Source organism: Dermacentor silvarum, chromosome 3 (genome assembly GCF_013339745.2).
Source record: "Dermacentor silvarum isolate Dsil-2018 chromosome 3, BIME_Dsil_1.4, whole genome shotgun sequence".
NCBI classification, from domain to species: domain Eukaryota; kingdom Metazoa; phylum Arthropoda; class Arachnida; order Ixodida; family Ixodidae; genus Dermacentor; species Dermacentor silvarum.
Window position 1 is genome coordinate 84,629,854 of NC_051156.1, and position 72,089 is coordinate 84,701,942.

Consider the following 72,089-nt stretch of genomic DNA (forward strand, 5'->3'; position numbering starts at 1 on the left):
AATCTGTTGTACCAGTGCATTCAGTATCACCCAAACTATAGCTGAACCATAGTAGGAACGAAAAATGCACACTAATAAGAGTACATGCATAATAATTTCAATTGCTGAACAAAATTAGTCATTAACTGCAGTAAATGGCAAAAAACAATGTTACATGTGCCATCACTTCAATTATCTTGAAGCATTCAGCACAATAAAATGCTAGTTAATTGAAAGAGAACATGCTATTAGTGCAAGCATTGAAATATCAAGAATTAACAATACCCCTTCACAAAAGTATTTTATTTATTCTGCTGAAACAGTCTTATACACCTGATTTCCCAATTAGGAACTAAATATTTGAATGCAGAACAGAAGTAATTAAATGCAAGACAACAAAAAGCTTAAACATCATAATGATGAAAAGACCTCCAAAGACTCGCACATGTATAGAACCTACAGGCAAGAAAATTATGAGTCTTGCACAAAATGCTAAGCAAAAATAGGGAGCGAGCTAATTGGTAATCCAGTAGTAGAGTTGAAGTGCGAAATTGACACAGGGGACAGGGAACCAGACAAACGCTAACTTCCAAGTATTTTATTAAGCACATATATTTACACTGGGGTTCCATGAAAAAAAAAAAAACTAAGAAAAACATAACAAAAAATAATGATATGTATCACAAATTAGCACTACTCTGCAGCAAGTGAGAAAGTCAACTGTTTTGGCAAAAGATGCACTGCCTGACCTTTACACATGAACACTGTGAACACTGAATTTTTTCTGCTTTAGCGATTTGTCGTGTCCACTGGCTTGGGAATATGTACATTACCGAGCTTATTTCAAAGTACAAAAAGCACTGAAACAGCCGCTCACATTATTGGAAGCGCAGGTAAACCTACAGCGTGGACTTTCACGAAAAGCTTCGAGGGCATGAAGTTTACTGAAATGGCATGTCCTCTTGGTAGGTGCGCTGGTGTCGGTCCAGATTACCTTTCTGTGAGAAGCTCTCAGAACAAAGAGGGCACAGAAACGGACTCTCGCCTGTGTGGACGCGCATGTGAACGTTCAGTGCTGACTCGGCCAAGAATTTCTTAGGGCACGAAGGGCACGGAAAAGGCCTCAGGTGGATGCGCACGTGGTTATACAGCGTACACTTCAAGGAAAATTTCTGAAGGCATGAAGGGCACAGAAACGACTTCTCGCCTGTGTGGACACGCAGGTGAACCTTCAGTGCTGACTTCGCCAAAAAGGTCCGAGAGCATGAAAGGCACTGAAATGGCTTCTTGACTGTGTGGATCCGCACGTGATTTCTCAATGTGGTCTTGTCCGAGAAGCTCCCAGGGCATGAAGGCCACTGAAATGTCCTCTTGCCTGTGTGGCTGCGGTAGAGTTCCAGCGGTGATGGAATGCCTCAATGCTGCACCAAGAAAACAAGACAGGTTACCTGAGTAATGCTTTTCACCTTAATATGAAAATGTAATTACAAAATGTTGAAGGAATGACAGAACATATATACTAGTGCTAAAGATCAGCTTTTTCTTCATTCAATGTCTTGATGATGATTTAAGATCAGATTAGAGAACAGCAGGATGACCATTATGATTTGCCCAATATATTTTTGTTTGCTAAGTGACCAAGTTTGGGAAATAAAAACATAATCTCGCTTAAAAACTTTTAAAAATTGTTAAGCATCATAGTGAGAGGACTAGGAATATGGTATTAGTGCAAGCTTCTGTTGCAACCAAGTGCGACAGACCGAACATTCAGTAATACAATCATGGGCCTGGTGACCAAATTGAGCAACATTTCATCTAGAATTAGGATTTACCATATTTTGTGTTGTGGTAGACTGTTACATTTTTGAAATTTATTTATAAATACTGCCGACTCGCTCGAGTTTAGGCCGGAGTAAATATACAGAAAATGCAAACATCAAGGAAGAAAAGAACACAAAACACTGGAAAAAAATGACACAGCTAAACAATCCAACTCACAAATATGTCCATTTTCCTACCTTAAACAACGCTTCTAGGCAATTCATTCCATCCTTTACCTAATAAAAAATTAATAGCTATACATATCCTTCATGGCATATAGCTCCTGTATCACTCTTCTGGGGTTTTGATGAGTGTTCACACGAGAAACGGGACACAGCTAAGGCGTTTCATAATGGTGGACATTGTCGTGCTATATGAAATACAAGAGTAAATGTTAGTTGGCTTGGTGCTTTTCAACTGGTGAAGAGTACTCAGCATTTACGACACACTATAAGTTGTTCTGTAGTGATTGCAGATGAACCTAACTGCTATTCGCTGTACTCAGTCTCATTCAGCAATTATTTTTTTCCTAGGGATACCATGAAGCTGATGCATATGTGAGAAGTCTGACCAGCGTAGTGAATGCTCTAAGCTTTACCTGTATGGGGCTGCTCAAAGTTTGTTACGAAGGTGCCATAAAGTTTTCAGAGTGCTCTCAGAAATGTTTTCAATGTACTTGTTCCAGCTCATGTGTTCCCTTAGCATTACCCCGAGGTACTAATCGGCAGAAACATCATTAGGAACAGTGTGAAGAGTGGCCATGAACACTGAATTCAAGACGCGGCCACAGACTGGACAAGAAACCGAACATGGAGTGAATGGCCACATTAGAAAGTTTTTCGCGTGTTTCAATCATGGGAGACCTTCCATCGAGAGTACAGCAGACAGTAAAGTAAAAAACTAAAAAAAGAAAGGCACATTCTGGCTGTGGCACCTTTGTCTGCGAGCGCACACAAGGGTGCTGGACTGCTCTAATGGTGAAAAAAAGTGACGTCGACTTGAAGCAATTGCCACATAGCAGGTTCAAATTAAAGAGGAAGGTACAACATATTGTTGCATACGGACCCTTTCCCGGAATCACTCAAGGTTCCCCACCATCTGAAAAGGCCGTCACATTCCAATTATGGTGTGCCGAGGCGCATCAACCATGCTACCGGATCCATCAGACAGATTGGCGACACCACCCCTCATGCGCCTCACGTCAAGCTATTGCCTCTCACCCTGCTTGACTCTTCCTGAAAGTGCAACGGCAGACGGGCACGGTTCCAGGTAGGAGGCCTTGGTCGAGAGCAAAGCGGTTTTGCAGCTCCGGAGGGTCGTTCCGAGAACATCCAGTCTCCTTCAGCCAGCGCTTCCAGGCGAGGAGGCAACGCCGGACGCAAATCAACCATCGGACAATGGAGCCCTCGGAGCGTCCTCATTGGCCGAATATGACGGCACTTGCACGGGCCAATACCAGGGGAGTAAAATGACGACACCTGAGCTGGCTCGACGATTGGCCGAAAATGACGGGACCCCGAGGGACCTCAATGGACTTCGAGGAATTCCGAGAGACCGAAGGGGCTAAAAGAGCGACAAATCGAGGAGAGGGAGATTCCTCTTGCCACGGGCCGCAGTGTCCAATTTGCTGCCGGCCGTCGATCACTGTATGACTGTCATTACTTTGTATAGTATCACTGTAAATAATGTAAATAAGCCTCCAGTCCCTAAAGTCCGTCCTTGACGTCCCCCGACTCCCTCACTCAACGGCAAGATCTAATAACTGGTGGCGGCGATAAGGATGAACCTTCGTCCGAAGAAGTGCTGAGGAACTGGGAACAGCGGACCGATGAACCAGATTGCATGGTGCTGCATCCGTGAGTGAGTGCGTGGTTTTTTCCTTTCGATTTGCCAGACTGCGAAATTTTTCGTGTTTATTTTCATTGTTCTGGGAATCGGGAATTTGTAGCATATTTTGTGTTTGCACAAATTATTTAAGGAAACAGTTCTAACCACCAGTCAGGGCAGCCGCCATGGATCTTAGAAGGTTGACGAAGTCAGAGTTGTTTTTGTGCGACGAGTTGGGAGTTGAGGCAGATGAAAAGATGAAAAAGGCAGCTATCCATAGGGAAATTCAAGATAGTGGCAATGATGATGAAATCATTAAGATCGCTTGGGAGGTGCTACAAGAAACGCGGGAGCGTGAGCATCAAGAACGTGAAAAGCACGAGAAAGAGATGGCCGAGCTACAGGTAGAACTTCAGAAATCACGTCCAGCGGAGGGAAGTGAAGGGGACAACCGTAGCAGATCAAGCCAGGTCTAGCCATGTCGGATGGACCAGTGGATGAAACCGTACAAGATTGCAGAGGACCCATTGCCTTATTCTTGGTTCATTTCGAGAGAACTTGTGAGAGGTAATTTCGCTCAGGGCACCTGGTCACAACGGTTAGTGACTGTTGCCTTGTGAGGCAGCGAACGTAGTCTCAAGATTTACGGTGAATGACGCGGAAGACTACGGTAAAGTAAAGGCAGCGCTGTTGAGGAGGTACTGAATTTCCCCGGAAGCATTTAGGCAGCAATTCAGAGAAGCGAGCAAAAAGAGCGACAAGGGCTACTCAGAGTTTGCATACCTTGTTGAGTGGCTTAAGGGTGCCGAAGTCTACAAAAATAGAGACAGAATTATACAGTGTATTTGTCTCAAACAATTCTACCGCAGCATTCCACAGTCAGTGAGGTTTTGGGTGCAGGATAGAGATGCCATAAACACGGTAGATAAGGCGGCTCGGCTAGCTGACGAGTACGTGATGCGACGAAAACTCACTACCGACGACGAGCGTTCAAATGGAAGGGATAATCTAAGAAGGTATATCCACCCCAAAAAACAGACACAGGTAAAAGCTACCGAGAGGGCCGAGTCAATGAAAAAAACTCAGGAAGGCAACAACGATAAAGGAGCTAGCAGCCGCCCGAAGGAGGGGACAAAGAAGTTGGATACGCGAGAGTTCGAGAAGAGGCGACCGGTCTGATGTTATCAGTGCCAGGGCCTAGGTCACTATGCCTCGGATTGCAAAAAAAAAGCCGGTAGTGCTGTCCTACGTGGGCGGAAGCTACAAAAGCTTGGAGCTTCTCCGTCCATACCTCCAGGAGCTACGGATTAGCGGAAAAACCTGCAAGGTAATAAGGGACAGTGGAGCAGCCATGGACCTAGTTCACCCTTCTTTTGTAACTGCCGAGGACTATACAGGGAAGGTAACTTGGATTAAGTCGGTGCTGGAGGAACACAGCGTGTGTCTGCCAATAGCACGAGTGACAATTTCCGGTCCTTTTGGAGAACTAGAGACAGAGGCAGGCGTTTCGGAGCGTTTGTTCGGAGTGTGGTCCATTCGGAGCGTTTGTTACGGGAGCGTGGTCAGGAGTTCGGAGAAGGAAGGGTGCAGGCATTAACCCGCTCGCGAGCACGCCAAATCGCCGCTCAGCTGACCGAGGACCCCAGCGCAGCGGAACGTGAGGAAGCGCATTCCCTAGAACCTCGGACAACGGAGGAAAAAGAAAACAGTGTGACAGCAGAGGCGCCACTTAAAATGATCCCGTAGAAAACTCGCGTAGCGAAGTAAAATCGTCAGTGGAAATAACAGAAAGGGAGAGCGGCTCTGTGCTTTCACCTGCCTCTGGGGGCTTTGACAGGCTTCTCCAGGTGGACAGGGAGTCGCTCAGCACGGAGCAACAGAGGGACCAGACTGACACGTTTACACTACAACGCGAAAGAGGGCATAGCTAGGCGCAACGTTACCATCCTCGAAAAGGGAGGACTGCTGTATAGACACTACCAAGATCATAGGGGCTGTATCCTCGATCAGTTAATCGTCCCAGAGAGGTATCGGGCGGATCTCCTCACTTTGTGTCATGGAAATGGCTGGTCGGGCCATCTAGGAATCAACAAAACGAAGGAGAGGCTCTTGTTAGAATATTACTGGCTGGGATGCTTTAGGGACGTGGAAAATTATGTAAGGTCCTGTGACGCGTGTCAGCGAGTTGGGAAGCCTGGAGATAAACACAAGGCACCTTTAAAGTTGGTTGCCTTAATCACGGAGCCATTCAGTCAGCTGGTAATCGACACAGTCGGGCCTTTGCCGCCAAGCCGATCAGGGTGCAAGTACCTTTTGACCATGCTCTGTCCCGCGACAAAGTTCCCTGAGGCGATTCCTTTGAATGAACTGAGCTCCACCGAGATAATCGACGCTCTATTGTCCCCATTTGCGCGCATCGGTTTTCCTGCAGAGATTCAGGCTGACCAGGGGACGGTGTTTACAAGTGCTTTAACCACGACGTTCTTAGAAAGGTGTGGCGTGCTTTTGATACACAGCTCCGTGCACCACCCACAATCTGTTTGAAACAGTGTTGAGAAGATGCACTCAGTACTTAAGAGAGTGTTACGTGCATTGTGCCATCAACACAAAGCAGACTGGGAGGACTGCTTACCCGCAACGCTGTTCGCGTTGAGAACGGTCCCACACAAGGCAACGGGGTTCACTCCTAGGTTTCCCATCAGGAGCAAATAATATTGTTAGTACAGTAGAACCCCGCTGTTACGTTTTTCACGGGACCGTAAAAAAAAAACGTAAGAGCCGGGAAACGCAAGAGCCAGGAAACAGGAAAAATTGAGAAATGGGAGTAGTGTTGAACTGCACACAATATTATTTTAATTCTTACGTGCGACAAAAAGTAGTTTCGCCCGACAGCCGAAGTATCGATTGCGGTGAGCTATACAAAGTAAGAATAGTAGTTTTATCGTCTGTATAAACTTGTAAACATTCGGTTATTAACTAATTAACAAACATAGTGTCAGCGCCCACAGGCAAACATGAACACATCACACTCGATGAGCGCGGACACGCGCAGTTAAGCGCCGCTGCAGAAGCGAGCGAAGTGAACTTCGTGCTGCTGTCTATCGCTTCAAGTTTCAACCCTAACTGAGCGCCGAGAACACGCAGCACACACAAAGCCACGAGCCGCCGACGCACCTACACTGCGTAGAATCTACCCCCACGCAGATCGCTTTCAAGATAGGGCCCGCGGGACCGCGCGCGCGCCGCCGCGCAGTATGATGCCAGAGCACAACGCTGCCCGCTACCCCCCTCCCCCCCCCCTCCCCCTCTTGCTGGTGCCTCGAGCGCAACGGAAGGAGGCGCGCTTCCTCTCTGCTTTTCTTTCGCGCGCGAGACGGGGTCGTCTGCTCCCCTCGCACGCTTTCACTCGCACATTCAGCATACGGCCGCGCGGCTTCCCTCGCACGCTTTCACTCGCACATACAGCATACGGCGCGCGGCGACGTATGCTGTATGTGCGAATGAAAGCGCGCGGCGATGTATGCTGTATGTGCGAGTGAAAGCGTGCGAGGGGAGCCGACGACTGCGTCTCGCGCGCGAAAGAAAGCATACGGCGCGCGGCGACGGCGTTATCGCCCTTGGACTTTATACGGAACATCTATGAGCCAAAACCAATTTTAGGGCCGCAACGCGTCATAGACATCATCTTTAGATAGCAAAAGCGGATATCAAAGGCCATACTTTTACTGGCGGAAACCGAAAATACGTAATAAATGTCGCCCCCAGCACTTTGGGCGGCCAATGCCATCGTCAAGCAACCAAGCCAAGCGACATGAAAAGTCAAAATGGCCGCTCGGGCCGGCGCGGTGTGGCAGTTCGCAACGTATGATGCGGGAACGGTCCCACAGTTGCGACGTAACAGCGGGGTTACCAATGCATTGGATTCTATGGGAGCTGTGCCGGGACCGGCCGAAAACGACGTAACAGCCGGGAAAACGCAGCACCCGGGAACGTAACAGCGGGGTTCTACTGTATTTCGGACATTCTACTAACAGCTGATGAGTGCAGTGTTCTACATCGTGGTGTTAATTTTTGTCCAGCAACAGGTGGACATAGTTAAATTCAACTACTAAAAGATTTGGGTAATTTCGCCCTTTACTTACTTTTGCGTCGAATACTTCCATGACTGGCCCAATTAGAGCAATTCGAAACGCACGTTACCTTCTGGCAAGCACAAGGTTCCTACACAGCGCGATAGATTTTTGGACATGTATATCAAAGCAGTACAACGAGACGATCTGCAATTGTATCAAAACTAAGCACCCTGCCGCCGTAACTTGTCCATGAACGATATAAAAGCACTGATACTCTGTCCAATCGCAATGAGATCGTCATAAGCCTGCTGACAAAGGTGGTGCCGTTGTCACAATGAACAAGTCCGATTACACTGCAGAGGCCCACAGACAGCTAGCAGACGCGACGTTTTATAAACGCCTTGATCGTGGCCCCACTGATCAATAGAAATCTCTGGTCAAAAGCACGGTACTAGATCTCGTCAAGAAGAAAAAGGTGCCTGACAATGCGGTTTGTTATATAATTCCACTGAGTCCTCTTGCTGGTCGTTTTTACCTTTTACCTAATATACATAAGATAAACGACCCAGTTCGTGCCATCATTTCTGGTATAGGTAGTCACAAAAAATTTGTCCAGCAACGTAGATTCCCGGATTAGTAATATCGCATGTACGTTTCCTTCTTACGTAAGAGACACTACCGACTTTCTATCAGATATAATCGATCTCATTATTCCTCAAGATTCTCTTTTGGTCACACTTGATATAGCATCTTTGTATACTAACATTCCGCATCCAGATGGAATCATGGCAGTCGTCAATTGCTATAAAGCAGTATCACCCGAGAAACTCATCGATAGCGATACATCGACAACTTTGCTAACACTTATTTTAGAACTAATTAACATCGAATTTAAAGGACAGCCCTATGGCCAAGTTAGTAGGACGTCTATGGGTACGCGAATTGGCCCCAACTACGCCAATACATTTATGGGTCAGCTAGAATATAAATTTTTGCTAACCAGGAGGTTAAACTGTTTATTACAAAAGTTACATTGACAATGTTTTTCTGATGTGGTCTCATGGTGAACAGGAACTGCTTTCCTTCATATCTGACTTGAACAATGCCCGCCCATACATATCATTTTCTCACACGTATTCTGCATCTACTATTACTTCCTTGACGTCAGCGTTTCAGTGCTTTGAAATGATAAACTGTCTATTGCCCTATACAAAAAGCCGACAGATTGATGTCAATATTTGCACTTCGATAGTAGTCATGTTAAACATTGAAAGACTAGCATTCCTTATAGTCAAGCCTTACGTTTTAAAAGAATCTTTTCTGAACAATCAGTTTCAGAAAAATTGCGGAACCCTGAAAGATGCTTTAGCCAAACAAAATTACCCACCACAATTAATTGACGATACAATAAAACGCGCAGATGCATGTACTAAAGAAACACCACAATATACTAATGCAACGTGAACGCCTCAAACACATCTTCGCTGAACCGCCTAAAGCAGTATACTGTAAAGCCAGAAATACTCAAGATATGCTATCATCATCTGAGACTGACTGCCCTGATGCCATCCTTGCCGAAAACCGCAATGTAAAGTATGTCCCTACATGTGCACATCGCGACAGGTGACTAGTACAGCTTCAAACTTTAGTTCAAAATCGAAAGGCGATTTTGATTGACACTAAAAACATAACGTGCAGTGCTTGAATGCACACTGTGCAAGAAACGGTACATCGGACAAACAGAAGGGCCTTTTAGATTGCGCTTTAACAATCACATCTCACGCTAACACGTTGCCCAACCTCCCATCTCAAGATCCTCCCTGACCACTCATTGGATAAGCTGAAAGTCACATTGCTTGAATTTGTACTTCGTTCAAACTATGATAGAGAAGCCCGTGAATCCTTCCTTATCTATAAGTTTGATACCGTCGCATCTGGTTTGAATGAAAGTGTAGGAACATTAAGTTGCCTGTCTTTGTAGCCTATCACATGTTCCCTCATTTTCCTTCTTTTTACAAGTACGTCACTATACTTTTTTTGTTTGTTTTTTGTTGGTAACACAGCACATATTAGGTTGTCACCCGGCGATTGGCTTTTGTACTTCATTTCTCTGGGTTTCTATGCTTTGTATTTTTAGATGTGTTTGCAAACGCCATCTGTTCATACACGTATCACCTGTCCTTTGGACGATTGACATGCACTTTGTTTGCCCACTTCAATCGCTTTTCATGTAAAGATATCTTCATTCGGTTGATATGCACATATATATTAACTGTACTGACGCCATGCATTGTATTCTGATGAAAGACCCCGGCCGAAACGTCAATAAACCGCTTCATACGCACGTCTACTTGACTGAATGTGAAACTGGACTTAGAATTACTTTTTCACACACACACACACATTATATATATATATCAGTGGCGCACCCACGGGGGGGTGCGCCACCCCCCCCCTCCCCTGAGGCCGACTTAACCCCCCCTTTTGTTTAACCCCTTTTCTTTCCTTACGCATTTGAGTACTGCAACTAAGATGTAAGACGCGCAATCGTCTGCACACTCGCAAAAAGCGAATTTTTTTGACAATTTCCCGTGAAGAAATCGAAATTAGTGCTGTTTAGATGGTATTGGCAAACTGACAACCCCCCCCCCCCCTGTCAGAGATCCTGGGTGCGCTACTGGTATATATATATATATATATATATATATATATATATATAATTACAGATTGCACCATATGTGTCAGCCTCACCTTCTCGATGTCTAATCAGCCATAGTGTATAAGCAATAAAATGCCGTAATCATTGTTTATCCCATGGAAACATGCGTGATCTGGCCCATTGCCTGTGCTGTTATTTTTCCGCTGGTGCGCATGCATTTAATTTGATTGTACGATTTGCTCCTATGAGGTAATTTAGCATGAGAATATATATGTGTGTATCTCTGATGAAGGCTGGTCCCACGGCTGAAACGTCAGTAATGACCTATTCTTTTCCCTACGTGCTTGTATTTGTTGACATTATATATATATATATATATATATATATATATATATATATATAGAAATGAGAAGCACAACTTTGTGGTTATCTTAGGTTTATTTTCGGCAACAGTTTCGGTCAGTGGACCAACATTTTCAAGGGTGCCTTGAAAAAGGATCCCTTGAAACAGGATCCCTTGTAAAAGATCGGTCCACTGACTTAAACTGTTGGGTAAATAAACCCAAGATAACTACGCAGTTGTGCTTCTCATTTTTCTAAACACGCGTGGCCCATTGAAAAATCCCGTTACTATATAGATACCTGCCAATCTCAAGACTTTCAAGTTCGTAGACTCGCAACCGGGGGGGGGGGGAGCACGGGACTTCTGCCGAGGAGTACGACTTCGCAAACACACTTGGAAGTACTGATGGAGTCTAGTACTGACGAGGCTTCGAGCATGCCATCACACTTCACAGCCGCTACGGCTACGAAACACCGGAGTACCGGAGTCGCACTGCGCCCGATGCAGCAGCATGTCGCACAAAAAAAAGTAAGGATCCACAAAACAGGTCATACTCGGGAAAAAAGCCTAGCAAAGGTGACAGGTGAGACGACGAGCCACAGCCTCCGATACAGAAACTGTGCCTGCCGCATCCACCTGAAATTGCCGTCGTCTCTGGGGGCACCACTTACGTACAGGTGGGTCTCTATGTTGAGAGTAACGACAACCAGTGACGTCCGGCCGTCATCGGGTCGTCCAACAACCCGATGACGAAGGCAACGTCACAGAGTGAAAAATGTCCTTACTCTGCAGACAAAGGTTAAATAATTTCGCGAATATAACCACTTTTTCAGAAAAATGGAGCAGACATTCGTAAAATCATAAGACAGGTCCAAATTCGTACATTTTATGAAAAATTTGGAATGAATTGGCATATATATATATATATATATATATGTAAACAGGCTAATTCACGAGCCTACAGTATAAAATAAACGCGCAAGTACAAAGAGACACCCCTTCTGTTAGCGCTAGAATGGGTGGCGGCACATGCAGCGAGCTCGCAGTTTCGTATCATCCTAAAACTCCTAGTTTCGTATAAAATGTGCATGGGGGCTAGACAGCGCAGTGCATCGCACGTGTTGGACTATAGAGGGGTCGGTTATTGCGCCACCGCAACGTGACGAATCTGGCGTCGCCAACCTCCACCGACTCTGGCTGACAGGCAGGCCCTCCAGGACGTTCGTTAATAAAACGGAGGCAGCCTCACACTTCCCCCTTTGCAATAATACCCCTTTTCCACCTAAGCGCCCTTGGTGCATTCTAATGTGGAATAAACGTGATTTCATTCTGACAGGCATGCTGTGTCGGACTACAAGGTGGCCTAACTGCACGAACGTGCTCATGTCACCGCTTGCGCATTCGTCGTCTTCTTCCATAGCTGGCTCGGCGGCGTTCCTCGGCGTAACCGCACTCGTGCCACTGTTCGCGCTTTTGTCGTCATCTTCCTCCACAGCTGGCTCCGATAAGGCTCATCATGCCAGCCTTCCCATACTGCCCCTCACGCTCGTGCCACTGCTCGCGCTTTCGTCGTCTTCTACAGCTGGCTCCGATGCCGCTGATGATGCCAGCGTTCCCATACTGCTACTTGTGCTCGTGCACATACTACTGCTCGCGCCATCGTCTTCTTCCACAGCTGGCTCTAATGCCGCTCGTTATGCCAGCGTTCCCCTACTGCCCCTCAAGCTCATGCCACTGCTCGTGCGTTCGTCGTCACCTTCTTCCACAGCTGGCTCTGATGCCGCCCATCATGCCAACATTCCCTACTGCCCCTCCCTGTACGATGGTGCCAACGGCACTGGCCCACTGCCAGTGGGTGCTGTGATTTCGGTCTCAAATTCATTGCCTCAATATATCGTGAAATTAAAACACGTATAGAGCTGCGCTTAAATTTCAAATTGGGAAGCATCGTAATGATCGGTGACTTGTTTCCTTATAACCGGCTTGAATGCTATCGAACGGACTGCGAAAGCTCCAAACCGGTTCAAACCATAATAATTTTGGCTTCAAAGCTAAACCTGAATAGAATTGAGGAGCTTTATAACCCGTACCAAACTAAAAAAAATGTTAGGCTCTGCGCCCTGCGCAATACCTGCGTATAGTGTTCCCACTATGATACACCTTGAATCCGCACTAAGATGCAGAGAGTTTAAAAAGTTCCTCCTACCATGGTAATCAAACAGACTATATGCTATTCGTAACCTGAAGTACTTTAAAATGTTTCTACTATAAAATTACTTGAATTATTTGTAAAGCTATGGTCTACTGAAAAAAAGATACACATTTATTACAGCGAAGCTGTTAAGGGCTCACTCTTTGATGGTCAGCAATAGAAAAAAAGGTCTCATTGGCCGTATGCTGCATGTGCGAGTGAAAGCGCACGAGGGCACGGAGGCAGATTATTTAAGAGTAGAAACTCCGGTCAGCGCGGGCGCTCGCGTGCGACCAGATAATGTCAATTAGTATGCGCCAACGGGGGCGCATGCAGTGGCGGCGCCTCATGCAAGCAGTAGTGAAAGAAAAAAAAAGCAGAAGCTCAGCGGGCTGCTCAGGCGCGTTCTCTTCGGCAGCGCCTGTGTCTCCCATTCAAAGCAGACGACACGGGCGTTCGCTTCAGCATACAAGCCGTATTGTTTTTGCGGGGCTATAAGTCAAACAGCAACTGTTCTTGTCAAATGTCTGTTCGAGGGCCGTAATACTAACAGCACTGATATGTGCAGTGTACCCTTGTTTGGAAATTGCTAGCTTAAGATGGGACGCAGGTGGAACTCGCGAGTGTCCTCAGTAGAACTTGGGAGGCGCGCGACCGCGAACGGGAGCAACACATGTGACCGGTTGCCTTGGCAACCAAGACGGCAATAATTTCTCAGCTGCCAGGTGCCGCCAGCATGATACTGGCTCCGCGGGCTTGTGACATTTTCTAGTCGCCGCAACTGGCGGTTTCCACTCCTAAAGGTTTCTTGCTCTGTGCGCAAGGGACGCGCGCTTTCACAGGGAGCGAACGCACGGCAGAGAGCAAGCGCGACTTCCAAGTGGAAGGGAAGCGGTGCGCGAGGAGGGCATCGAGGCACCCTAGATTGTGCGTGCTCGCTCTCCCACTGCTGCATGCGCGCAGCCCTGCCGGCCTCCGCCGCCTGTGCTGCCTTTGACACCAGCGTTTTCACAGCGGTTGTGTGCGGTCACACAAACAATGCGCAGAAATGTTGTCAACGGCGGCAGCATTTTGCCCGCATTCGCACCGAATGTGCGCGGCGTTGGCGACGTGTTTATGAAGAGCATACCAACATTTGCCGTATACCCTATGGCAGTGTACCGTAGAGACCATAAGGCTATGGTCCCTGTGGTCACTAAATAAATGAAAACCACCGGATCATATATTTCTTCCATTATGTATTAGTTCAAATAAGCAATAGACCGATCTGACTGGCCAGTTTCACAACGCCACCGCTCCCGTGGTGCATGCTGGTACTTGTAGTGGTCCGGCTGCTCCAGCCGCCCGGACTGCCTGTACGTCCAGTTTCCGAATTAATTTTTTGCAATTTTTATGGTTCTGTGGAGCCATCGTGCGATGGGAGGATTCAGCTGCTGTGTTCCTGGGTGCTACAACAGCACAAGAGACAAAGGCTTCAGATTCTATGTGTTTCTTAATGAGTGAAAGCTCAGTAGATCTAATGGATTAATAGGAGGTACTGGTATTTTTAAATACACAGCGTGAGAACATGGGGACGAATAGCGGCCGCATTTCTATGGGGGTGAAATGCAAAAAGACGCATGCACTTATATTTAGGTGCTCGCTAAAGAACCCCGGGTGGTCCAAATTATTCTGGAGTACCCCGCTTCAGTGTGCCTCATAATCAGATCGTAGTTTTGGCACGTAAACCTCCATAATTTTATTTTAATTTAACCTTATTTTTTAATTGTGAGCTTCTTTTATATTTGGAATAATATGTATATTTACAAATCAAAACCAACCCCCCTCTGCAATTCCCTTGGGCCTTGAGGGTATTGAAAATAAATAAATAAAGTGCTACGAGACAAACATATCACATGGCTTCCTTTTTTTTATTTTCACCTGCCAGCCTGAAGTTCCCGGCTGTGCCACCCGAAGGTGAACAAGAGGTCTCTGCCATCGCTAGCAGCGACAGCGATGATACTGTCTTAAACGGCTTAATTGGCCAGTGAGAATCACGAATGAAAGTATATTGCGGCTCATAATGGAGAGTGGAGCGTATTCACGTGCGCGAAAAATGGGACGCTCGCCTCACGCCACGCAGTCCGAGTTTTCGAAGCAGCAAGCGTACCATTCGCTTGAATGCAAATAAAAAATTAGCGTAGCTTGCACGGGAGGCGCAATGCTAAAGAGACAGCAGAGCTGATGGGCACCTAGCTAGTCCTGGCTTTTGGGCTAGGCTAAGCACTACCAAGTCATCCCCAGCATTTTCCGGAATTTATTGATCGATTATCAATTAGCTATTGATTGGCTATCGCAAGGTATTGGCCACGTATTTGGGCTTGGCTAAGCACTACAACGTCATCCCCAGCATTTTCCAGAATTTATTGAACGATTAGCTCTTGATTGGCTATCGATGATTAACTAAGCTTAAGTAGTCCCAACAGCTAGATGCCAGGCTCAGCTTTGCTTGTTCACAGGGGTATGTGCCATTGCACTTGGAGGGTACCCTTTCTGCACAACCGCCAGGATCGGCCCACACTTTTTTTCAGCAACGGACGGACTAACAGCCAGCTTAAACAGCTCCACTGTTAAAAATGCCGCCTAGCTTACCTAAGAACTTCTAGATATCGCTGTTATCAAATTCTGCAAGTCGTGCGTGAAACCCACGTAGGTAAGCATCATTAAGGCACGACAGTTTCGGCGCCACATTTCAAACCTGTCTTCAAGTATAAAACGCATGCACGCGATCTTGCGTGCGACAGCGACAAGCAACACGATGGAGATGGCTGTCGCGTTCGCTCGTCGCCTGCAAGTCGTACCGCATGCGAGTGACAACTTTGAGCAACGTCTCCCCGGTGTTGCCAGTATGAGGGCAGCAAATACTCGCTGAAACTGGCGTGACGCGTGCTTCAATTTAAGTTGATGCGTTTTAGTGTAAAGAGCAGCATAAATATTTCTAAAGGTCTTCTACCACGTTATTATCCTTGCAAGTATCAAAATCTAGTCTGCTCGTTCCGTGCGGCAATCGGTAATACTTGACTGATGTATATTCAGTTCCGGCTTCGCACTACTGGCTAGTCGCTCATAGCATTTCCAGGCGACAAGTGACAAATTCTAGATTTCCAGAACCAAGCGATCGAGCAAAAATAACGAGCGTCTGTTCGCACGACAGCCCGTTTCGTCGTTCGAAGCCGTCGCTCGTCGCCTTCGCGTGCAAAATCGCTCTCATGCGGTTTGGGCTGTATACAAATCCTATAATGTCCGTCGCTAAGCAATGTTGCTGTCACCGAGATGTACGTGTTCAAAAATAGCGCAAAACAATCGTGTACATCAGCATGTACTACATACAAAGCTCGAACAAATACGATGCTCAACGCGTAATCAGTGGGTAACAACTGAAATGAAAGGGCAGCAGGCACTTTTCAACGTTTGCCTCGCATGCTGCAATAAACAGCCGATGTAATTTCTTAAAATAAATCACGAATTTTTCTCGCGGGTGGAGTCGCAGAGATGTCCGGGAAGCTCGTGCGCAGTACTCAACGAGTGCGGACTGCGGTGGTGTGGTTGACCAGTTGACTACAACCAAGGGATGGTGGTAGTGCTACTTCCGGAAAACCAGCGCATGCGCAGATCGGTCGGTGGGATCGGTCGATTACACCATCGCATCTTAATAGTCATAATTGGAAATGCATAATTCCCACCATAGTGTAGCTTTGCTGGTCTTCCATGTCCACCCCAGTGGAAGGGCTGACAGTTTTTTCTATTAACCTTATTGCCAGATTCTCAATACAGAGTTTGCAGACTATATCTAATGACAAAACTCGCAGTTTGCTACGCGTTACTGTTTGCACAGGCCGTTCTTCCTTGCTTAAAGAAAGCCCCCAAAACCATTGAATATCTGCCGTCCGTCTGCGCTGCTTGCTCTCCATAACTGGTTTCGTTTAAATGCGGGGAAAAAAGCCGTGAAGAAGCTAGCCCGTCACAAGCAATGGAAAGTGATGTGTTCAAATGTGCTCTGCAAACCATGCCCTGCAAAACATTGTGGCTGTAGAGTTGAAATTTAAGTGTCAGCAAAGAAAGCAGTTTACTGTAATAATACAAACAAAAATATTGGTGACATGTTTGCAAACTTGCAAATTGTTTCAGCTAGGCTGAAGGATTGGCGTTTTTTTAAACAGCCTCTGTATTCTCTGGTGCACCCTCTATATTGAATAGCTGGTAGTATTCGTGCCTAATGTAATATATATATATATATATTGTAATGAAGAATAAAAGGTACACTTGGGCTTGGGTGCTTGCACAGCGAAAGAAGAGCCAGAAGCAAAACAGGTGCTCTGGTAGACGGCCGGCTGTCTGCTTCTCTTTACAATAATATATATATATATATATATATATATATATATATATATATATATTGTACCAGTGTGGAATAAGACGTTGACGATCGTGTGGTTCGCGCTAGGTCGGTTTTCAATGAGCCAGCTTGTTTTAACCGTCAAGCTTCGTCAAGTCTACCTATATATGTTACAATATATATAGTATATGTTTCTTCAATTTTCGTGCCTTTGCCATTGATATGCCTTGGAGCCATCATAGCACGTGTTTCACTGCTGTGCACTGGATGTATCCTTGTGTGCGCACAGGGTACGACCCTCACCTGGCGAGACCACTGCACATGGATAAATTCAATAGGGCTTTTAACGTGAAATATCACTCCCGTGTAGCACAGCACGCTTGTTGTGCTATAGTGCCAGATGCACCATGACTTCATAGAGAAGCTGCCGCGACTGTCGCAGAAGCAATTATATTTTAATCATTTGGCAAACATTTATAATTAGCATTGTCCCGTACAGCTATTGACACGTATCATTAATGCAAACCAAGCAGGAACATTTACCACTGTTGTCGTAGCCAACCAAGAGAAGCAGGCGCCGTGGCGTCAAGCAGGATGCGCCATGAGCACTAAGTGTATATTGCCAAGGAAAACGCTGGCTTATCGCGTTAAACTAGTTCACCACGAACCCTGCAGCAGCTGATTTCTTGCCCGGTTATAGTAACTGTTTTGTGATATATGCGTGGGACTCCGAAGACTTTTTTTGAAATTTTGTTATTATTCGCTATCACGTTACCGAACCTCCGTGGTTAGAAAGCATAAGACATCGGTGCGGGTTGATATATTTACTGACATTCGCCGATTTCATGAAAATGAAGTAGCGTCATTCACTAGCTTTTCTAAGAACCAGTGAACGACGCGGCATGGAAATGCACCAGAATAGCTATGAACGTGAGAAACTCGTAAAATTCGCAGGCGATTTTGATTAGCAACTGCACATCTATCCCGCCAAAGGAACGTTAGAATGGATCCCTTGGAGTAGCGAACGTATGGGAAAAGTAAGAGTACGCTGTTTGACAGTTGAGGTTAGTTGTCAGGCAGCATTGACTTGAAAATAAAATGATTTTTAAGTGACCGTGTGCTGTGCTTCATTGATAGCCCGTAGTTTGCAGTCTTCACCAACGGTCCGCTTCAGGGCATGGCAGACATTTGCCGCTCGTTAAGGGGGACGTGTTTCCAGGGTTAGTTATATCGTAATAAAATTTTACCGTTCATTTGATGCAGTAACATGATTTTCACTCTTAATAATTATTCGTAATTATTATAACTTCGAGTTAGTAAATCTTGTGAAATGATTCAGTAGCTATATATTATCACGAAACCCATTATATTACAATAAATAAAAGAATTCAGTATTTCTGCCTTATGTTGTCTCAAGTGAGCCCATTCAACGGTGCAGCTTAGGTAATCTAGTTTCTCTGAATATCCTGTTTCAGATTCGTTCTGCTTATTTAACTCTAAGATTCAAGCCTGTGAACGACGAACAAGGATGGCTTATTTGTGCCAAAACCCGCATCGATCTTTCTTAAGCATCTGCACATCGCACTTAGTCCTACGTTGTCTAAGGACAGGTAAAAAAGAAAAGTCAGAAGCACACACACTGTGCACCGGAAATTACTTGCACAACTCGTTGAGCGTTGTACTCTGCTTAGAGGCTCTAAATATGCATTGAACCACGAAGCGTAACATGCGCCAACCTCGCGTGTTTACAACCTCGGTTAGTGCGCACCCAGAAAGTGACGACATTCATTAGCGGTGCAGCGTGATTTATACAAGAAGCCATGCATCTGGACCAGATGGTTTTCCCATTTTTTTTCTCCTCGAGAATACCGTCTTTTCTACTCTCTTCGGTATTCTGGCGTGCGTGTTTTATGGTTTATCTAGTCACAGTAAGGGTCAAGGCGTATTTTTGGGCTAGTTAGTACAAAATGTACACAGGGCACCCTATGTACGTGTCATTCTTCGTCTGGCCCCTTGTGTTCTCTGGTGCGGCTTTACTACCAGTAAGGGGTTTCTTTTTTTCTCTTTACGTCTAGCGTTTAGGTTGTCTGACTTAACGGCTGAATAGAGAGCTTCAACAGAAATTGTGATTTCGCAGAGCCCCGTGACGCAATGGTTCGGTCGCGAAACACAACTGGCATGAGCGAGTTCAGAAGTGCGAGCGTATCTGTCGAGGAGGCCACTGGTGCCACCACGTGCACGTTGTGTATTGACCGTTTTCGCGAAGCAGTTTGTTCTAGAGAAACGAGATGACGCTTACGGCGGCGCGTCATACATCTCCTCAGCGACCGCGCACACATGCAAAATCATTACCGCTTCTACCTTGCTTCTGTGCGATCAGCTGTTGGAAATACAACCGAGTTTTCTCTAACGCACTGTACTCCATTCATGCTGGTTTGAATCATGTGGTCTGAAGATGTGTGCAGTAGTTGGCTGCAAAAATAATGACATAATAATAATAATAATAGGCGACTTCAACGCGGCGCACGAGGCGTGGGGGTACGTCAGACATACCGAAAAGGGAACAACCTTCTATAACGTCATAAAACACCACCGACTTACCATAGTGACGGATTCGACATATCTAACAAGAGTAGGCAACACGGCACACGACATCTGTCCCAATCTTGCGCTCGCGTCCAGACTTCGGAACGTCGAGTGGGAAAACACTAAAGAGACCCTAGGGAACGACCACTTCATACTCGACAACTCGGTACACGTGGGAAACTTCTCAAGAAGAAAAATCCACTGCACCAAAATCACGGACTGGGCAAAGTTCCATAGCGAAAGAGAAACGCAAAAAGCCCAAGCGATAAGCGATCTGGAGGGCTGGGTTAGAGAACTGCAGGAATTGGTGGCCAAACTCTCCAAGGAGGTTGCACTCACCACGGACAATTCGGAAGTGGATCCACGCCTCTTACACATGTGGGAAGCGCGTCACAGTCTGCTGAGAAGATGGCGAAGGCAGTGGCACAACCGTAAGCTAAAAATTCGCATTACGGAGCTAACGGACGAGGCAGAGCGCTACGCAGAGCAACTTGCATGACAGAACTGGGACCAGTCCTGCAAGTCCCTCCAAGGAACGCTGGGCACTGCGAAGACGTGGGCCATACTTATACCCCTGTCACACGGACAGCCTTAACCGAGGTTAAGCTAACTACGGTTACGGCTGACTGCAGTTACCGCTAGCTACACTGCAGACGTAACCGTAGTTAGCCCCCTAACCATGGTTATCGCAAACCGAGCTTGGCAACCTCGGTTTAGTCTCGCAAACCGACGAACAGGTAAGATGGCAGACGCCATGGCAATTGCGAGTGCTCCAGCGTCGTCCGAAATCGCAATGAGCCAAAGGCGCAGTAACTGGTCCGACGCTACAAGGGCGCTTATACGCGTTTGGGAGGATCACCTTACCGCACTGCGGTCGAACACAAGGAATGTGCGAATATATGCTAAAATTTTGCAAGAAGTGAACGCTGGGCTGCCGCATGGAGAAACGCCGTACAACATGAAACAGCTGCGACTGAAAATGGACAACCTCAGCAAGCGCTATCGGTAAGTACAGAATGTGCCGGTTAACATGTGCAACCATGAAATCGTGGCGTTTATGGTAGCGGAATAAGATGCTAATTGTTGCGTGGAGTAGGCTTCGCTGTGGAATAGGCTTCGCTCGAGCGACGAAGTGTTGTTTCACCAGCATGCAGGTGCTTGCAGGGAAAGCCACCGCAATCTTTTGAGTGTTCGTGTTGCGTTGCCGCTGTTAGTTACCGTTGTATGTTTAGTAGCACTTCTTTGCTGACGCCAGCGTTATCGTGCTGCTGCGTGCGCTGGGCTTCGGGACTCGTGCCGCATTTACAGTTCAATACAACCGAAGGCGTCTGTGTTACCTTTCAGTCAGGCTACTGATAGAAATGTCTGAACAATGAACGAGATGTGAAAAACATCCATGGTATGGAGGCCCAGAAGGATCCTGGCCGTCTACTTTGTATCCTATTAAAATACTCGCCTGAGTGGCTGTACTGCCGCTCGCAGCATTGCAGTAACTTGCTCGATACTTTGCTCAACCTTTCATTCTGAAGCACAAGCTTTTGTGAGAATAGTACATGGTACACGAGTTGAGCTTCGTTAACATTAAACGAAAATTTGAATAAATTTGGGGAGTATATTATGCTCAAGCAATCATAATGCTATTATAGTCAATACTTAATGTTTGTATAAGCCACGAGAACTAAAGTGGCAACAGCATGGGGTTCTGTGGTTTCTGGTGTTTTTTTCTTTTTTGCATGTCGCTATCTGCTAGGTACTTGAAAACATTTCAGAGACATTTACAAATCTCAATCAATATGGAAATGCCCAGGCATGCAGGATTTGTTGCAGGAAACCCTAAAATGCATAAAGTGGAATAGTATGTACCTCGCCACACTGTTCTAAAATGTGCGCGCTAAAATGTTTTTTTTTCTTTTTTTTTATAGGAAGGAGAGACTGCTTTGCACTAGAACCGGGTCCAGCAGCTCGAAATGGCCCTACTACTGGCTACTCCACAGTTTGCTCGGCTCCTTGCCGATGAACGATGAATTTCTGGTAGAGGAAAACATTGAGGTAATTTACGGTGACTGCGTAGTTTGGGGGGCTAGTTGATTGCTGTTCAGGAAAGTGCAAAGATAGAGGTTAACAAAGGGGAACTCCCCTAGTACACAATTATCTAGCTCATTGTTCATCTCTGAAACTGAAATTAGCCATTCTTCAAAGTATATACTGTCTCTACTAATTTCTTGCATAATATTGTGTACCACTGAAACGGGTACACAACTTGAAACAGAGTATTTGGGTTGTACGCCAAAGACTTTTTTATTATCAACATAAAAGTGCCAGCACATATTTGTTGAGTTGCAAAAACAGTACAGAAAGTAATTCTGATAGAGGTTGAGTATGCTATGAAAGAATATAATCAACTATGAAACGGAATAGCACCATGTTGATGGTGCTATTCCGTTGAACAATTGATGTCCAACATCCCAAAGCAGCACTGAAGACAAGACGCTGTAGTGAATGCATCATGAAAAAATTCAGCCCAACGTTCCTTAATTTGTACCTACATGTGCAATTACACGTGTTCTATTTCACATCAATAAAAATGCAGCTGTTACAGCTCAACATGACCAACTATAGCCATTGCTGCATGCACGTCACAGACAGCGTGCGAAAAATTGTACGCATCTATTGTTTATTCCAAGTAGCAGTATGTCATGTCATGGGAGGTAGTGTATCAGTGCTTGTTTAAGTTCATGGTATGCTTGGCTGATTTACAGATTTCCCCCCTCCAATTTTCTTGGTTTCTGGCATTCATTGCGCTCAACAAATGACCAATAGGTGCACTCGAAACAGCCTCGCAAGTTATGCGACAACCTAATTTCAGTGTGTGACATATTGAAAGTCACAAAGCCGCATTTTTGTAAGACGGACTTAAAGATGTGGTGCACAGTGTACATTGTTTTTTCTTTATGTTTTTCCTTGCACAGGTGCCAGAGGTTAGAGAACTGCCTGAAGGCGGACAGGTGATTGGATCTTGGGAAGACAGTGCAGCTTTGGAAGCCGATGGCGATGTGGCAGCCTCTGAGCCAGCAGAGACTCTTACTGCTAGCAGAGATGCCATTCATGATGAAGCATCCTCGCCACTCTGTAGCATGGATGGCCCAGCACGGGACACTAGCAAAAGCAAGCTTGCAACTGGTCGTAAGCGGCCAGCTACTGTTGTGCAGTCGATCCTGGCCAGCCACAAGGAAGAAATGGTTTATGTGAGAAAGTCCGACAAGAAAAGGCAGAAGCTACTGCGAAAGCTTGTCCATCTCCAAGAAGAATCAAATGATATGAATGCCAGCATGATGCGCATGATCGGAAAGTACTTCGAATCGAAGACAAACAAGCAATAAAACCGTTGATGCTCTGCTGTTTCACATACTGGCCTTGCAATTGATATCTGCACAATGAGTTCTGGTAAGCATTCTAAGCATGGAAACGCTGAAAAGCATTCATTAGCACAGTGTTTAGTTGCTACCACGTAGCGACTCTTCCCCAAATCGACGTGTGGTCATTGTTCGCAATTTTAGACTCTAGTTTGTTGAGTATAACTGCTAAACTGACAAAATTACATAAATACTTAATGCATATCGCCAGACGTATTAATGCTGAACAGCTTCATTTGCACTGCAGCTGAGCAACAAAGTAATGCAACAAGGGCCATACGTGTGGACAAATTTAGCAGTACAGGCCCATGTGGTTTGTGCATGAACTGAATTTATGCAGTTGTGATTGCTGGTATGCAAGTTGTGGATGAACCGTGCTCAACTAGCAGGAAGAACCCTACACAGCAAATTATATACAGTTGAGCACTTCTACTATGAAATGACCTGTATAACGAAAGAATAATTCTGCCCCAGTTCGATTGTGAGCTGTGTGTGACCTATACAATGAAGTCACCTCTATAATCAATGATTTGAGAGACCCCAAGCACTTCGTTATAAAAGTGTTCGACTTTATGTAGCTCGATTGAATCTGCAAGCACGAAGTATGTGGCAAATGAGAGAGAGAGCGTAAACTTTATTTTCAAATCAATCAGATTCGAGTCCGCCGTATTTTTAGTGGGTCTGGGCACCCGCCGCGGACGCGGTTCCGAGACCTTGTCTCGTAGCGGCTTCCTCGGCCCGCTGGACGGCCCAGAGTTGTGCTGTCAGGTTCGAGCTGAGCAGTGCGGTCTTCCAGCGCGAGCGGAGGCTGGCGGTGGAAGAGACGGAGGGGTCGGCACTGCCCGAATTGTTTGTTAAATCCTGACACTCCCATAACATGTGATTAAGCGTCGCAACCTTGCCACACGACGTGCACCTGTTTGTAGTGTACATGTCTGGATACATGGCGTGCATAAGTCTGGGGTTTCTGTAAGAATCCGTTTGTAATTGTCTGTAGTGTACTGCTTGCGTCCTGTCTAACCTAGCATGAGGGTATGGGTATACGCATCTCTGTAACTGGTAGTGTGTCGTGATGTCGTGGAACCTGGTCAAACGATCCTCCCACGCCCAGACGTTTGCAGTACCCCGCGGGGGCTCTTCCTCCGATGATGCTCGGTGAGTGAGGCCTCGAGCAACGCGGTGAGCCGCTTCGTTGGGGGTGCTCAGTCCAGTGTGTGCTGGGATTCATAGCAAGTGCCTTCAGTTATCGAAGTCGGCCTGTCCCTGGTGTATGGGATGTCGCTGGAGAATGTGATACACCTCTTGCGAGATGCGTCCATTTGCACAATTTCGAATTGCCGCTTGCGAATCGCAAATCACGTATGTAGCTTTGGTTCGTGTGAGGGCCAGTGCTATGGCCGCTTCCTCTGCCGCTTCGGCATGTGCCGTGTTCACGGTGACACTCGTGAGGTGGTTCCCTCGGTGGGTAGTAACTGCCGCCATGAAACTCTTCCTCTCTCGATAACGGGCTGTGTCGGTGAAGACTGCCTCCTTGTCGTTGGAGTAACTTTGGTTCATGTGTTTGAAAGTTGTGAATGTGAAAATGAAAGTTAAAATTGCAGTAGACGACGTAATAACAAAAGTGCAATGAATACCAGCAAAACTTGTGCCCAACTAAACACTGAAAAAACCCTGCTTCGAAGCAGTCATACATGCATACATCAAGCCTTCTTTCAGAGTTTTTGGTATTGTCCCGAACCAAAGATCACTAATACAGCGATATAATCAGATTGCTTTCAGTTACACGCTTCCACCAATGGCTTAGTGACAGGAAACTCATGCACATGATACAGCAAACAAATGGAGAACATAAAGTGAATGACAAATGCTGAAGTGGCATTCTTTGTAAACACACTTCTCGTAATACGACACTATGAATGCTTTGTGCACTCGCGACTGAAGTACCTTGTATATGCAGAAAACCTACATCAGCTCGATGAAAAGTTATTGGTCAAGTTCAACGTATTTCACATCGGTACACTACCATGACAATGAATCGAGACCAAGACATCTGAAGCAATCATGTTGTGCACAAGCTAAGCAACCAAAAATTAAAATTCTTATAATGAAACGGAAATTAATTTCCCAGCATGTGAACATTAGATCATGTGTTGCAATGCAGGTGTTTGGCGAGGGCATTCCTTACTACAACACCAGATGGTTCCACCCGCTTTGTTGTGCAAGTTGGCTGCGGTCGTCTTCTGTCCTCATTTCTGATGGCATCGACCCACGTGGTGTCACAACGGTCATTAAGCTGCTCGCAAATGTTATGCAGCACACAACATGCACGAATGATGCAGTTCACGTTGTCGATATCGCATTCCAGGTGATGCAAGATGCGAAAACGTGCCTTCAGCCGGCCAAATGCGTTTTCAACAATGCGCCTGGCACTTGACAGCTGGTAGTTAAAAACCTGTGTAGCTGACCCGACTGGGCCAGGCTGGGCATAAGGTTTCATTATTGTTGGCTGCAAAGGAAAGGCCTGGTCAGCAAGCAACACAGGACCAATGCAAACACTCTGAAGTACTTTTGTTTTGCTTGTGAACAAGCTCCCAGCCAACACTTTGGGAAGTCGTGACCGGTGGAAAACGCTTGCATCGTGATTTCTTCCAGGTGACCCTACATTTGTGTACATAAACTTATATGTATGGTCGACAATGGCCAACAATATAACGCTGTACCACCCTTTATAATTAATATAATCAGTGGCATGGTCCTTTGGGGGGGACACTTCGATGTGGCATCCGTCCAGAGCGCCCATGCCTTAGGGAAATCCAGAGACAGCTGCGAAACGGCGCAAGTGCTCGTCAACTTCGTGTTCTCTTGGGAAGCTTATGTAACGCGACTCCAGTCTGCGTACAATAGTCGCGCAGAACTCGCGGAACGCAAGATTTACTGTAGAACGGCCAACACCAAAGATATTGGCAACACTCCTGTCCTCAGCAGAGGTCGCGAGACGATATAGTCCTATCGCTACACGTTTATCTAATGTAATCGCCTTCCGCATGTTCGTGTCTAGCCGTCTCATGGACTCACAAACACTCACAATGTAATCGAAAGTCGAGCGGTTCATTCTAAAGTTCTCTCTAAATCCGCTATCAGGTAGGTGCGGAAGTGTTGCTTCGTACCACGAAGTTTCCCGGGGGTATGTCCAAACAGAACGATCGCCAGAAGAGAGTGCTGCAGCTATCAAAAGCTCTCGGCTCCTGCGCCGAGCACGTTCGTGGTCAGCGTTCACTTCTTCCAGTTCAGCAAGGATGGAAAGTTGCTGTCTACGCCGCTGCTGAAGAGATGCCTGATAAATGGCAAATGCTGCCCAAAATTCGACGTCTGCCTCCTCAGAGTCGTTGGGGGCAGCCACGAGGGCCATCGCACCGGCCGCACGGGTCCTCACTCGAATCACACACACACACACAAACCACTTGAGCACAGAAAACACACGACGTGAAGTATTCTCAGCAAAGCCTACTGGCCGTACGACACTTGTAGCCTGTAGCAGAGGAAATAATGCGCACAAACTGCTAACACACCGCAACTACCACGCACAACAAAAAAGAAACGCAATGGAATGCGCTGGCTCTCGTAAATGCTACTAACCGGCTACTAGCCACTGTAAACCGGCTACAGCAACCAGTGTTGAAAGACTTAATGTGAAACTCGCCAAGTTCATCAATATTATTTAGTTATTAAAGGCTTGCAGTATTGAAAATGTGAGCGTATATTTTATTGCAACATTTATGTGCATGCTGGTTATTATTTCTTTATTATACACAGTGAACTTTGCGCCAAATATTTTGCACACATGAGGACCACGTGATTGCATCGGTTTGCTTAACCAAGTCCGTGTAGCAATGGCAGACCGCGCTCGCGTTAACCACGGTTAACCCTGTAAACCACGATTAAGCTTAACCGCGGTTATATCTGCTCGTGTGACAGGGGTATAAGTGGCAGTATGCAAAATTTGTGAGAACGGGAGGAAGAGAGCAGCCTATCGGAAAGCGGTGAACCATTCCGTAGTCGCAGCTGCCATTTGGATCCAATCCAATCTACCAGACGTGCCATGCGAAGCCGGTCTCGTAGCGAGCGGATGACCACTCGAACCTCACATCTCTTGTCGCGTTCTGCTCCTTGCAGACGACGTGCTCGTGACCAAGATCATTGACAGGAGCCTGTCGTCATTTTCACGTCAACAAAAACTAACAACTGCGCGGACGTTTGTCGCCCGGGGAGTTCACCGCTTGCGAATTGGCTGCTATTTCCCTCCCATTGCCACAAATTTTGCATACTGCCACATTGTGACATTGCGACAACTGAACTGAACGCGAACCAAACAAAGATCTCCGATCGCACCCTAGGTGTTCTCACCATTATCAGCTTGTCTTTATGTCCACTGCTGGACGAAAGCAAGTTTCAGAGATAAAAACGCGGCTGACTGACATCGCAATCGTTGTTTTGGCAGCTGCCATTATCGCCCGCCACATTCCACCGGACTCCTTGTTGAGCCACAGAGGCACAAAATAAGAATTCGTAGAAAAGACGCCAAATAAAAGACTTGTGCTGAACTCACATTGAAGTTACTACACTAGCTATCCCGGAAATAAAAGATTGTTCCGGGACATTAATTTAATAGCTGAGCCTAAACACTATAATAAAATATACTGAAATCCTTCATAACGTAGAAACAATGAGAAAAGAACGTGACAAGAAAGACGGATAGGACAGGCGCTTTACAGACAGCGCCTCTCCTGTCCGTCTTTCTTGTCTCGTTTTTTTTTCGCGCTGCTTCGCCGCAATGAAGCCACGCCAACAAGCTCAAGTTCAGACCATTTTTAAATATTGAAATCCGTTAAGTATACGCCGCTAATGCATAAAGGGCAGCGGTTCGCTCGCGACATCAAAGCGGAAGGTTTGTCGGTTTATTTTCTCCCCGAGTAAGTATCCTTCTTGGACCAAATAAATGCGAATGAGGATTTCGAGGAATGCACAACCACTCTTAACCAATTTAGCACACCACCCCGTGATCCCGCTGGCCAAGCAATTGGCATACAAGCTTCCTCGAGTTTTCAGTCAAGCTGCACGCTCTACGCACAAGTTAACATGCATAGGAAACCTGCGTTCATTATACTGCAATGTTTAAGGCGCCGGTTGCCATGGACAGAGGCCAACAGCCCTTATGGTGCTACCTCACGATGGTGCCCACCGGATACAATCGGCGACGAAATTTCCGGCGTACTTGGACATCAGGTATTGATGCCCTGTTTTAGATGGGAAATTCGCATTCGGGTGAAATTCGTCATGCAACTGAGCGAATATAGGCTTGAAGTGAGGGTGGAAAAAAAACTCCTTTCTCTCTTATCACACTCTTTTTGTGTACGTGGTGTAATTTTTGCGCTGTTCTTTACGCTCTGAACTATCACGAACACAACGAAAATTCGAAACATCTATCGACGAAAAAGAAATTTACTGCACTGATGCCTCAGGGGATATAAATGAAGCCACGGCATCTGCTGCATGCCAGGAAAGTGGGAACCACGCGTGAGATTATGCTGTTCAATTATGGACCACGCTTCACCTGCGTCATCATTTACTCCTTTACGCTGCAGCACACCTACGGCGGCTTCCCTCAAATGGCCAAGTCGTGCATTTTTACAGATTCACGGTGTTCTTTTACCATAACGACCATCACTTCGAGTTTGTTTCAATGTTCGACCTTCACATTACCACCATGCATCATAAAGAAGTGGGGCAGTCTGGTTAACCACACAGTCTTCCTTCCCGCGGCGTTCCGTGTTGTGTCCTGCCAAAAAAAATAATGGAGGACTTATAACATTCGCCTTTATTTGTTGAACGCGATAACATTCAAAGATCCGTAACTGCTTCTCGCGCTTCCAGGCAACTGCAACTTATGTATCCGTAATGTTTATTGGGAAAGGCTGGCGGCGAGCACTAAGCCCGAAGGCGAGCTTTCTGGTAAAAACTCGGCTTCTTGCGTGGGCCGAATCCCAAGGTAGTCCTCAGTCGTGCAAAAAAAATGACATCATCTTCAGGATCCCCGCCCACCCGGGCCCTGTTCACGCACACCTCCCCCACCTCAACGAGGTCATCCACTCCATTTCGCGAGGTCTAGTCAACCGCTACGTAGACACAGGAGACTAGTTGGGCACCAGGGAGAATCTGACTACTTATAACGATCTCGTTAAGGCATTTTACCTTAGTCGCTGAGCCTTCCCCCCACCTCACCCCAAGTTCAGCCAGCCGCAGGCTAGCACCTTGCGTCTGCTACAAACAAATGCGTACCCTTCACCCGCCCGCCTCCACCTTATATTCCCTGAAGTTTATATTCACTGCCGGTGCAGTGGCACTCACCCGGCTACGCTTCCGCATATGCTGTAGGAGTAACCAGCACAGTACACACAAATTAACACCACACCCTCTCGACGAGGTTGCATGAGGCTCTGTGGAGCTGCGCCCTCGACGACCAAACCTGGGCGACCCAGCACGCCCGTGACGCGGCGGCGAGGCAAGCCCTCGACTTCCCCTCATGGGAGGCTTAGGCCCGGCCATCATAAAGTGCTGGTTCCACAAGAAATGTTTATTCCTCCTCCTCTTTTCAGGTTTCTGTTACAGTTTCGCACTTTTAATATTTCTGTCTGGAAAGATTTATCATAAAAGGCACGCGCTGTCGGTGTTTTGTTTCATGACGTTTGTGAGCTGTCATTCTCAGAATTCCGAGAAATAACTTTGTCAAGGATGTAAGACATGGTATCTTTTCTGTCTTTCTAGGGGTTTTACGTGCCAAAAGCAGTTCTGATTATGAGGCAAGCCGTAGTGGAAGGCTCCGGATTAATTTTGACCACCTGGGGTTTTGACCACCTGAGGGACCTCATGTCACCAACATGCACTACAACGCAAGCACACGGGCGTTTTGCATTTCGCCTGCATCGAAATGCAGCCGCCACGACCGGGACTTGATCCCGCGACAAGACAAGGTATGAGGAACTTTAGTGATAGAATGGTGTGACTATATAACCCGCATATGCCGCATGTCTATAGCAAGGCGTGGCATATACATCATCATCATCAGCCTATATTTATGTCTACTGCAGGACGAAGGCCTCTCCCTGCGATCTCCAATTACCCCTGTCTTGCGCTAGCGTATTCCAACTTCTGTTGGGGCTCGCCAAAGCCTGCGCGTCCTACGTGAGACCTACGCTCCCAATCTATCGTCGCGACGAGAAAAGCACCCCGCGACTTCTGCAACATACCGTACGCGTGCGAGCAGAATTATGGAGCGCCAACGAGGAATCTGCCTAACTATTGTCTGCCATGGAAGTGGAAGAAGAAATGGCTTTTATACTTCTACCTACTTGTTTTCTAGAAATGGACAATGAATAAACGGAAGACGCGGACACCTCGGAAACGGCGGTGGTGGTTTCGCCTGGCTTTGCAAAAGCGCGAGAAGTTGGGTCACGCTAAGGCTTCGTTGCTGCACCTCCGGTCGCGCGACGTTGAATACTATCGCGAGTATTGCTGACAGTAAGTTTTAGTGCCACTCTTGTCGTAGAGCAAGGGCTGGTTCTTGATCGCGTCGATCAGCATTGCAGCTTACACTTTTGGTGCCATGTTCAATTTTACTACCGGTTGTTTACATCCTAGTGTAGCTTCCAGTGAAGCAGAATGACTTTCCGCCGCGTTTCCGCTTCGCCATGGCGAAAAACTCGGCCTGAGAGCGATTTCGCTCGCTGCCTGTTTTTCTGCCTGTTTTGCTGCCTAGGCGGGCGGATTTTTGCAAGATTTTGCCGCTTCCGACAGCTTCGAGACCAACTGTAAACGTAGCCTAAGATCCTGCGCGAGCGCGACCTAACCGGCACCTGAAGGGAAGCGGCGGCAATTTATACCGGAGATTTCGACCACCTGGGGTCTTTAACGTGCACCTAAATCTAAGTACAGGGGCTCGAGCGTTTTCGCCATCATCTAAAATGCAGCTGCCGCATGTGTTGCTTCATTTGTTGCGCGTTTGTTGCTTCAGAATGCGGCCGCCACATTCTCGCCCAAAACTTCACAGAGTGTCACAGCCTTGACAAACACCGTGACAGTTTTTTCCATATGCAGACATGATTCGCTGTAAATTGCCAGCCCTAACGGAAGTGCCCAGGAATGAAATTGTGATAGTAGCACCGCTTTCATGAATTATGTCAGTGCGAAGCGGCGAGAACAAAAGGTGGGTAAGTGGGGGGGGGGGTTGCGGAAAAAATTTCGGGGGGGGGGGATTGAATCCCCCCAACCCCCCCCTGGCTACGCCCCTGGTCATTCGGTATGTCCAGACACAGAAATGATGGACACATTGGTGGGATGCAGTTATTTTAATCACATGTCATGCTGCGCTTCAAACAAGCTACAGTAGAACTCCACTACTACGTTCCCGGGTGTTGCGTTTTCCCGGCTGTTACGTCGTTTTCGGCCAGTCCCGGCATAGCTCCCATAGGACCCAATGCATTGGTAACCCCGCTGTTGCGTCGCAATTGTGGGACCGTTCCCACATCATGCGTTGCAACTGCCATCCCGCACCAGCCCGAGTGGCCATTTTGGCTTTTAATGTCGCTCGGCTTGGTGGCTTGACAATGGTATTGGCCGTCCGAAGTGACGTATTTTTGGTTTACGCCAGCAAGGCATGGCCCTTTAAGATTCGAATTTGCTATCTAAAAATGGTGTCAATGACGCGTTGGGGCCCAAAATTGGTTATGGCGCATGGATGTTCCGTATAAAATTCACCAGCCCTTCTCCTGTCTAGAAAATGGGGGTAAGCGAAACTTGTCGTGTATGTGACCTTCGTGGTGATTTTCTTTCTTTCTTTTTATTTCTCTCTTTCTCTCCCTTGCTCTCTCTTTCTTACATTCTCTCTTTCTCTGACCTTCATGGCGACTTTCTCTCTTTCGTTCTCTTTATTTTTTTTCTCTATCTTTCTTTCCCTCTCTCCTTATTTTTTTTCTCTCTCTCTCATTTTTGTCCCTAGTATATGCTTGGACTTTTTCTGCACGATCGCCAGGATCGGCCCACTTTTCAGCGTGACACCGCCACCGCCACCACCGCCGACACTTGAGAGCCTATAAAGCTTCGCTTAAAAGTCCAAGGGCGATAACGCCGTAGCAGCGCGCCGTATGCTGTATGTGAGAGATAAAGCATGCGAGGGGAGCTGACGCGGCTAATCCCCGTATTCTTAAACACGCCTTCACTCAACGCTTCTCCTCGACTCAGCCAAGTCGAGGCGACAAGCGTTCCTTCACTCGAGGCGCCGTTGCGTTTCATGAACACTACTTCACTTTTCCTCCGCCAAGGAACGCCTTAAAAATGCGCCCTTGACTCCTGTGAAGTGCACCGACCGAGAAAAGCGTCTCATATCGAGGCTATTCTTAAATACGCTTAGCAAAAGCCCAATTATTTAAGACAGATATGTGTTTCCGTTAATTTGGCTTCGTTATCAAGTGACAACACGGCGCAATGCACAAATTTAGCTCGGCAGCGCTGCCACTGTTAGCGTTAGACTGATAGATCAAGCGGGAGCTGTGTTTGAGGTCTGGCAACGATCGCACCCCAGCAGCTGAGCATGGCGCATGGCTCAGAAATAAGAAAATTTGCGCCCGCATTTGTCTGCTGCTCATTGTTTCCTTGTGCTTAATTTGCGGTTCACGTTGCAGTTGTTAATCGTGGTTATTATGGATGATTTTGTCCGTATGTGTACTGTGATCGAGCCGGAATGACTTCGAAGGAGGAAACGCATGGAACGGCCGATGGACAGCTTTGTTTCACTTCAAGACCATGTGCTGCTGAAAGCTTTCTGAAAGCAACAGGACAAAAAATAAGGGTGAGTGAGCAGTTTCTGCATGGAAGCACATTACGCTGTTGCGGTTGTCGTGAAGTTGCCGCCGCGCTATGAATAAAACGTGTCCGATGTATCCAAGCATGACTGGCTCCAGTTGCTCATGCTGCGGGCATTAGCACCCGAAGCAGACTGTTCGAGGCAGCATAAGATTGCGCGAGACGTTCCTTTTTTTGCATTGGAGCTTGTGGGAGATTCGGCGCGACAATCTGTTATCGGTTCAGTTGTTTAAACATAAATGCACAAGGCACCGCTCCACGACTGTGTCCGATGATCATTCCGCTATCGCGTAGGAAATATTTCAGTAGAGAAGAAGCAGTTGTAGTATACATTTGGCAGAATGCATATCGTTGTGGGCGTAGCTCCGGCAGTTTTAAGGAAACAAACGTTTTTCAGTCCTGTACTTTATTTTAGAAGCCGTGGTGGTTAGTCGGATTGTTCAAATTGTAGCACATATCGTCAGTGAACCAGCACTGGTGCCTGCATTTCCAGTGCCGCTTTACTTCACAAATACGCTCCGCAATCTTTTATTCTTCCGAAAATTCACTTCTCAGTAGTTCATTACCAGCATTAGTGTTTGTTCGTCTTACCTTTTTCAATGTTCTATGTCGTAGCATCTCCTGCAGGTTCCATAAACTCTGCTTTCAAGTTCACGCAACGCTCACATTTTTTTTAGTTGTGCTATGTCTTCTTTTCAGTTGCTTAGCTGCACTGAACTTGGCGTGCGAACGCCCTATGTACATATCATTTTTGGTATTCTGCTGCAGGATGTGGGCGTTGGAAAGACCAGCTGATGGAAAAAAATCAACGTCTGTGTTGCACGGTAAGACATGCAACTGACGTGAAAGCATCGATAGATACGGTGTCTGCCTATGGAAATGCACCATCTCGCTTCCCTGAAAGAACTTAGGTGCTGCGGAAGTACTTGACTGATCAGCCCGGTAGTTAGTCTGTGCTTATTTTTCATACTTATCTTTAATAATATTGATGTTATGTCTGGCCACATTGACAAAATGGTGAAATGCACGCCGTCTTATTTAAAACAGCAAACATGAAACAGCTATGCAGTAATGAAATCAAACTCATATTTCATTCCTCTTCAACAGTCATATATTATTGTTTTGAAGAGCATAGTCATGATTATGATGTGCGAAGTCATGAGTTGCCCATAAAGTGTTACGGCTGAGACGTGAGCTTTCTTACTGCCCACAATTTGTAATGCAGCACTTTAGTATTTAGTGGAATGTTGAAGCTACTTTTGCATGAGGAAGTGTGCAACCAGAAATATACCATAATTTTAATGGTTGTTCTCAGCTTTGCGGAACTCATGGTAGTAATGCGCTCTATACTGTATTTTTCTGCAACGCCATTGTGACAGTCTGCATCACCATTTGGCCTGTTGTGGGATCCCACAAGACACGCTCTGTTCCTCGGTCAATTACTGAACTTCTGCAAGCCCCATGAAAGCCAACTGTGATCCTCATCGAATGGAACAAATTCATTGTTCCGGCCTTCATAATTAATGTTTAAGCTGAAGTTAGAAACGGAGCTGAAACAGCGTATATTCTGTAAGAATTTACCACTGCATACCGTCGGGTGGCCACACCCGACGGTATGCTACTGTCTAGAACACTGCTAGTCTACTGTCTAGGACACGGATGGCGTTTTATTCTAGAATAGCTTTGTCAGTAGTGCTACTGCTTGTGTTTGTATGATCAGAGTCCACGCTCTTTTTGCAATCCTATCAGAACACAAAAAGACGAGGATAATTTTAATTTATTGTTTCAGAGATTGATACTTGGACTGCCAAGAAGTTATTCAGTGATACAGACTGCCTTATTAAGTATGGCTTAAGAAAAGAAACCTGGATGAAAAATACAGACCTAGGCTGCAAGGTGCCTATGAAGGCAGATTTATGAAAAATGCCTTTACTGGTGATGTTTGAGCTGTTAGGATGTCAGAAAGGAGATAGATGTTTTAGCCAAAATAGTGCGACAACGACTACAGTGCAGCAGTACACATTAACTGGAGCTCCACTCTTCTCCGCTTGTACACCAACGCAAGCGCAGCACCCTTGAAAAGGCAGTTGCTCTGCGTGGTTGCGTTGGCAGCCTGGTTCCTGCATAAGAGATGGGGTTGGTTATAAACATACAATGATGTTAACGCACATAAAAACTAGCTTAGGTACAGTATTCGTTTTCATCAGTTTACTTTTTGCAGTAAATTCATTCATTACATATTTTCATTGTGTTCAGGAAGCCGATTTTTTTTACATTGATAAGCTCGGACTGTTTTCATTCATATTTGCAAAGATACAGTTTTAGGCTGGTTTGGCGTTTGCACAGCCAGACCGACATACACCAATCTAACACTTACATAATGCACTCACTAATAGCTGGAATGTGCACAACAAATATATGTGACATATATCTGCTACCACTTGCTAGCGTTTTCTGTATTAGGAGCTGGGTCAACTGCTAATGCTTTTTTTTATTACAATAAAGATAATGTGATGTACAAAAACTATCCTCTTGTATTGTTATTCAATGTTTTGTATTGGAATAAAATATTACATTCCCTCTGTATACCGTGCAGGTATACTTATGAAAACCATTTCATGGTTGCTCACTTCCTCGTTGGGAATGGATGTTCATAAGCATAAGCTAACTAAACTAAATATTTTGAAGCAAGGCTCACGTAATTATTGCTAACGACTGTAAATAACAGCTACTGTCACACGTCCCACGCAAAAAACAGCATACTTTTTTGGTTTCGCTATAGCAACTAACTGCATGAAATTATAGAGAAATAGAAAAGTGAACGCACCTGGTCGTTTTTAGAGAAGCTCGCCTTGCTGTGGTACGCTACGCCGTCCTTGGAATAGCGTAGTAAGTGATGCACCCGAGTACAAACCGCTCAGGCGGAGCGAATTCCGGCGTTCGCGCAGCCAGACCAGCATCCAGCAATCGAGCACACAGGCAATAAACCCACTAACGGCAGGAATCTTCGCAGTTGATTTCTTTTCATAGGTTCGAAGTTTGCCGCAGTTATGTATCGTGCAGCGTTTCAAATGGTGCTGCTTTGTATGATCCCCCGCGAGAAACACGCACTGGCGCTGATAGTAGTTTCGGAGCACTCGCACGAAGAATACACGGATGCCGGTCATCAACTGGCTCATGCACGGAATAAGACGACAGGTCACTGCACTAGCTGGCAGTCTTGACAGGACGGCCGGTCTGTCTCGGTGCAGCAGTAGAATTACTCCGTTGCCGAAGCGCTCCAGAGGATTGCACCAGTCCGTAAAACGATGCCCTTGAAGATGCGCAGCATCGTTAACGAAAGAAAAGCTCCGGAGGCAACTGGCGTCCTATTGAAAATGCCGACGAGGCGAGCGACAGATCACGACGTAGCCATGTTTGCGCACTAACTTCACTCAAGGAGCGATTCAAGGTAGCTGCGGGGCTACCTTGAGATTCTTGAGTAAAACGCTCGAGGTTTCCTTCACTCAAGGCGCGTTTCGAGTGGAGGGCGATTTGTGAAATGAAAAGCCGCCCTCAAGGAGCATTTCGAGTGGAGGGTCGAGTCGAGGTGCATTTGTGAATACGGGGATCTCGCGCGTGCAAGAAAGAAAAGCGAGGAAGCGCGCCTTCCTCCGGCGCGGTCGAGGCAACAGCGAGGGAGCGAGGGGGAGGGAGGGATAGCGGGCGGCGCTGTACTCTGGCATCAACTGCGTACTGCGCGGCGGCGCGCGGTCACGCGGGCGGTATCTTTAAAGCGATCTGCGTTGGGGGCAGAGTCTAGGCAGTGTAGGTGCGTCGGCGGCTAGAAGCTTTGTGCGTACTGTGTGTTATCGGCGCTCAGTTTGCGCTGAAGCGATAGACAGCAACACGAAGGTCACTTCGCTCGCTGCTGCTGCGGCACGTCCTCACGCCAGCGTTTGACAGCGCGTGTCCGCGCTCAGCGAGTGTGAGGCCTTCATGTTTGCCTATGCGCGCTGGCACCATGCTTGTTAATATAGTTAATAAGCGAATGTTTAAAGTTTATACGGACGATAAAACAACTATCCTTACTTTGTATAGCTGTATACTAATTTGCAATCGCAATCGATGCTTCGGCTTTCGGGCGAAACATAGACTTTTTTTCACATGTAAGAATTAAAATAATGTTGTGGGCAGTTGAAAACTACTCTCATTTCTCAATATTTCCTGTTGCTCGGTTCTTGCGTTTCCCGGCTATTACGTTTTTTTTTCCTTTTCTTTTTTTACGGTCCCGTGAAAAACGTATCAGCGGGGTTGTACTGTACTAGCTGTGTTTCGGGAGTAGATAACGTCCGCCGATGAATCACCAATTGACCTTGAAGCCACGAGCCTTAGCAGAAACCGCACTTTGCTGTCGAGCCACCTTGTAAGGCAGACGCCGCGTCGGCGCCGTGCGTGGCGCTGTGGCTTAATCGGGTCGCACGCGCTAGTGCTGTTTCGTCTCCTGTTCACAACTACGGTTGCAACTAAGGCTCGCCCTATCATCCCATTGCACAGTTTAATTCCCCGGTGGTGCAATTGTCGGCGATAGACGCCGTCAAATCCTAGACTGTTTGGCGCAGTTAGGCGCAATTTTCGTCGATTGTATCAGGATGGCGCAGTAAATCCCATTTGGCGCAGTTGGCACATGAGTGGAATCACTGCAAACCAGTTGTGCGGAGCTCCGCAAGGTGGAGGGAGTATCATGAAAAGGGAAAATTGTCATCCACCCGAATGTAGCTTCGTGCTACATTCGGGTGGACGACAATTCTTCCCTTTCATGATATTTCTTCCACCTTGCAGGATTCCGCAGAACTGATTTGCCACATTCTTTATATACGTGCAAACATAGCTAAGCCTCAACAGCACTGGCACTTGGAAGCAGTGGCCATTTCATAATTTTTATGGTACACACATCACGCCTGATAGCACTCTCGTGCTGAACCTGACTTTTAAGACCTGACCTTTAAGACCTGACCTTTAAGAGAATAAATACACTCGATATGAAATCACTGTACTTTCACAGCTCAAAAGAATGGCGCGGGAGCGATCCGGACAGGTTTTCCGGCGGATCTGTGCAACTGGGCTGGTCCTAGTAACATTAGCTCAAATGTTGATTTGGACACCACCTATTCAAGAATGAGAATTTGGAGAATGTCAGAGAATTTATCAGTGAACATAGTAAAAAGAAAATTAAAAATAACAGGGTAATAGCTTTCTTCCTCGAGGTTTCCACATGGGATCTAACCAGAAGGTTTTGCAGCTGAAACCCCTGCCGCCAGTTCTCATGCAATTGCATTATACATGACACTTGCCAAACCTATTGATGTAGGCACAAAATAAAGCTGGCCGATTCTGATTATGCTGTAGCAATACAGTATCTCAGGAGTAGAATAAAGACCTGGAGGTGTTTTGGGTATACATTATATATATGCATACAAAGGAACAAAACATGATAGCCATGACATTGCGTCTAAGCAGCAACTGCAGCAGAAGCTGGAAGTGCAGCAACCTTGTGAATGATTAAGGTCCCGGAACTGTGTAGAGCTAATAGACAGGCACACACTAGTCATGCCACCGCTCTAAGCAATTTTTTGGTTAAGATTGCAAATAAGTGGTGAAAACACTTATTTGCACATTTAGGAAATTGTAGTCCATGCCTATGTAGTGGCTCCCCTCCAGCTGGACAATGTGCAGTTTGTAAGTACAGTTTCTCTTCAATCACAAACAGCATGCACGCCCCCCCCCCCTTGAAGTACTACGAGGCCAACAATGCCACGTTTTTTTAACAATGCAAATCTAAAAGCTTCATTGCTGAGCAATGTGAGTCCAAACAAAGCAATGGTAGGCTAAACAAGATTCTTAAAAGTTTATGAAAAAAGAAAAGTTCTTAGAAGTTCACGGGGACATCATGAAGGTTGAACCCAATCTCATTTTATACCTCAGTCATTTAGCACTTTTTCAATCTGGTACTTAAACTTATCTTTGCAAGCATGCATCAGAGCTATCACCATAGCCATATTAGAGGTTTTCAAGGGCTAACCATCATAAAGTGCACTTAAGAATGACAGCTGACAGCCATTAGACTGTAGATGGTAAGCGGTCGTCTTTCAATGCCTGCTGTTGCTTAATTGAAAAATGGCGCCCTTCAGCTGTGCCGTGAACGCCAATCCTCTGTCTGTGATTACAGTGGATGGGGCACCATGACACAATACAATTTGACGCATGAAGAACTGCACTACCTCAAAAGCCGTGGCGCGTGGGAGCGCCTGTGTCTCGGCATAGTGGGTTAATGTGGTAGGAGGACGCCAGTTAATGTTTGTGCTCGGTGTGCGGGGCCGAGAGATGAAATGCGCGGGTTTTTACGTGCTTGTGTTCGGCGTGCGGGGCCGAAAAGCGCGGGATTTAGCGTCGCTATGCGCGTGGACGGTGCGCGTGCCGGGAGAGACCATCGGAACGACGGGGCAGCCAGGCTGACAGAACGGGCAGTGCAGCGAGATGGAGCGGACCTAACGCCGGCCCACGTCCCGGCATCCCGGTCCTGCACTGCGAACCGGGCGCCGCCCCGGCTTCTACCATCGTCGCGGGTCCTGTTGAGCTGGGCCTCGTCCCCGCTCGCACGACCGCTGCCGTGTTCCAGGCTCGGGCTACGTCCCGGAGCCCTGGTCCTGTTCTCCGAACCGGGCGCCGCCCCGGCTTTCACCCACTGCTGTGCTGGGCTTCGCCCCGGCTCTCATCCCACCGCTACGGTGCCGAGCTCGGGCTATGACCCAGAGCTAACGCTCCGGAACCGGGCTACGTCCTGGAGCCATCCAGGTCGCTTTCTTGTGCGTCTGGCTGACCTGCGCCCACAACATAATCATCACAATTAAATAAATAGTCAGTGGCGACAATCACCCACTTCTTGCCGCCGGTTGACAGAGGAAAAGGCCCAAGAATGTCCAAGCCGACTTGGTCGAATGGCTTATTGGGTGGTTCGATGGGTTAAAATATCCCGGCGGTCTTCAGGGGTGGTGACTTTCGCCGCTAACATTCACGGCAGCTTTTGACATACTGTTTGACACTTGCCGAAAGCCCGAGCCCGTAATAAATCTCGCTCACTCTAGCAAGCGCTCGTGAGGAGCCGATAGCCAGATGTGGGCTCGTCATGGCAAGCAAAAAGAATATCGTCCCGCAAGTCTTTAGGAACTACTAGGAGTTAGGCTCAGTCATTCGAGCGGGCATTCTTCTCGTACAGCACATTGTCTCGTAGACAGAAGGATGTCAATACGCGACATAGATGGCGTGGTATGGTTGTTTGACAGCCCTCTAAGTCGTCAATGAGAGGTCGAATTTCAGTGTCGTCACGCTGCCATCTGACCAAGTTCGATGTAGTAAGGGTGCCCAGGAAGCCGTCGTCGTCCTCTGACTGTCAACTGACAGATTCGGCGGGAGCACGTGACGTGTTGGCGTCTTCGTGCTTGCAGCCAGACTTATATATTATAGTGACGTCAAATATCTGTATCCGCAAGCTCCACCGTGCCAGTCGTCCTGAAGGATCGCGTATGTTCGCAAACCAACATAGATCGTGGTGGTCTGTCACCACTTTGAATGGGTTCATTCTGGAACATAATGCCACAGAAAAAACATGCGACATGGAAAGCCATGGTAACATGACGTGTGTGTGTTGTGTTATTGTCTTTTTGCATACATGTTTCTTCTATGGTGCAATTTTCTAGAACGAAATTGCACATAAACATGGCCTTCTATGATATGCAACCTTAGAGCAGCATGCTGTGCAACTAGGCATCCAAAAGTGACAAATTACGAAGGGCATCTCGAGTCATCCATTTCAAAAGTGGTAAATTAAAGTCCCACAGTGGCACCTACCATCCCAACAAACTGCTCTTGTACTTATCATACCTTTAGGCCCACAGCCATTACATGGCACAGCTATAGGTCAATGACTCAAGACTCATGTGTTGCCACAGACCCAGCATTATTTGTAACACATATCTGTCTCACAATTTTGGAGATGCATAATTTACCCAAATGCTACTGCCTTCCCTGAAAGAGAACTAGGTGATGTACTACAAATCGCACCATGGCTTTTGACACTGTCATACTATGCAACTCCTTGGCAGATAAAATGAAAAAAAGTAGCAAATCAAATCTGAGTAAAACATATATGTGGCTGCCAGTTGTTATTTGGAGTGCTCAGGTAGTACAACGTGTCAGAAAGCAATGCACAAATTTTTGACTTTCACCAGCTGTTTTCCAACTTTATATAGTGCCATAATTTAAGTACTACAAGAGTTTTGAATGACCTCTGACGTACTGGCACGCTGCAGTCTGCACAACGCATGATGTAACCCAATCTCACAAGCCACCATTTTTACATACTGTGGTCAACACACATATGGGTGGTCAGAGAAGTGGATACCTTATTCAGGAGCTGAAATTCATTGCAAAAGCAGTTTTTTTCTGCTGAATAAGAAGTTCAGCATTTATGTTGTTATTGGCACAAGCGAACCCAGATACACCCGACAGTATTTGCATAACAAGAGAATTATATGTGCGACCAGACACTGCAAGCAGCCAAGAAATCATTGTCGTTGTCTAATGATGTCGTGCATGGACACTGCCTATGCATTGTTGATTGCACATGCAACTGTATTATACATAAGAAGCGTTTCCTTTATTAAATCGCGTTTGTACACGTTTGCTCATGCTTGCAGAATTAAAAATGCTTTAAGTGGATATAACAACCACTGATCATGGAATACAAAGTAAAATTCTCCAATGACAAAGTGCTCATAGGTGATTGTAGAGAGTTCAATGAGCTTGAAGATGACTAAAATACAAGTTAAAAATTTACATATACAATTATATGAATCACTTCATGCACTAACGTCAGTAAACACAACTTTCTGGCTGTGGCTCTTCAGGTTGCTGTTGTTCTTCAGGTGGTTGTTGCTCTTCAGGTTCCGCTTTAACCTCTACAAGGCGCCGCGGGTTGATGGTGCACGAGTTGGTGCAGTTGTGCACCTTATAAATGCCAATCAGGCGATCAGACAGTTCGAACATGTTGTTCCTCAATGATATGATGATGAACTGTGCACTTCTCGTTTGCTCCTGAAAATGCAAGGAGACAAAACACAGTGAAACGCCTGGGGCAAGCCATGCAGTATTTCACTACACAAGATTCCAAGGAGGTTACTTACGGTATACGTAATTTAACTGGTTCCTACCATGCTCCGATTTAGTTTGTAGCATCACAAAGGCTTCTCGACATTCAAACCAGAAAAAGCTTGCACGAGCCATGTGTTCAGCTGCTTCCAGAGTAATTAAAGGAGCCACGTGATCTAAATTCTGTCAGATCTCAGTCACACTCGCAGTCTGAAGCTGTGAACACTTCACAGTGCTCCAAACTGAAGCGCAGCACTTTAATGAACCAGGCGAATGCATCCCAAGTGCTCAATTTTGAAGAGCCAAATGTAAACCACACTCAAAGAGGTTTTAAGAAAAGATTGCTGGAGTGGCAGTCTCCACAGCTTCTTACCAGCAGAAGTAAAGCTGACCTCTACATAACCTCTGTAAAAGAGCTGCGGCAGCTGTAGCCCATTCACAGTTGAAGTTGGGTTTTTTAAATGATGGGATATATAATTGAAAAGGTTCTTGTTTCTGGCTAAAATATTACCTTTGGCGAATTACTGATATCATCTCCCATAAAATTTCCTGTGATTCAAGTTTTATTCTAAGACTAGCGACACAAAGATGCACGTTGAACAGAATCCACAATACAAAATCTTGAACCCGCACGATGTAGGATGAACGCGCTTCCTATATTCTCCGCAACACATTGACAGTTCTTTGTGCCTACGGTAAAACGGCAGTGGACTGGCTTCACCTTTGGCACATAATCTTCGCTCCAGTAATTTTATTTGAAAATCTTTGACCTCACCACGATAGCGCTTAAGAGACCAGTCAAATGTATCAGTACTTGAACTTGGCTTGTTATTCATTACTAATAAAATATCTGCCTACAGCACATGGATATGTGAGTCAAACAGTGCTTAATTTTCAATTTGCCTGCTTGTATAAAAGCTACATATGCGCGCAGAAGTCTGAAGACCACAAAAGCCACGAAAAAATCTTTTATTCAAAGTCCTAAGCATGCAGACCGTAATCAAGTTTACAGTGTACGTATACTTGTTCGACCAATGTAATACATTCAGACAATTCCATGCTGCACTGCAGTGCTAGAAGAAATTTTTTTTGTCAATACCATGATCTAGACTTTTGCTCTAACTGCACTTTTCAATGGGCGCTTCAGCTTCAGTAGTTTTGAATGCAAGGACCATCGTAGCGAGTTTTTAAGATCAACACTTTTGTCAATTGCATCGGCGAAGTTTGCAAATCTACTCGTCAAGTAAACTTGAAGCTGAACTTCAAGTGCCGTTTAGAAAGTGCGCTTTGTTGCACAACAGGTTCTCAAGTTTAGTCTCATGATAAAGCAGTCAAAAAGGTGTCTTAAATCATGACAGCGTACACGTGCGGCATGAATTTACTGCAACTATGACAAGCAATGGTGACGATAGCCAAAGGAGACACACATTTTTTTCATTCCGCAAGTAGATTGTATTAGTGCGACCATGCACGAAGGAAGCCCTTGTGCTTGCACATAAGTTCTAAGTCTCATTTATTTGTTCACTTTAACCGATTATATTAGACTAACCCTTATCACACCTACACTCTTTGCAAATACCGAGCTACATAATGACAAAGGCACATGTTTACAATGTTTCACTATAAGTATGCCTTTAATCTGGCCAACCCAGCCTACATACCACAAGACAGAGAAAATTAAGAATTCTAGTTAGATGAGCATGCAAGAGGCAGTGCAAGACATACCTTGATATAGTACCCGACGATCGACACGTTCCTGATGTCCAGCGCATCGTCAATCTCGTCCATCACATAGAAAGGCGTTGGCTTGTAATGCAGAGCAAATACAAGTGCCAGAGAGCTCAGTTTTTTCTCACCTCCCGACAAGCTGGATATGTTCTTCCAAGACTTCTTTGGGGGCCGCCCACTGTTGGAAATGATTTTGTTATAACAATGTAGTGAAGGCGAACATTAACCCCCGCCCCCCTTTTAACTGCAACTGCAGTTACAGGGAATATTACACATTTTCTGGTCTAATGACTCCTGTGGGAAATTCAATGCTGCATGAGGAATATCTGGACACTAAGCAAGGCAAAAGTGAAAACTAATGTGAGAAATCGTAGTTCAAGCAATTGTAGCAGTTGGTAAACAGTAGGACCCCGCTGATACGTTTTTCACGGGACCAAAAAAAACTAAGAGCCGGGAACAGGGAACAATTGAGAAATGAGAGTAGTGTTGAGCTGCACACAATTTTATTTGCATTCTTACGCTTAAAAAAAAAGTCACAGCTTCACCCGAAAGTCGAAGCATCGATTGCGATAACTAATTAGTAGACAGATATATGTATATAAAGTAAGAATAGTAGTTTTATCGCCCCTATAAACTTAGAAACATTCGCTTATTAACTATATTAACAAGCATGTTGTCAGCACGCACAGGCAAACATGAACACATCACACTTGATGAGCGCGGACACTCGATATCAAAACGCTGGTGTGAGGAAGCGCCGCAGCAGCAGCGAGGGAAGTGACCTTCGTGCTGTCTATCGCTTCAATGCAAACTGAGTGCCGAGAACACACGGCACGCAAAGAGCTACGAACTGCCGACGCACCTACACAGCCTAGATTCTGCCCTCAACGCAGATCGCGTTCAAGATACGGCCCGCGCCAGTCGTGTGCGGCGGCGCAGTACGCAGTTGATGCCAAAGTACAATGCCGTGCAGGCGCACACTTTTTCCACATCGCAGATCGCTTTCAAGATACGGTACCGGAGTAACCCCTCTCCCCTTTCTTCCCCCCGTGCCCCGCGGGCGACAGAAGAAGCACGCTTCCGCCCCGCCTTCCTGCTTCGTGCGTGCGGGATTGAACTGCAATCGTTGACTGACCCTCACACGCCTTCATTCGCACATAAAGCATAGGGCGCGCGGCGACGGCGTTATCGCCCTTGGACTTCATACGGTACAGCTATGGCCCCAAAAAATTTTAGGGCCCCAACGCGTCATAGACACCATCTTGAGATAGCAAATAGGGATCTCTAAGGCCATGCTTTTGCTAGTGGAAACTGAAAATACGTCATAGATGTTGCCCCGGCACTTTGGGCAGCCAATCCCATCGTCAAGCTACCAAGCCAAGCGACATGAAAAGTCAACATGGCCGCTTGGGCTGGCGCTGAGCGGCAGTTCGCAACACATTATGCGGGAATGGTCCCACAGTTGCGACGCAACAGCCGGGTTCCCAATGCATTGGGCCTCATGGGGGCTATGGCGGGACTGGCCGAAAACAATGTAAGAGCCGAGAAAACGTAGCACCCGGGAACGAAACAGCGGCGTTTTACTGTATTGTGTAGACTTGCTGCCGTGGATCACTGGAAACTACCTAGTTCTAACCGGAATTTCACAAATGTCCATTTCAAAGATAGCTGAACGATCACAGTGCCAGATGTCCGCTTGTAATTTTAGTAAGAAACTCTACGGCCCAAACCACTTGAAATCTCATCATACATACATAACACTGCACCAGCTATTGCAATAACTGGTTTGCAAACTGTGTGAAATCGCAATGTTTCAATAAGCAGTCACTCGAAACTATAGGCAGAAAGAGAAGCTCTTTTGTGAAGACCACTCAGAGAAACAACACAGCAGACACCCACCTGAAGACTATGCCTTCGGTGAATGGGTCGAGCGAGTCGACCAGCTCAAGCTCTGCGTCACCTCACAGAGTGAGCATCTGGTACGTCTCCTTCAGCTTGCTGCTGATGATGCCAAATCCCTTTTATTTATTTATTACAAATACCTCACAGGCTCCACATAGGAGTATTATGTGAGGGGGACTATACAATAAATTTTTACAAGAACACAAAACAAAAAGGGATTCAAAAACCAAGTGTTAAACAATGAAAAAATGTGAGAGATAACATAGGTGTAACACTAATAATAAGACACTTAGTATGTATTATACATATTTGAACGGGCCAACATGCTGTCATTATATAATGTATAAACATGATTGCAAGATATCAAATCGTTAACAAACACAGTCATACATGGGTAGTATTTTATTTCTAAATGCCGCGTGATCATGAATACACACATCATAAGGGAGGTCATTCCATTGAATAATGGCACGTGCTAGCACAGATGCGTTAAAGGCTTGAGTGCGGCCAAAAAGACGAACAAAACTATGCTGATTACGAAGCCTGCGAGATATGCGATGAGGTTTTGATAGTGGCAAAGCATTTGCGTGCGCGCTGTAGATTACTTTATGGAATAAACATAGAATGGCTATCTTTCTGCGTAATTCCAGGGACGGTAATGATAACGAAGCCTTCATGTTAGTCACACTGGAGTAGCGGTTATAGTCACGGGTAATGAAACGTGCAGCGCAGTTTTGCACAGATTCTAGCAAGTCGATTAGATATGATTTATGAGGTGACCAGATAGAGGATGCATATTCGAGTTGTGGACGAACAAATGTCTGATATGCTAGTTTTCGTGTTATAGATGGCGCCGCGTGAAGATTACGTTTCAGGTATCCGAGTGTGCGCGATGCTGTAGAGGTAATTTTTTCAATGTGTGTTGCCCAGGATAGTTTAGAAGTGAAGTTAATGCCAAGGTTCTTGTAGTGGTCCGTTGCCAATAAGGGTTTATTGTTAAGAGAGTATGTGTAAGTCGAGTTTGACTGTTTTCGGCTGAACGTCATTAGTTTGCATTTCTCAGCGTTAACCGTCATCTGCCACTTCAAGCACCAGAATGAAATTATGTCAAGATCCTGTTGTAGTACAAAATGATCTGCCCGAGTTTTAATTTCACGGTATATTATGCAATCATCGGCAAACAAACGGATGTTTGATGATATATGAGATGGAAGGTCATTAATGTAGATAAGAAATAATAAAGGACCCAGGACGCTGCCCTGAGGAACACCAGAAGTAACGTCAGAAAATGGAGATGAGGTGTTATTAACCCATGTAAACTGCTTGCGTGATGATAAAAAATTCCGGAGCCAAGATATAGTTAGAGAATCAAGATTAAGGGAAGACAGTTTAGTAATTAGACGACAATGTGCTACACGATCAAATGCCTTAGAAAAATCGACATATATGCATTCTGTCTGTGTGTTACCATCCATATTAGAAAATAGATCATGAGTGAATTCTAGTAGCAGGGTTTCACAAGACAAACCTTTCCTAAAACCGTGCTGTTGGGGAAAAAAGTAATGGTTATTTTCTAAATGCTGGGCAATATTAGATGCAATTATGTGTTCTAGTATTTTGCAAGGAATGCTAGTGAGGGATATGGGGCGGTAGTTATTTACATCACTTTTATTTCCAGATTTGAAGATGGGTATCACCTTGCCAATTTTCCAATCATGTGGAAGTGTACCAGTGGATAATGATTGATTAAAGATATGGTAAAGGATTAAACTGCAAGGAATTATTGTTTGAGAATCTTAGTGTTGATTCCGTCAATACCAGAGCTTGTGGATACTTTAAGTTTTTTATTACGGATGTGATTCCTTCAACTGTTAATTGAATGCGGTTCATATACCTGTAAGTGACGTCAGTAATGGTAGGAATATTTGAGCAGTCTTCTTCTGTGAATACGGATGAGAAATATTTGTTTAAGACATCGGCACATTTTTCTTCTTCAATCAAATTTCCGTTTCCATCTTGTAGTGCTACGTTAGTCGGAGAGGAGGTCGGGGGAAATAGCACGCCAGAATTTTTTGGGATTGTTGGTCATCAGGGACTGTAAATCATGAGAAAAGAACTTGTTCTTAGCTTTACAAACGGCGCGACAATATGCGGTTTCGCAGGATTTTTGTTTAGACCAAAAGGCAGGAGTGTTTAGTCGCTTAGCTGTCTTGAAAAAGCGTTTCTTTTTATTTTGTAGAGTTCGCAGAGATCTGTGATACCATGGCTTTGATACGTTAAGTCGGAATGAGATTAGCGGTATATGAGCATGCACTAGTGCCAATAGCTTGTGCTTGAAAGTTGTCCAGTTTTCGCCGAGTGTACTTGAGGAAAAAAAAACGGTATGTATGCATCGCAGAACGTTTCGAGACCAGTGTTAATGGCAGTGCAGTCAGCTTTCTTATAATTGAAGATGTGCTTAGGAGTTACGGCTCGTGAATATGATGGGATGATAATAGTTAGGTTCAAGATTTTGTGGTCACTGAAACCATCAATTACAGTAAACGGCACTAGTAACCTGGGGATTTGACACGAGAATGAGATCGAGGGTGTTAGTTCCTCGGGTAGGTTTGTCGACTAACTGTACTAAAGAAAAATCAAGGGTGAGTTTAATGAATTCATTCGAGGTGCGAGAGGTGGAAATTGAAGGGGGCCAGTTAATATCAGGGTAGTTAAAATCACCCGCTAAGAATATATTGGATTTAGGATACTTCTCTGAAATAGCATCTAGAATGGTGCGCAAATCGGAAATGAAAGGAGAACTGTCCGGTGGTCTGTAACAGACGCCAATTAATGAATTGGTAAATGATGACGTGATGCAGACCCATAGGATCTCCAGTGGGCTGGGAATATCTACAACAAATGATGTAATGCGACTTTTAACGGCAATTAAAACACCACCTCCTTTTTTACCTTCGCGATCTTTGCGATAGACAACGTAATCGTTAGTGTCTGCAAAATCTCTTGATCCAAAATACCCAAATAAAGCCAAGTTTCTGTCAGAGCTAGTATATCACACTCGCAGTTTTCAAGATGCGATTTTAGTTCAACGTGTTTTGATAGAATGCTACGTATGTTAGTATACGCAAGAGATAAACGTAGCGGCTCATCCTTCAGGCGCTGTGGTTGCGAATGACCGGTAATATTTGCCGTCTGCTTCCCTCCTAGCTATCGCGTAGATGGAACAACTGCGCATTACATGGCATTGTACAAGTATGTGTTATTATCAATTCGCAGCTTATCAACGTTCAGTTTGTATGGCATGCCTTTAGATTTCACGAAGTCACGCAAATTTTTTCTAGCAACTCGTGTCTGCAGGGAAAAATCCTCGCGTACTCCAAATTTGCTACCTTTAAGCTTGAACCCATTTTCTAAGATACACTGCTCGTCCTTGAAAAGTGTGAATTTAGTGATAATTGGCCTGCACTTGCCAGCGTTGTACTTTCCAAGGCGATGCGAGCGTTCGATTTGCGATGGTTCAATACTTATGCCAAGGTTCTGTGAGCAAAATTCTATCACTTTTTTTCCGCCGACGACCAGTTTTCATCAAGCAAATCTGGTATACCGAAAAAAAGCAGATTTGTGCGCCGGAGTCGATTCTCGGCGTCATCACAGCGCGATTCGATAGTTTTAAGTTTGTCAGTCAAGCAAAGAACGGACTCCGGTGACCTTACAGATGAAGAATTAGATTGGCTAGCTGTTTTTTTATTGTTTCGGTGTCGACCTCGAGTGCACGAAGTTGGGCTGCCAACTGCCTTAGCTCTACGTCCACAGACGCTTGCCAGTTTTTTAAGGCATGAAGTTCTTTCCGAATGTCGTCTTGGCCTGACTCAATTCTTTGAACGGTTGCTAGGACCGTTGCTCGACATTTGGCAGTGATGGCAGTGCAACAGCGCATCGTTCCTGGCCTTACGCACGTTTCTTTACTGGGCAGTTATTCGTCTTTCGACGCATCGACAAGGACCCGTGGACGCCAGCCGCCTTATCGAGGGAGCAAGCCTGCTGTACTGTCATCAACGACATGTGTGGAGCTGCGGTCATCCATCTGTCTTCGCACTGAGGGGATAGTTGCTCTGGTGCTCTGCTAGACGGCTTCACTTCGGCTAGCACCACCATATAAAGACACCACGACCGACGGCTGGGCACATTTGGCAGTGACGGCAGTGCAACAGCGCATCGTTTCTGGCCTTACGCACGTTTCTTTACTGCGCAGGTTAGTGCAATTGACCGGCTCTCCTTGCATCTTTGTTGCACTGCCGTTGCTGCCACTGATCGTGTTGCGCATATCTGTACCGCTTAGCTGAATTCTGCACAATGCCTACTGTTGCTGAGGTGAACAAAAAAGTTCTAGAGCTTGAAGCCAGACTCAACGAGTGTCCTGATGATTTGGTTGACACTATCTTTAACAAGTTCATCGTCAAAGCACAGCTATATGGTGTGAACTTCTCTGAGATCAAAAACATTTAAATGAATGAGCTGGTAGCTAGCGCTGAGCACATGAATGATCTCGTTGAAAGCTTGCGACAGGATAACGCCTCTCTGATTGCGGAGAACAAGGCGTTAAAAGCTGAAAATGCGGCGCTATCTCATAAAGTGGCGCACATGGAGCAATATTCACGGATAAACAACATCGAGATCAGGGGAATCCCGGTAACGGAAGGGGAGGACTGCGCAGCAATTATGCAGACTATAGGTGATATGATTGCTTGCAAACTGGCACCCTCTGATCTTGACATTGTTCACCGTGTTGCGACCGTGAAAGGTGGCGCAAAGAATCTGCTTGCTCGCTTCTGCTCCCGATCGAAAAAGAACGAATTCGTGAGCAAGGCGCGGAAGGCTAAACTGTGCCTAGAAGACATCGGTTTGTCTGGAGCCACCAATAGTCCTGTCTACTTTAACGATCACCTCACACCTGAAAACAAGGCACTCTTTTCTCAGGCACTCTCTCTAAAAAAGGCGAACAACTGGAAGTTCTTATGGACAGACAACTGTCAAATCAAAGCCAGACGGACTACGGAGAGCAAGGTGTTTCGCATCACTTGCAAAGCTGACCTATCCAAAATCTGCTAGCATATCACTTTCAATTTGTAATTCTCCCTCTGTTGCAATTAATTCCATCCACTTATGGCTACCTACTTCTCAACAGACCAACTCAACAGCTTTCTTTCGCCTGTCTCCCACTCTGCTATTCATATTAATGCAAGAAGCATCCGTAAACATTTTGACGACATACAGCATCTTCTCTCCGCTCTTGACAATCCTTTTTCACTTATCAGTATCTCTGAAACCTGGCTATGCGACGACGACAAGAATTTGTTTTGTCTCCCTTCATACAAGTCTGAATACTCGCATAGAGCGAGTAGCAATCATGGAGGTGTAGCCATTTATATCAATTCTAACACACACTATAAACGACGGCATGACAGTGAGTTAAATGTAACTGACTGCGAAAGTGTCTGGGTACAATTCAACCATGATTTTCTTAATCTAGACAACAAGAGCTTCATAGGATGCATTTATCGATCCCCATCCTCGTCGGTCATTAATTTCTGCGAAGCCATCCAGAAAGTATTACATACATTAACTCTTGATCACACAAATGTAGTGATTATGGGTGATTTCAACATAAATTTGCTTGACCTCTCTTCCCCTAATTCTTTGAATTACTCCAGTGTTTTTCAAAGTTTTGGATACGAATGTTTAATCACCCTTCCCACTCGCTGCATTAATGGTGGAAGCACCCTAATTGATCATGCACTGTCTAATCTATCACCAGCACCGGATGCAGGGGTTCTTAATGTCGACATCACTGATCATTACCCGATTTTTTTGCGCTTCAACTGTAACGCTACTCCAACCTGTAAATCCTTCACCAGGCATGTTTTAGACAAGGAATCATTCATTGATACTGTTATGCGCACGGATTGGTCCTCAGCAATACCCTTTGATGATCCGCTAACTGCCTTTTCGGAGTTTTCATCCATTTTGATGTTTCACATTCAATGTCATACGCAGATTCGTAAATGTTAAAAAGTATACGCTAGTCCTCACAACCCTGGATCACTGAAAAATTATTGAAAGAGCTGAGAGCCAGAGAGAACCTTTACAGAAAAACATAACGGAAGCCTTTTAATTTAAAGCTACTGGCACGATACAAAAAATTTTGTAACGCTCTAACATTACGACTGAAAAATGCAAAAAGAATTTATTATGAACGAATAATTGAAGATGCTGGCTCAAATTTTAAGAAAAAAATGGGATATCGTTAACTCATTCCTGAACAGGAATGAAAGGCAGTCTAGTATAACTATTATTAAGTACAACAATGATACCTATGACAGCCCGTTAGAGATTGCTGAGGCCTTCAGTAATTACTTTTTTCCCACTGATGTCCTCCCCAGTGCTGACTATCATCTTCCCCTTTCTCGTCTGCCACAATCTTTCTTCTTATTTCCGACCACATCTCATAAAGTTCATGATGTCATTCGAAACCTGAAAACCACAAGTGCTGGTCTTGATGGTATTCACCCCACCCACATAAAAATGATTGCGCTTGCTGTTTCTGATATTCTCTCAACCATTATCAACCTAGCTTTCAAATCTGGCATCTTCCCTGTAGAACTGAGAAGTGGTAAAATTGTTCCCGTTCTTAAAAAAAGCGACCGCACGCTAATAGTCAACTATCGACCCATTTGCATACTACCTTTTTTCAGTAAAATATTTGAAAAATTACTTGAAATTCGCATTACGAAATACCTGAATAAATTTCAGGTTCTATCACATTCCCAATTTGGTTTTCGTGAAGCATATTCCACTGACCTCGCTTTGTTATCTTTAACCAAAAAGCTGAAGAAAGCAATCGATGGGGGCCACTACGCAGGTTCTGTATTTATAGATTTCACCAAAGCATTCGACACTATCAACCACCACATTCTTTTTATGAAGCTTGACACAATAAGCATAACTGGTCCCGCACTTTCATTAATAAAGAATTACTCAACAGAAGTCAGGTTGTTAGTCTGTTAGGTTGTAAATCTAGACCTAAAGTAACTAATGTAGGAGTACCCCAAGGTTCTATTCTCGGCCCACTTCTTTTCATAATTTATATAAACAATCTGCCAACTTATCTTACTACTTCCGAATGCTTGCTATATGCAGATGACACAACAATTGTCAACACTGATAAATGCCTCTAATCTTTTACGTATAAACTAAACAATGACCTGACAAGCTTGGCAGCTTGGTGCTTCCATAATAAATTGCAAATTAATCCTACTAAAACGAAGTTCGTTGTGTTTCACTCTCACCAACGTGTACATAATTATGTCCCGCCAGTATTTCTAGATCAATTTGCAATTGAAGGAGAGAAGAGGGTACTTTTTTGGGAATTAAACTAGATCGTCACTTGAAATTTCACTCGCATGTTGCTTACCTGCGAAAAAAAATGGCATACGGCATACATGTTTTAATTCAATCCCGTGGTATAATTGCCCAGCCCACATTACTTTCATTATACTACGCTTTTATTCATTCCCATAGTAATTACTGTATCACATCTTGGGGCAATACCTACAGCAGCCACCTTGTCTCCCTTCAAATTATACAAAATCAATCCATTAGAATACTTACACGCAGTCCTTATCGCAGTAACGCGAAAGCACTCCTACATGCCAACAACATCCTAACGGTCGATAACACTTTCAAATACAAGCTAGGTATATTGTTGTTCAAGCAAATTAACGATCAGCTTCCTCTGTTCATCATCCCTGAATCCAGCCTAGCGAATACTAACTTGACTAGGTTTGCACGTAATCAGAATTTCATTTTACCTTCAGTTCATACCAACTACGGCAAACAAATGGCCTATTTCACTGGAATACGTCTCTGGAATACCATACCACCGGCAATCAAAACCTCACAATCAATTGGCAAATTCAAAAAAGAACTGAAAACTTTCCTCACATCCATGTCATATTCTGCGTAATTGTGGTTACTCCTTTTTACTTCCTTTTGTTGTCCCGCTCCCTATCATACCAAGCTGTTCACAACCTTTTATCGATGAAACATCTGATCAGGGGTTGTTTTACATTGTTGAAAATAGATGCAACTTCTTTTTGTTTTTTGTTTTTATTTTCACTACTTTTCACCCTGTAACCATTCGACAACTGCTTAGATGTGTTGAATTACCTTTTGTTTCTTATCCTGTCTAATTATTGCTCTTGTTTTTTTTCTGCTGTTCTTTTTTTTCTTTCTTAAATTCTATGTTTTGTCTGCGATCCATACTATTTTTGTTTTCGCTACTGCTGTTTGCTGCTTTAATAATTTTTCTACATTAACTACTGTAGGAGGTCCCGATTCAGTCTACGCCTATGGGACCTCGTTCTGTATACACATATTTTGTAATTCATTCAATGCCCAAATAAAACCACTTCTGACTTCTTTCTGTATCAGGACCGGGATTTGATTCAATATCTCCGGAGAGCAGCAAAAGTATATCACAAAAAAACGCTGCGACACTCTGTCTACAATTAGTCAATACAAGTCTCCATTTACTGGGGCACAACACCACAATTAGGAAGCGATTCTCGCTCCTGACATAGCAGTAAGAATGGTCTAAATAACCAACCTGGAACAAAAGTACGGGTGAGTGTTCCATCGCAGTATCGGTGCTGTGCCCCGGTGGAAGATCACCGAAGAGTGGCTTATATGGCGCACCCAGTTTGCTGATATCGGTGTCACGTGTCGATGATCCAAGTGGCCAGGTGAAGTTATTGCAGTCATCCAAAAGCAGCATCGGTGGGAAATCGTCGGACCTGTCGGCAGTTGTGCAGCACGGCTCCGTCCTCAAGAAATTCGTAGCCGCGCCAAGCAAGAGGAACACCTGGAACAACAGTACGGGTGAGTGTTCCATCGCAGTATCGGTGGTGTGCCCCGGCAGAAGATCACCGAAGAGTGGCTTATATGGCGCGCCCAGTTTGCTGATATCGGTGTCATGTGTCGATGATCCAAATGGCCAGGTGAAGTTATTGCGGTCATCCAAAAGCAACATCGGTGGGAAATCGTCGGGCCTGTCGGCAGTTGTGCAGCACGGCTCCGTCCTCAAGAAATTCGTAGCCGCACCAAGCAAGAGGAACACCTGGAACAACAGTACGGGTGAGTGTTCCATTGCAGTATCGGTGCTGTGCCCCCCCATGAACTCGTTCAGACGCTCCTTGCGCAGGTTGTCGTGATGACGTCGCTGCTCAGCCAATTTCTCCGTTACTGCTTCCAGCTCAGTGACCCTCTGTTTGTAGGCCTCTTGCTGTAAAAAATTGCGCAGTAGGTGCACCATGTGCTAGCTTTAACTCCGAGCCAATGAAAACTCGCAACAGCATACCTGCCAACCTGTGAACCTTAAAGTTAGTGAAAATCTCACGGACACAACAAGCTAGGCGGTCACACGCATTAAAAATTTGAACTCATCTATGATGACTATCCAAGTATGCCAGTAGCGCCCCAACAATGGTTTCCAGCAGAACGTATGGACACGAACAGAAAGGGACGACGACACACGCTGGACTAGCAACTGAATGTTTATTCTTGGTTTCCCGCACCTTTTATAACACAAGACAGCCAATGCTTTTTACTTTTGTCATGCCGGTTATCCATCTTTCAGAGCGAAATGTCGTCTTTACGTAAGTAGTTTTGCGCAAATGTGTGCAGTCATCATGCGCGCAGTCATCAAATGTGTGCGCGAGTCATCAATGTGTGCGCGAGTCAACAATGACCAGAAAAATAAGCGGTGCACAATCAACCACCAGAAGAAGTACACTACCTGCAAGACAGGGGTGATATATGATATACCTTTATCATGTGGCCGAAGTTATATAGGACAAACAGGCAGGTGTGTCAATGACAGGACAAGAGAGCATGCATCATCTTAAGAAGGAATCTCCGCTGAGCATCTCGCTTTTCATCATCGCCAGCACCATTGCACCGTACTTTACGACATACAGGTTTTAGAAAAAAGTAAAGACAAGCTGACGCGTGAAATTTTAGAAGGCATGGCCATTGACAGAAGCGGGAAATCATGCATCAGTACACCATCGATACTACTAACAGAAAAAAAAACTACTTGCGCAAAGACGACATTTCGCTATGAAAGACGGATAACCAGCATCACAAAAGGAAAAAGCATTGGCTGCCTTGTGCTATAAAAGGTGTGGGAAACCAAGAATAAACATTCAGTTCCTAGTCCAGTGTGTGTCGTCGCCTCTTTCTGTCCGTGTCCATACGTTCTGCTGGAAACCATTTGTGCGATGTGCCACCAAAGAGCTCAGGCAAACACTATTCTGAAATGCCAGTAGCGATCATGGATGAGGCGTGCACTGCAGCCAGGCTCTTCTCTGGACAATGCATTGTTTTTAGACCACACTGACTTTGCTGTTTCTCAATCTTCAGACCCAAAGAGTAAGCCCAAAGAGTAGGCTCAAAGAGTAAGGCCAAAGCAAGCCCAAAACAAGTACCCCTTTAGTGTATGGCGCTGACACGAAAGGATGAAAAGATGTCACAACTACCACCACATTTTCTTGTATGCATCTTTTTTTTGCATCCATTTGGTTAAAAAAATGAGTATTTACATCATTAGATGCACTTTTTCACTTTCACTATACGTATCATCCATAAGGACTAACTATGGATTAGTACTTTCATTTTCTTACGTTGCAATAACAAATTTAGAATGCTACACCACATCATTTTACTTGTATAAGCAGCTCGTTCACTTTCACATATTTCACTTACAAAAAAATTCCCGTGGTTGAACGCAGTTAAATCAAGTTCGTCGAGCGATAGCACTAGTTGGCATGCTTTGGGAAAGGACAAAGAAACTGCTCGGCATGGCAGCAGCAACGAGCGAATTGACTTTCATGCTGCATCTCGCTTCAATGTGAACTAAGCGACGAAACGACAGGGGTTACAAAACTACCACCACTCAGTGCACTTTGTACACATCGCAGGTCACTTTGAAGATATAGGCACCCATGCGACATACGCAGCAGCCGTTGGTAGTGACAGGCTCAGTCCCAGTTTGACCTTGGCCGAGCTTGAAGGTCAGATTTACGAAACCAGGCATTTTCTTGGCTTGTACCAGGAGTAGTAGAGCTATCGCACTAATAACTCCTATGTTATCAAAATAAATTTGTAGCACGCATTTGTTATTTTATTCTGTTATTCACAAAATTTACTGTAATATTTGTATTTATTATATTTGTCTTGCAGTTCCTTGATAGCCCCATGTGTTAACGGACCCCTGCCACAACCCTTGAAAAGGTTCTGATGCCCTGCCTGTGTAAAACATAATGTTGTATTATGTTAGAAACAATAACTATTGACTGATTGATATATGCATGTGATGCCATTCACAACTGGCCGTCTGGTCAACTGAGAAGCTTGTAAATGACAAATTACTTTTTTAAGTTATCTGGTGCACCATTAGACTGCATTTGTGGAACAAGGCAACAGCGCCTCACCAGATGCACATAGAGCGTGGTGTTCACTGAAGGAGGAGCTTAGTGTTAAAGTTACAGCACTGCAAATTATTTTAAAGGGTTGCAAACACGGTGAGATTGGAAAATTATTTGCCTTGCCCTAAATAGAGGCAAAAGATTTGTAAGCTTTCTAAAAGCGAGGCATTCTCATGGAATGATTGCAATATATACTTCAGAAGTTATTTGTTCCATGTGCTCACTCGAGAACCTGGCGCTTCTGAACAACAACCACCATTTTCTTGCAGGATAACTTGAAATAGTTCATTTGTAACAGTACCAAATGTTCCAATAAATACTGTTATTCTTATATTAAAGAACAAACAATTATTCGACAATTTCGAATAGTGAACTGTCAAACTGAATGCGAATAAAAAAACCTGAACCATTCGAATCGCATAAGAAATTTTCGAAATCCACACACCTCGACCATTAAGATATTGAACAGGTAGTAAGTACACCATGAAAAACTTTCATGGCTTAGCCTCAAAGTTACAAAAATTCAGCACAAACACGAGAAGAAAACGGAAAAATGCACGACACGAGAGCGGAGGCGCTGCTCCATGTCCTTTTTCTTTTTTTCTTTGTCCTTCTTTGTTTCTTGTGTTTGCGCTGAATTTTCGTAACCATTAATCCAACATTCGAACTAGCTAAATTAGCAGTCCTGATTCAGCTTCAAAGGTTCCACCTACAATAAAATACAAGAGTATTTGAAATAGGCTTGCCTTTCGAGGATACTCCTGTATCACAGCCGTGTTTGGGTTCATGCAGACTGGTTCTGCTTGAGCATGGTGGACTTCATCGTTAGCGCTTCCTCATTCAGGTCTTCTAAGTCCTTGTCTTCCAGCTCAGGTAACATAACTTCTGGCTCACCATCAATTGTATGGCACCTAAGCTTCTTGAATTGTAAAACGAAAGAACACAAGCACACCCTTATTAGGCTGTAGTGGACAGTGTGCTTTGCGTCCGAAGAAGAAAAGGCGCTCGACATCATTTTCCTCTACCTCTACCTTCCAATCGCTGTCGTGCCTGAGAGGGGATTGGTCACATTTCAACTGACTGTAGTACTTTGTTCCTTCTAAAGGTTGTTTCTTTTTCTTTCCTTTCCTTTCCAGGGACCGTGAATGCCGGTCTCTGGTCCCGGCCAGGGCTCGCCCTGGTCGGCTAGCCATCCCACTGAGTCGGTGCCTCTGGAGAGTTTCCTTCGGAACGAAGTGAATACCTTGCCCGTGGCGCTCGTTCCCACAGATGGTGGATTCATTCGATTGACCGAATCGGAAAGCTTCCAAGCTGCGTGCTGTAATGGAACATTTCATTGACATCTCGGAGGTGAGGCGGTTTGGCAAGACTGGCATTCTGTGTACGTCGTCTAACGTTCAATGCCTCAATGACTTACTTAACTGCACGACGTTCGCTAACATCGCGGTTCGTGTTTTCGTCCCACCTCATCTTGCATGCGTGAAGGGCACTGTTCGTGGGGTCCCCACTAATATCACTCCTGAGGCCTTCCTTAAGATGCTCTCTCCGGCTGGCGCTGTTTCTTTCTACAGATGTAATAGATCAGTGGGTGATAACCACGTTCCTACTGAGAGCGTTATTGTGTCGTTCGCCGGCTTAACGCGCCCGTCCGAGGTGAAGGCATGGCCATATTTATTCCGTGTGGAGACGTTGACTCCTAGACCCCTGCAGTGCTGAAACTGCTGGAGATATGGACATAGTGTGAATGCTTGCAGATCTTCTGTGAGATGCTGCAGCTGTGGCAGCTCTCATTCCGCATGAGCCTGTGGTGTAGATGAGCCAAGGTGCTGCTTGTGCGATGGAGCACATATTGCTACGGATATGAACTGTCCTGCACGAGGGCGGGAGATTCAGGTGCTTGAGATTGCAAAGAAACGCCACTGTTCTCGTGCGGAAGCAATAGCAGAAATTAAATAGCGTGATGTTGGGTACGCAGCTGCTGCATCCCGTCAGTCCACATTCCTAGAAGCCACAGTTTCGGCGGCCGTAGCCGCAGCTATTGACAAGGCAATACCAATAGTGATGGAGTGACTTTTCAACACGTTTGCCGAAGGTATTACCGAGATGCTGAGTGCTAAATTCAACAGCCTCCTTCAATTGCACTCTACTGTTACTGCCCCCAATTCAATTACTAGTTCTGCTCAATATTCAAAAGAAACAAACTTGGACAGACAGGCAGAGGTTGAGTATGATATCTCCGTGAGTTCTCCGCGATCACTGACTGCGGTGCCCAGCACCTCCTTTGGACACATGAGGCTTGGAACCATCAGCAATAGACGTAAGAGTTCCCCACTGTCTCCCACTGATTCTCCTAAATCAAAGGCGAAAAAAGGAAAAAAAAACATTGAACACCACGAGCAGGATGCGTTGCGTTGTGCCGTGGAATCATCCATACTAGGATCACAATAGCATCAGTAAGAGTCCTTCAATGGAATTGCCGCTCTATTTCCTCCGATTACGTTGACCTATTTTATCTAGTTCATAATCTAATTCCAGATATTATTTTACTTCAAGAATCATGGCTTTCATCACATCAACGATTTACTATTAATAATTTTCGAACATTTCGTTTAGATCGCCCAGGTAGAGGCGGTGGGCTACTAGTGTTAGCTTCATCAAAAATGTACCACAAGGCAACTATCTTTTGAACATGTATGTTCAGACTGTGAAATTTTAGGATTAGAATTTTTACTGCCTGGTTGCGCTGCATTTACAGTGGCTAATGTGTACTTCCCGAATGGAGTCAAGTGCACTGATCACCTGGACTCGTTGTGCCGAAATTGTTCAAATGCAATGCTCCTTGCGGGAGGCTTTATTTCCCATCATACATCTTGGGGAATGAAAACGGGTGTTTGTGGAAAGAGGCTGTGGAATCGGATCAATGGTAACAATTTTCAATGTCACAATTCAGGTCAAATTACTTTTCTACGTGGACGATTCTCATCTGCATTAGACCTGACTTTCTCTTCCGCTCAGATGGCTATTTCATTGTGGGACACCTTTGATAATGGAACAAGTAGCGATCATTTACCCATGACATTTGAAATTATGCTTTCACACCAGGTTGCTATTGTGCGGCAAAATCGGCTCATTAATCATAAAACTTACAAGTCAGCTATAGTCAGGGGTATCACAAGTCAGGGGTATCATCGTTAACCCCTAGTGATGAACAGCGGAGGGTGGACTCGGTGGTATCGCTTTTACATTCTTTGATTCAGTCCGCTGAGTTTACGGTGAGGTCTGGGAGCTCACCGTCAAACTCAGCTTGGTGGAATGAAGCATGTACACGAGCTTATAGGAGCAGAAAAGCAGCATGGAAAAGTCTCAAACATAATCATTCACCGAAAAATTGGCTTGACTATAAGTTCTATGCAGCTGTATTTAAAATAACTGCGGCAAAAGCTAAAAATAAACAAAAAAACGGACTGCATTCATCTTTATCAAAACCAGAAAGAAGATCTGCACTTTTTAGGTTTCTACGAAGCAAAAAATCTTTCCAACAATCTGTATGGTCATATTCCGATGCACTATCCCCCAAAGAAGTGGCAGATTCACTAGATGATATCGTGAAAGGTCTTGAAGCTCGTTTTTCTTCGCTGTGTCCTAGACCAGGAGACTTCATAGTTCGACATACGAGTTTGTAGAAGTCACCATGACGGAAATATTCGATGTCATTTAAACTACTCATCAATCGGCTCCTGGACCTGACCATATCACAACAGCTATGAGTAAATTATTATTTAACTCTTTCCTTATTGAGCTACTGAATATAGTTAACAGTTCCCTTCAATATACGTGGATCCCGTACTACTGGAAAATTGAAAAGTTGTACTTTTACTTAAAAATCAAAACCTCGGATATGTCTTGGACAACATTCGGCCCATTTCCCTTACATCGAACCTAGTGAAATTAATAGAAAAAGTTATCCATGTCCGGCTCAATAAATTCACTTCTTCCAAGGGTATTCTGTGCTTGAGACAAATAGGATTTAGGGCTCATTGTTCAATATGGTCAGCTCACGTTGATTTAGAAAGCCGCATTCGACTCGCAGGATTATCAGGAAACGTATCAGCTTTAGTAACTTTAGATATCACAAAAGCATATGACAGTGTCAAGCATGGAATTTTAATTTCTAGATTAGTGAGCTGTGCTGTTCCAGACTATATAGTGGCCTGGATAGAAGAGTTGCTTTCTGATGGAAAATTCTTTTGTTTCGAGGATGGGGTGACATCGGGTACGTATAAACAGATGAGAGGCGTACCACAGGGTTCAGTTCTCTCTCCGCTTTTGTTTAATATTTTGTTATCTTCTGTCCCAATTCATCAGGATGTGTAGCTCTATCTCTATGCTGATGACTTTGCATTTTTCTCCTCATCACGGGATATCAATACGTTGCACCAAATTTAAAATCTTATTTGTCTGCACTCAAGATCTGGCTGGACGGGCTGTCATTTTCCCTTAACGTTAAGAAATGCACGTTACTTGTATTTCACATTATCAAATCCCGTTTTCAGTTCTCTTCATTATCGAAATAGCTGTGAAGTACTTGGGGATAACCTATGATCATACACTAAACTGGCAGCAACAAATCGAAACAAATGCTAGGAAAGGAGAACGTGCAATGGGATTATTGCGCCATTTTAGTATTAAAAAGACGGGTATGCATACGGCTACATTGCTGATGATTTACAAGCTCTACGCCCGCCCTATTCTCAAATTCGGCTGTGTTCTTCTTTCAGGATGTGCAGCATACAAGCTAAGACCTTTAATACTGCTAGAAAGGCAAGCGCTACGTCTTTGTCTTGGGTTGCCACGTTTTGTGGCTAATGATGTGCTTTATCTGGAGGCTGGAATTTTCCTGCTTGAGTCCAGGTTTAAGCAACTTACTGTCGTGACTGTTCTAAAGCTTTATGATGCATCCCTTTCCAGTTTCAATCCGTTTTCATCAATTATCCCGATTTGTTTTTCTCAACACATTGGCGCCGTTATCGACAACCTCAAGTAGTTTTTGTTCAGACGCTGTTATCAAAACTTCATGTTCACCTACCGTGCCTGATTTCTCCAAAAACTGATTCGTTAAAGGTGAACTTGATTTTTGATATTTTTCCAAAACACACAAATCTTCTTCTGCCACGCATACTTGAAGGTCTCCTTCAAGATCATCTTAGTCTATTTCAGTCTCACTTGGTTATTTCTATGGACGCTACACAAAATGCAGAGAAGGCCGGAGTTGGCATCTTTTCAAATCAACTTGACTGGTCTTTTGCTCTCCTTCTAGCAGATTACACCCCAATATTTCTTGCAGAATTTCTGGCCATCATTCTAGCCATTAGAAAATTGGGTCCCCAACATCGAAAGTAATAATTGTTACCGATGCGCTGTCGGTTTGTTTTCATTTAACTTCTACAAATCAGTCACACCTACTGAGCATATTTTCGACTCTTGCTCCAGACAATTTGTCTGAAGTCTGCTTTGTATGGGTCCCCGGTCATAGTGGAATTCCTTTAAACGAATCAACTGACTCGCTCGCATCATTTTCACTAAATGGTCCCGTCTTAAATATCCTTCCTGATTTCGCTTTTATAACAGGTGCTAGATTTAAACACTTTTTATTTCTAAATTGTACTAAATCATCCCTACTTTCCGCAGAGGATTTGCAACATCTAAATTTCCGGTGGAACACGAACAAATGCCTTTCACGACAATGTGAGGTGACATTATCAAGCTTTTGTTGAGAGTTCCCCGCCTAAATGTTTACCTTCATAGATCTGGTTTGTCCATAACTAACCTGTGTTCTTTTTGTAATGAACCAGAAACTATGGACCATTTCTTTCTTTCTTGCTGCCGCTTCTCCTCCCTCCGCGCAGAAGGTTCCTCATATTTCCTACAAATAAGTTGGGTTTAGCGCTTACTACACCAAACATTTTGTCCTTTGGTGCGTGTCAATTAGGCACAAGCCATGAGTCAATGATCTCTGCTATCCACAAGTTTATTGAATCGTCAGGAAGACTTCACTGCTAGGGTGCCAACCATGGGACGCTTCACTTGATTTTTTCCCCTAAATTTATGAATGTGCCCTCTCAAAATTTCTGTTGGCATGGGGTTGACTATTGCTTTGTGTTAAATGCTTGCCTTTCCCCCATTTTGTGTATTGTTAGACGCACATTTCAAACAATCTAATGTGGCCAATCCCCCCTGTGGGTACGAGCCATGTTTTGAGGCAACAACAACAACATCAGCTTAGTTGCCCGCCGAATGAATGTTTGCTTGTTCCGAGCCTTCTGTTCCCACAAGTTGGTGACCTCAGACGCTTCCCGCATCGCAACTATTCGTCCCGCCGCTTCTCTTCGATGCCATGGAATCGAACTCCCAAGACAATGCCACACCTTCCATCACCACACTCAAGCTTCCCGAGTTCTGGCCCGCAGATAGTGAGCTCTCGTTTCTCTACATCGAAGGGCAGTTCTGCCATCACCGCATCGCATCGCAGACGGCCAAGTACGACTATGTCGTGAGTGTGCTTAGCCCGACCACCTCAGCTTTGATCTGCGACGTTTTACTCACTCCCCCACCCGACAACCCCTACGACATCCTGAAACGGGAGTTACTACGATGCACGACCGACTTCGACTCGCGATGCATTCAACAGCTTCTATCATCGGAGGAACTTGGCGACCGAAAGCCGACCGAGCTGCTTCGCCGCATGACCCTGTGTGGGCGCAGGTCAGCCAGACGCACAAGAAAGCAACCAGAGACACAAAGAGACGTATTTATGACACGAACGGCACATGGGACGAATACGGGAACACGAACTATACAGGTAAGCTGGATAAGTGTCACGCACGAGCACTCACAATTCTAAACAGGAGTCCGGCCTCGTGGCGACGGCTCGGCGGACTTGGCACTGACAGCGGTGGGTATACGGGCGGCGGTTGAAGCTCAGGGTGGCACCAGGACGTAGCCCGGTTCCGGAGCGTTAGCTCTGGGTTGTAGCCCGAGCTCGGCACCGTAGCGGTGGGATGAGGGCCGGGGCGAAGCCCACCACAGCAGTGGAGTGAAAGCCGGGACGACGCCCGGTTCGAAGAACAGGACCAGGGCTCTGGGACGTAGCCCGAGCCTGGCAGCACGGCAGCGGTCGTGCGAGCCGGGACGAGGCCCAGCTCAGCAAGACCCACGACGGTGGCAGAAGCCGGGGCGACGCCCGGTTTGGAGAACCGGACCAGGGCTCTGGGACGTGGCCCGAGCCCGGCAGCACGGCAGCGGTCGTGCGAGCGGGGACGAGGCCCAGCTCAGCAGGACCCGCGACGATGGTAGAAGCCGGGGCGGCGCCCGGTTCGCAGTGCAGGACCGGGATGCCGGGACGTGGGCCGGCGTTCGGTCCGCTCCATCTCGCTGCACTGCCCGTTCTGTCAGCCTGGCTGGCCCGTCGTTCCAGATGGTCTCTCCCGGCACGCGCACCGACCACGCGCACCAGCGACGCTCACTCCCGCGCTTTTCGGCCCCGCACGCCGAGCACAAGCATGGGAAAGCCCGCGCATTTCATCTCTCGGCCCCGCACACCGAGCACAAACATTAACTGGCGTCCTCCTACCACAATTCCCCCCTGTTCAAGAACGACGCGGCGGTGAGGTAGGACGCGTCGACTAAATATGCGTAACACAAAACACAGAGTGCGGAGTTCGTCCGTTCGTCAGTGAGTTCTTTCTTATGGTCCGGTAATTTCACTTTATACCACGTAATGCACTGCACTCCACTGTTCGCAATGTTAACTCAATGTTCCAAACACTTTACATGAATAAACTTGTTCTCTGCACACATTTGTGAAAACTGACCATTCAGTTGTCCGAGGGCATTCCTAAATATTATTCCTTTTTATTCTACCTGTTGCATATGCACTTTTTTTCCGCCTTTTTTGGAACTCCCATGCTTGCCTATTTCCAGCCTGTTTCCTTCTCTTTCCTACGTCTACAGATTGATTGTACGGCTTGGAATGGCTTGGGTAGAACTGTGGCTTCTTTAACTTTTTCTTGGACGCCTGCATCTTGTCATGTACCTGCGTTTTATGACGCTGTTTTCCTTTCCATCGCCTTTGAGTCTTCCTCCTGCCCTTACGCATTCTGTGCAAGTTCTTCCTGCCCTTACACGTTGCCTTACGTCTGGGACGCTTCGGGTATCTGCTGGCTTTCTCATTGCTCTGTTTCTTGGAATTTAAATGCATCATTATGTCTGTTGCCTCGCAATCCCTGGTATCATTTTCGATGCCAGACTCACTGTTGTTCTGAGGTGAAGCTACCTCTTTCTCTGCTGTGCTCTGCTCCTTGTTTACGCAATCCTCTATTGGGATGTCAGCCATCCTCTTTACCTGTTCCCTCTGCATCAAGGGCTCCTCAGTGGTGAGCTTCTCTACGCCGTCACGGGCGCTATCGAATCTGCCAACTTCTTCTGGCATCTTTCTCATGTCGTGCAGTTCTGCTATGAAAACACACCTACTCTCTATCTTGGTCTCAGCCTCACTCTCTTTCATTTTCAATGCATGCAGCTCTTCTCGCAGCATCTTGAGTTCTTTCTCTTGGAGCTGCTTCCCGTCTTCGTAATATTGCTTAGCTGCAGGAAGTTCCGCTAATCGAACAGCCTCGACGCGTATCCTTTCTTCCTCAATTAGTTTGAGGTTGCTCACCGGTAGTACACTATCTCGCACGTTCGAACTGGTTGTCTGTTCTTGAAGCTTGAGCTTCAGCAGTAAAACGCGTTGCTCGGCTTGTAGCCGTTTTTCTTCTAGCTCGAAGTTCACGCGCTGATCTTCACGAGCTTGGACGCGAAGTTCCCTTTCTGTCGCGCGTTGCGCGTCAATCCACTCGCGAACAGCGGCGCCAGCTAAGCCCATGTCTTTGCCGATCGTGTACAGTCTCTCAATATCCATGGTTTCCTCCCGTGCGTCTAGCTGTCGGCAAGTTGTTAAAGCCGATCCTGGCAAGCTCGCCAAAATTGTGATGATTATGTTGTGGGCGCAGGTCAGCCAGACGCACAAGAAAGCAACCAGAGACACAAAGAGACGTATTTATGACACGAACGGCACATGGGACGAATACGGGAACACGAACTATACAGGTAAGCTGGATAAGTGTCACGCACGAGCACTCACAATTCTAAACAGGAGTCCGGCCTCGTGGCGACGGCTCGGCGGACTTGGCACTGACGGCGGTGGGTATACGGGCGGCGGTTGAAGCTCAGGGTGGCACCAGGACGTAGCCCGGTTCCGGAGCGTTAGCTCTGGGTTGTAGCCCGAGCTCGGCACCGTAGCGGTGGGATGAGGGCCGGGGCGAAGCCCAGCACAGCAGTGGAGTGAAAGCCGGGACGACGCCCGGTTCGAAGAACAGGACCAGGGCTCTGGGACGTAGCCCGAGCCTGGCAGCACGGCAGCGGTCGTGCGAGCCGGGACGAGGCCCAGCTCAGCAAGAGCCACGATGGTGGCAGAAGCCGGGGCGACGCCCGGTTTGGAGAACCGGACCAGGGCTCTGGGACGTGGCCCGAGCCCGGCAGCACGGCAGCGGTCGTGCGAGCGGGGACGAGGCCCAGCTCAGCAGGACCCGCGACGATGGTAGAAGCCGGGGCGGCGCCCGGTTCGCAGTGCAGGACCGGGATGCCGGGACGTGGGCCGGCATTCGGTCCGCTCCATCTCGCTGCACTGCCCGTTCTGTCAGCCTGGCTGCCCCGTCGTTCCAGATGGTCTCTCCCGGCACGCGCATCGACCACGCGCACCAGCGACGCTCACTCCCGCGCTTTTCGGCCCCACACGCCGAGCACAAGCACGGGAAAGCCCGCGCATTTCATCTCTCGGCCCCGCACACCGAGCACAAACATTAACTGGCGTCCTCCTACCGCACCCTGCTACTCGGAGGCAATCCATCTTCAACGGACTCAAAAATCGTCTGCCAGCTCTTCCTTCAGCGTCTACCGAATCAGGAACGGATGATTTTATGTGCCTCACCTACGGCAATGTCCATTGAAGACTTAGCAACAACGGCAGACCAGATCATGGATACTTCCCATCGTTTCGTACCTGCCATCGACCCTTGTCAGGCGCCAATCTCGAGTCTGTTACAGTTAGAGGAGCGCTTTGACGAACTCAGCGCCTCAAACACACAGCTTGCTTCGCAAGTGCATCAACTAACAACTGAGCTGGCTACCTTGCGTTTCTCTGCGGGTAGAGACCAGTCCACATCATCACACGCCCAACCAAAGCAACTCCCGCTATTTCAATGGTGCTATTTGTTGGTACCACACCCGATATGGCACTCGTGCACACCAGTGCCGTCCACCGTGTAACTTTTCGGGAAACGGTCCGGCCAGTCAATGATGAGAGCAAGTGCTACCGGCCCTACGTCAAGCCGTCTTTTCTCTGTCACCGACCGCATAACGAAACTTCGCTACGTTGTAGACAGTGGCGCAGAAATTTGTGTGCTTCCGCCTACCTTTGACGACCGAAGACAACATCGCCACGACACGTCCTTTCTCACTGCGGTCGATGGTTCTAATATTAGAATGTATGACCAGAAATCATTGACTCTTCATCTCAGACTGCAGCGTCCCTTTCAATGGCTATTCACCGTCGGTGACATCCGCGGCCCCATCATCAGTGTCGTTTTTTGTGGAAGTTCAACTTGGTTGTCGACCTACGCCTATGCCGCCTGTGGGACTCCATGAAAAACCTGTCGGTACAAGGCATCACCACAACTGCACCGCCCTTGCGTGTCCTACAAGCACACACCCAGGTATCGACACCTTGGTACACCATCCTAAAAGAATTTCCAGTTATTTCAACCCCCCTCACCTGATCGCCCGATCCTGCACAAGGTCATGCACCACATTGTCATGAAAGGACCACCAGTATATATATGCCTGACCCCGCCGCTTAGCACCTGACCGCCTAAAAATTGCAAAACAGGAATTCGATCACATGCTCGAGTTGGGTATCGTTCGGCCTTCTGCTAGCCCTTGGGCGTCCGCTTTACACATGGTTCCAAAGAAGACAGGTGATTGGAGGCCATGTGGAGATTACCGGGCAATAAACAAAGTGACGATTCCCAACTGGTATCCTATTCCTCACATTCACGACTTCACCGCTTCGCTTCACGGTTGCTGCATATTCAGCAAAGTGGATCTGGTGAAAGCTTACCATCAGATTCCTGTAGAGCCTTTGACATTTATAAAGCCGCAATCATCACACCATTTGGCATGTTTGAATACGTCCACATGCCCTTCGGTCACTGAACTGCTGCTCAAACATTTCAGCGGTTCATTGACCAAGTGCTACGTGGGCTGACTTGTTTCGTCTATTTAGACGACATTCTCGTTTTCAGACGATCTGCTGCGAAACATGAATCGGACCTGTGTAAGGTCTTCGAATGTCTCCGTAAATATGGCCTCGTTATCAACGTCTAGAAGAGCGAGTTTGGCGTCGATTCCCTCAATTTCCTCGGGCATCGAGTTGATCAACGTGGCATCCAGCCCGTCTCACTCCGCGTTCAAGTCATTAAAGATTACCCGCAACCGCCGACCACAAAAAAATTGCGGCAATTTCTGAGCCTCATCAATTACTACCGCCGTTTCATTCCTCGTTGTGCATCCATCTTGCAGCCGCTACGCAGTCTGTTCTCTAAAAAACCTCAAGCATCACGCCTCTACTATGGACGCATGCTGCCGAAAGTGTTTTTACCACTGACAAAAATGCTCTGGCTTCCGCCACTCTTCTAGCGCACCCGAAGCCTAATGCGCCAATTTCCAATATGGTGGACGCGTCCGACATAGCTGTTGACGCTGTTCTTCAACAGCTGGTTGACAATGCTTGGCAGCCCATGCATTTCTTCTTGAGGAAGCTGACAGTGCAAGAAACTCGCTACAGCACTTTCGGCCGCGAACTCCTGGCAATCTACCTCGCAGTCCGCCACTTCCGTCATAACCTCGAAGGTCGCCGGTTCTTTATTCTCACCAACCACAAGCCACTGATTTATGCTATTACTTCCAACAGTTCCTCACACACACCACGTGAATTTCGCCAGCTTGCCTATATTGCCAAGTTCACTACCGACATTCGATATATCAGTGGTACCAACAATCCCGTTGCTGATGCCCTGTCGCGGATTTACATGAACGCAACTCAAGTCGCTCGTTCCGGCATCGACTTCATGCGCCTAGGTACTGCTCAGTGCACAGACCCCGAACTTCCAACACTCCGAACTGCGAAAAACTCCCTGCGCTTCGAAGAGATCTTGCTACCTGGCTGCGCCTATACCGTCATTTGCGACGTGTCTACAGGTTGGCCATGACCGTATGTCCCACAAGAATTCCGACGACAGGCCTTCGATGCTCTAAACTCTTTATCGCACCCAGGAGTGCGAACTACGCAACGTCTTGTCACCTCCCGCTACCTTTGGCCCCGTATGAATGTCGATGTCCGTTGCTGGGCGCAGTCGTGTATCCAATGCCAGCGTGCCAAGGTCAACAGACACACCATGAGCGCTCCAGGTCATTTTCCACCACCAGACATTCGTTTTGGCCATGTTCACATCGACATTGCGGGTCCGCTACCACCGTCCGCAAACCAACATTACATACTCACTTGTATCGAGAGATTTACCCGCTGGCCGGAAGCAACGCCGCTAAGCAACATTGCTGCAGAATCTGTGGCACAGGCTCTTTTGCACACCTGTATCGCTAGTTATGGCATGCGACACACCATAACGACAGACCGAGGGAGACAATTCGAATTGTCCCTCTTTCGGGCTCTCTCCCGCCTTCTAGGAGCAACACACATACGAACTATGGCTTACCACCCCAGTTCCAACGGCATGGTGGAACGCTTCCACCGTCAACTGAAGGCATCACTGCATGTGCAGGACTCCACAATTCCATGGACAGAGCGCCTGCCTCTGGTTCTACTAGGTCTTCGCACCGCGGTGAAAGAAGACACGCAGTGTTCATCCGCAGAGCTGCTTTTTGGCACGACACTTCGCGTACCCGGTGAGTTCTTTGCCTCAGAACCGACATCAGCTGAGCTACACTCTTACACCAACCACCTGCAAACTACTGTCAGTATGGCTACTGTCATACCACTACCACTTCGTCAGGATTGCAAGACCGTTTATATGAGCCCATCATTACTTCATACCAGCCATGTCTTCATCCGTCACGATCCCACTTGCACTCCACTACAAGCACCTTACGACCGTCCTTTTAAAGTCCTCAAGCGCGATCCTAAGTACGTCACTCTCCTTGTTAACGGACGCGAAGAGACGATATCTATAGACCGTTTGAAGCCAGTTCACATGGACGCTGGCAACACCATCTCAAACAGATAAAACACTCGACGGCAATGTCCTTCATCACTAGGGGGGGAGCCATGTAGTGGACAGTGTGCTTCGCATCCAAAGAAGAAAAGGCTCGGCATCATGGCCGCATCAGCTTAGTTGTCCGCCGAATAAATGTTTGCTTGTTCTGAGTCTTCTGTTCCCACAAGGCTATAAGTGGAATGACACCACGCAAACCAGCAGTAAAACAGCACTTAAGCTTTCACAACCAGCACAAGTGGACCCCATAGCTGAACAGTGAACACTTTTTTTCCAGTAGCACAGATTATGAATTAACACAAGACAGTGAGAGATTCGTGCAGCCTGAAATGCACACAGCATTATGTTTCAAAGTAACAGCCATAGAGGAAGGAAAAAAGCAGTATGTATTGCGAGGAGTGTGGCAGAAGTCACGGTATCACTTTAGGCTTCACCGTCTTCATTTATGGGGCAAATAGCAATGATTGCAAGGATGCTAACTGGTTTTTCTGACATGACCTCAGTGGCGTGGTGCAAATCCCGGAGGCGGCACACTTGGCTATGAGATGAGAAAGGGTTCGTGCTGCTACACAGGTTCGATGTGCCAGTCTGGGGAGGCTTTGCAAAGACAGATGTCAGAGGCTCTCCTCAGTTTTCTTTTTCCATGTGCAAAGTCAACAGCGATACAGAAAGAAATTCCTGCAGATCCCACAGACTGCGGGATAAATACCATATTTTCGCACGCATAACCCGCCCCGAAAATGCAAAACTTTCAGTGGTGCAGTAGTAGAGGTGTGGATTATATGCGAGGTTTTTTCTTTAGTACAGCTTTATGGCAATGTGCGTTGTGTAGGCTTGTGCGAATAGTAATATTTTGGTTCGAAGTGAATTCGAAGAGAATAGTCCTTGGGGTCGAATACTTTCAAAGCGAATTCAAATAGTTGTCAGGTGTCCGAAGAACAAAACTGAGCAGTTCAAACTTGTTTTATATAAAAATTCTTTATTTTTGAGGTTGCAACATACCAAGGCATCACAGAGAATCCTGTGATAACACATCTTTACCAGTAAAAAAAATTTTGTATATAGACTAGTTGTAGAAGATGCACTCTTCTACACAGATAACAACCTACAACACATACACATGCATAAAACATCACAGAAAATCATTTGGTAATATATTGTAC

General features: G+C 46.0%; 1 protein-coding gene and 1 pseudogene across 1 annotated transcript; both read left to right on the forward strand.

Moving 5' to 3' along the window:
- Nucleotides 1–4,978: 4,978 nt before the first annotated feature.
- On the forward strand, nucleotides 4,979–6,171 carry LOC125944284 (uncharacterized; annotated as a pseudogene).
- A 15,278-nt stretch (nucleotides 6,172–21,449) lies between these two features.
- Nucleotides 21,450–23,593, forward strand: LOC125944502 (uncharacterized). The gene is made up of 2 exons (XM_049665005.1): nucleotides 21,450–21,903; nucleotides 22,824–23,593. The coding sequence occupies exons 1-2, from the start codon at nucleotides 21,751–21,753 to the stop codon at nucleotides 23,232–23,234; spliced, it is 564 nt and encodes a 187-aa protein (XP_049520962.1). The 5' UTR covers nucleotides 21,450–21,750; the 3' UTR covers nucleotides 23,235–23,593.
- The last annotated feature ends 48,496 nt before the right edge of the window (nucleotides 23,594–72,089 follow it).

Excerpts from the sequence above, each read along its gene's own strand:
- LOC125944502 (XM_049665005.1), top strand. The coding sequence starts at position 21,751 with ATGTTTTTTTTTCTTTTTTTTTATAGGAAGGAGAGACTGCTTTGCACT. Across the intron at positions 21,904-22,823 it reads TGGTAGAGGAAAACATTGAG|GTGCCAGAGGTTAGAGAACT; the intron begins GTAATTTACGGT and ends TTCCTTGCACAG.